General features: G+C 41.1%; 1 long non-coding RNA gene across 1 annotated transcript; it reads left to right on the top strand.

The window, feature by feature from the left end:
- Positions 1-29,664: 29,664 nt before the first annotated feature.
- On the top strand, positions 29,665-70,998 carry LOC307176878. Its single transcript, XR_013824928.1, has 3 exons — positions 29,665-29,695; positions 68,526-68,705; positions 70,874-70,998. It is a non-coding gene; the product is annotated as an uncharacterized lncRNA (long non-coding RNA).
- The last annotated feature ends 1,091 nt before the right edge of the window (positions 70,999-72,089 follow it).

Here is a 72,089-nt window from a genome sequence, read left to right as displayed (position 1 = left end):
AATATTCCATGGTATATATGTGCCACATCTTCTTTATCCATTCATCTGTCGATGGACACTTATATTGCTTCCATGTCCTGACTATTGTAAATAGTGCTGCAAGGAACATTGTGATACATGACTCTTTTTGAATTATGGTTTTCCCTGGGTATATGCCCAGTAGTGGGATTGCTGGGTCGTATGATAGTTCTATTTTTAGTTTTTAAGGAACCTCCATACTGTTCTCCATAGTGGCTGTATCAATTTACATTCCCACCAACAGTGCAAGAGGGTTCCCTTCTCTCCACCCTCTCCAGCATTTATTGTTTGTAGATTTTCTGATGATGGCCATTCTGAGCGGTGTGAGGTGATACCTCATTGTAGTTTTGATTTGCATTTCTTTAATGATTAGTGATGCTGAGCATCCTTTCATGTGTTTGTTGGCAATCTGTATAACTTCTTTGGAGAATGTCGATTCAGGTCTTCTACCCATTTTTGGATTGGGTTGTTTGTTTTTTGCTATTGAGCTGCATGAGCTGCTTGTATATTTGGAGATTAATCCTTTGTCAGCTGCTTCATTTGCAAATACTTTCTCCCATTCTGAGGGTTGTCTTTTTGTCTTGTTTATGGTTTCCTTTGATGTGCAAAAGCTTTTAAGTTTCATTGGTCCCATTTGTTTATTTTTATTTTTATTTCCCTTTCTCTAGGAGGTGGGTCCAAAAGGATCTTGCTGAAATTTATGTCATAGAGTGTTCTGCCTATGTTTTCCTCTAAGAGTTTGATAGTGTCTGGCCTTACATTTAGGTCTTTAATGCATTTTGAGTTTATTTTTGTGTATGGTGTTAGGGAGTGTTCTAATTTCATTCTTTTACATATAGCTGTCCAGTTTTCCCAGCACCAATTATTGAAGAGGCTGTCATTTTTTCCATTGTATATTCTTGCCTCCGTTTTCAAAGATAAGGTGACTAGGGCTTCCCTGGTGGCGCAGTGGTTGAGAGTCCGCCTGCCGTTGCAGGGGACACGGGATCATGCCCTGGTCTGGGAAGATCCCACATGCCTCAGAGCGGCTGGACCCGTGAGCCATGGCCACTGAGCCTGCGCGTCCAGAGCCTGTGCTCCGCAGCGAGAGAGGCCACAACAGTGAGGGGCCCGTGTGCCGAGAAAAAAAAAAAAGATAAGGTGACTATATGTGTGGGTTTATTGCTGGACTTTCTATCCTGTTCCATTGATCTATATTTCTGTTTTTGTTCCAGTACCATACTGTCTTGATTACTGTAGCTTTGTACTAGATTCTGAAGTCTGGGAGCCTGATTCCTCCAGCTCCGTTGATTCTCCCAATCCAAGAACATGGTATATCTCTCCATCTGTTTGTATCATCTTTAATTTCTTTCATCAGTGTCTTATAGTTTTCTGCATACAGGTCTTTTGTCTCCTTCGGTAGGTTTATTCCTAAGTATTTTTTTCTTTTTGTTGCAATACTAAATGGCAGTGTTTCCTTAATTTCTCTTTCAGATTTTTCATCATTAGTTTATAGGAATGCAAGAGATTTCTGTGCATTAATTTTGTATCCTGTTACTTTACCAAATTCATTGATTACCTGTAATAGTTTTCTGGTAGCATCTTTAAGATTCTCTATGTATAGTACCATGTCATCTGCAAACAGTGACAGTTTTGCTTCTATTTTTCTGATTTGGATTTCTTTTATTTCTTTTTTATGATTGATTGCTGTGACTAAAACTTCCAAAACTATGTTGCGTAATAGTGGTGAGAGTGGGCAACCTTTTCTTGTTCCTGATCTTAGTGGAAATGGTTTCAGTTTTTCACCATTGAGAATGATACTGGCTTTGGGTTTGTCATATATGGTGTTTATTAGGTGGAGGTGAGTTCCCTCTATGCCTACTTTCTGGAGGGTTTTTATCATAATTGGGTGTGGAATTTTGGTGAAAGCTTTTTCTGCATCTGTTGAGGTGATCATATGGTTTTTATTCTTCAGCTTGTTAATATGGTTTATCACATTGATTGATTTGCATATATTGAAGAATCCTTGCCTTCCTTGCATAAACACCACTTGATCATAGTGTATGATCCTTTAGTGTGCTGTTGGACTCTATTTGCTAGTATTTTTTGAGGATTTTTGCATCTACGTTCATCAGTGATATTGGCCTGTAGTTTTCTTTTTTTGTGAGATCTTTGTCTGATTTTGGTATCAGGGTGATGGTGGCCTCCTAGAATGAGTTTGGGAGTGTTCCTCCCTCTGCTATAGTTTGGAAGAGTTTGAGAAGGGTAGGTGTTACCTCTTCTCTAAATGTTTGATAGAATTCACCTGTGAAGCCATCTGGTCCTGGGCTTTTGTTTGTTGGAAGATTTTTAATCACAGTTTCAATTTCAGTGCTTGTAAGTGGTCTGTTTATATTTTCTATTTCTTCCTGGTTCAGTCTTGGAATGTGCTTTTCTAAGAATTTGTCCATTTCTTCGAGGTTGTCCATATTATTGGCATATAGTTGCTTATAGTAATTGTTCATGATCCTTTGTATTTCTGCAGTGTCAGTTGTTACCTATTTTCATTTCTAATTCTGTTGATTTGAGTCTTCTCCCTTTTTTTCATGATGAGTCTGGCTAATGGTTTATCAATTTTTGTCTATCTTCTTAAAGAACCAGATTTTAGTTTTATTGATGTTTTTAAGTTTTTCCTTCATGTTTTTTTCATTTATTTCTGATCTGATGTTTATGATTTCTTTCCTTCTGCTAACTTCGGGTTTTTTTTGTTCTTTCTCTAATTGCTTTAAGTGTAAGCTTAGGTTGTTTATTTGAGGTGTTTCTTGTTTCTTGAGGTAGGATTGTATTACTATAGACGTCCCTCTTAGAACTGCTTTTGCTGCATCCCATAGGTTTTGGGTCATTGTGTTTTCATTGTCATTTATTTCTAGGTATTTTTTGATTTCCTCTTTGATTTCTTCACTGATCTCTTGGTTGTTTAGTAGTGTATTGCTTAGCCTCCATGTGTTTGTATTTTTTACAGATTTTTACTGTAATTGATATCTAGTCTCATAGTGTTGTGGTAGGAAAAGATACTTGATATGATTTCAGTTTTCTTAAATTTACTGAGGCTTGATTTGTGGCCCATGATATGATCTATCCTGGAGAATGTTCCATGAGCACTTGAGAACAAAGTGTATTCTGTTGTTGTTGGATGGAGTGTCCTATAAATATCAATTAAGTCCATCTTGTTTAATGTATCATTTAAAGCTTGTGTTTCCTTATTTATTTTCATTTTGAATGATTTGTCCATTGGTGAAAGTGGGGTGTTAAAGCCCCCTACTATGATTGTGTTACTGTCGATTTCCCCTTTTATGGCTGTTAGTATTTGCCTTATGTATTGAGGTTCTCCTGTGTTGGGTACATAAATATTTACAATTGTTATATCTTCTTCTTGGATTGATCCCTTGATCATTATATTGTGTCCTTCTTTGTCCTTTGTAATAGTCTTTATTTTAAAGTCCATTTTGTCTGATATGAGAATTCCTACCCCTGCTTTCGATTTCCATTTACATGGAATATCTTTTTCTGTCCCCTCACTTTCAGTCTGTATGTGTTCCTAGGTCTGAAGTGGGTCTCTTATAGACAGCATATATATGGGTCTTGTTTTTATATCCGTTCAGCCAGTCTGTGTCTTTCGGTTGGAGCATTTAATCCATTTACATTTAAGGTAATTATTGATATGTATGTTCCTATTACCATTTTCTTAATTGTTTTGGGTTTGTTTTTGTAGTTCTTTTCCTTCTCTTCTGTTTCCTGCCTAGAGAAGTTTCTTTAGCATTTGTTGTAAAGGTGGTTTGGTGGTGCTGAATTCTCTTAGCTTTTGCTTGTCTGTAAAGGTTTTAAGTTCTCCATCGAATATGAATGAGATTCTTGCTGGTTAGAGTAATCTTGGTTGTAGGTTTTACTTTCTCATCACTTTAAATATGTCCTGCCACTCCCTTCTGGTTTGCAGAGTTTCTGCTGAAACATCAGCTGTTAACCTTATGGGGATTCCCTGGTTTGTTATTTGTTGCTTTTCCCTTGCTGCTTTTAATATTTTTTCTTTGTATTTAATTCTTAATAGTTTGATTAATATGTGTCTTGGCGTGTTTCTCCTTGGATTTATCCTGTATAGGACTCTCTGTGCTTCATGGACTTGACTGATTATTTCCTTTCCTATGTTAGGGAAGTTTTCAACTATAATATCTTTAAATATTTTCTCAGTCCCTTTTGTTTTTGTCTTCTGGGACCCCTATAATTCAAATGTTGGTGTGTTGAATGTTGTCCCAGAGGTCTTTGTCCTCAATTCTTTTCATTCTTTTTTCTTTATTCTGCTCTGTGGTAGTTATTTCCACTATTTTATCTTCCAGGTCACTTATCCGTTTTTCTGCCTCAGTTATTCTGCTATTGATTACTTCTAGAGAACATTTAATTTCATTTGGTGTGTTGTTTATCATTGTTTGTTTGCTCTTTAGTTCTTCTAGGTCCTTGTTAAACGTTTCTTGTATTTTCTCCATTCTATTTCCAAGATTTTTGATCACATTCACTATCATTACTCTGAATTCTTTTTTAGGTAGACTGCCTGTTTCCTCTTCATTTGTTTGGTCTGGTGGGTTTTTACCTTGCTCGTTCATCTGCTCTGTATTTCTCTGTCTTCTCATTTTGCTTAACTTACTGTTCTGGGGGTCTCCTTTTCGCAGACTGCAGATTCATAGTTCTTATTGTTTTTGGTGTCTGCCCCAGTGGGTAAGTGAGTTGTGTAGGCTTCCTGGTGGAGGGTACTGGTGTCTGTGTTCTGTTGGATGAAGCTGGATCTTGTCTTTGTAGTCATCAGGACCACATCTTGTGGTGTGTTTTGGGGTGTCTGAACTTATTATGATTTTAGGCAGCCTTTCTGCTATAGGGTGGGGTTGTTGTCCTGTCTTGCTAGTTGTTTGGCATAGGGTGTCCAGCACTGTAGCTTGCTGGTCATTGAGTGGAGCTGGGTCTTAGTGTTGAGATGGAGATGTCTTGGAGACCTTTTGCCGTTTGATATTATGTGGGGCTGGGAGGTCTCTGGTGGACCAATGTCCTGAACTCAGCTCTCCCACTGCAGAGGTTCAGGCCTGACACCAGGCTGGAGCACCAAGACCCTGTCAGCCACACAGCTCAGAAGAAAAGGGAAAAAAAATAGAAATCAAAATAAAATAAAGTTATTAAAATAAAGAATAAAAAAATTATTAAAAATAAAAATTAATTAAAAAAAGAAAGAAAGAAGAGAGCAACCAAACTGAAAAACAAATCCACCAATGGTAACAAGCACTAAAAACTATACTGAAAAATTCAACAACAAAAATGGACAGGCAGAACCATAGGACAAGTGGTAAAAGCAAAGCTATACAGACAAAATCACACAAAGAAACATACACATACACACTCACAAAAAGAGAAAAAGGGAAAAAAATATATATATAAAGAGGATAGAAGCCAAATCAGTAAACAAATCTACCAAGGATAATAAGCTCTAAATACTAAACTAATATAAACATAAAGCCAGAAACAAATTAGATGCAGAAAGCAAACCCTAAGTCTACAGTTGCTCCCAAAGTCCACCGCCTCAATTTTGGGATGATTTGCTGTCTATTCAGGTATTTCACAGTCGCAGGGTACATCAAGTTGATTGTGGAGATTTAATCTGCTGCTCCTGAGGCTGCTGGGAGAGATTTCCCTTTCTCTTCCTTGTTCCCACATCTACTGGGGTTTACCTTTGGGTTTGGCTCTGCCTCTGCGTGTAGGTCACCTGAGGGCGTCTGTTCCCTGCCCAGACAGGGTGGGGGTAAAGTAGCAGCTGATTCGGGGGCTCTGGCTCACTCAGGCCTTGGTGAGGGAGGGGTACGGAATGCAGGGCGAGCCTGTGGCTGCAGAGGCTGGTGTGACGTTGCAACAGCCTGAGGTGCGCCGTGTGTTCTTCTGGGTAAGTTGTCCCTGGATCACGGGACCCTGGCATTGGCAGTCTGCACAGGCTACCAGGAGGGGAGGTGTGGATAGTGATCTGTGCTTGCACACAGGCTTCTTGGTGGCTGCAGCAGCCGCCTTAGTGTTTCATGCCCATCTGTGGTGTCTGCACTGATAGCCATGGCTCACACCCTTCTCTGGAGCTCGTTTAGGCGGTGCTGTGAATCCCCTCTCCTCGCGCACCCTGAAACAATGGTCTCTTGCCTCTTAGGCAGTTCCAGACTTTTTCCCGGACTCTCTCCTGGCTAGCTGTGGCGCACTAGCCCCCTTCAGGCTGTGTTCATGCAGCCAACCCCAGTCTTCTCCCTGGGATCTGACCTCCGAAGCCTGAGCCTCAGCTCCCAGCCCCCACCCACCAGGCGGGTGAGCAGACAAGCTTCTCAGGCTGGTGAGTGCTGGTCGGCACCGATCCTCCATGTGGGAATCTCTCCACTTTGCCCTCTGCACCCCTTTGCTGCACTCTCCTCTGTGGCTCTGAAGCCTACCCACCCCTTCCCCCTTCTCCATCAGTGAAGGGGCTTCCTAGTATATGGAAAGTTTTCCTCCTTCACAGCTCCCTCCCAGAGGGGCAAGTCGCATCCCTATTCTTTTGTCTCTGTGTTTTCTTTTTTCTTCTGCCCTACCCAGGTATATGGGGAGTTTCTTGCCTTTGGGGAGGTCTGAGGTCTTCTGCCAGCATTCAGTAGGTGTTCTGTAAGAGTTGCTCCACATGTAGATGTATTTTTGATGTAGTTGTGGGGAGGAAGGTGATCTCCACGTCTTACTCCTCTGCCATATTGAAGGTTCCCCCACCCCGCACCGAACTCTTCAAAGATAGATTTCAGTCAATGGTAGAGGAAATCTTTACTTAAAGATTAATTTTGTTTATGGACAAAATCTAGGAGTTTACACTTTTCAGATGCTCTCCCTCCCTTCCATAATTCAGTCCAGGGCAGCTCAGTAGATACTGATTGATGTAAATAAGACATTGTTTTTCTTTTAAATGTTTTATCAAAGCTCTCATGAATTTTCACATTCAAAGCATTTGTGAGCCAGGTGGGCCTGAGATCAGATTGAGAGGGGAGAAGCTGTTCACTTTGGAATGGATCTAACAAAGACCAAGAATAAGTTAAATTTCACTCAGTTGGGAGGTGGGTTACGCATGTGTGATTTTTATGTGTAAAATAAAGCTTTGATAAATTAAAAGCTGAAGAATTATGACAGGCTTTGCTCTGTAAGTGTCAGTCTGAGGATTGACCAGAGAGATGGCAAATGAATTAAGAATTTTCCTTTCCAGTGAAATCTCTTTTATCACAATTCCTTAGGAAATTTGACATTGTGCATATCGAAAAGAATAATTAATTTAAGTGTCCACTTTCTGTTGCTTATTATTTATCTATTTTTTATCTGAAAGAAAACACTGAGTTTTTTTTTTTGCACAACTAACGATTTTGTTAAGTGAAACTATGGTGAAAGTAGATAGAATGTTTTTGTTATTCAAAATGTTCTAATCTATATAAGGAGTATGTTTTCTTTATCTGAGGCAATACACATTGACTTACCTATCTTAATATACTAAAAATATAAGAAGGTGGGTAGTGAAATGGTATCATCTAAAGTTGAAATTTGCTAAGTGATTAGTTGATTGAGTTGTGTAAGGGGATCAAAAAAATAGAAAAGTAGTTTTTTGAATCTGGAGTAAAATGTCTTTTATGTTTGGATAAGTTTGTGTGGCGGGAAGGGAAGGGGGATTCGATTTGGGGAGGGTGAGAAATAAAAGTGTTTTAAAACTCAGACTTAAGTGTTTCCTTGCAACCATCCAATGGTCTTGCCTTTGCTACACACTGAGTCCCGCTACTCAAGTCTGATTTCACAGTTTTGAGTCCTCAACACTGGCACCTCCCAGCTCCCACACTTTATCAGAAGTCTTGCTGATCTAGGAATCAGGCTGCTGGAGCTGAGATTCTCACCTGATTGTCAGCTAAAGAAGGTGTGATAGAGTAGAAAACAGGATTTCCACACAGGAGACCTGATTTTGAATCCTGGTTTTGAATCCTAACACTTATTAACTCTGTGACCTTGGTAAGTTATCTCTTTTGTGCTTCAGTTTTCTCACTATAAAATGGAAGTACTGCACAGTTTTGTTTCAAGTATTACATAAAATAATGTATGTGAAAACATCTAAACGTGATTTGTAAGTAGTAGGGACTCAGTCTTTTTCTTTCTTTCTTTCTATCTTTTTATTTTTTGTAAAGAGCATCTTATTCAGCCAGTCATCGAAGCACCTCCTCTGGGTGGTGGTCTAAACTGGTTCCCTGGAGATATTTCACAAATATTTTATTATTTTGAAATAACAAATGAGCGGAAGAATTAAGGACTTTGGATGTGCATACGCCTGCATATACCTATATATGTATATGTGTATATATGTGTGTGTGTGTATATACATATTATATATTTTTGAGGGGACGTCTTGTCTTTTCCTTCCTTCTTTTTTCTGTATTTCTCAGACTGGACTAGTTCAAATGTGGACATTGGCATAGGGCTGCTAACGGGGCCCTGCACAAAGTTTTGAATTTTGTTTTGGTAGCAACTTTTTGGTATCCCTTCATATGTGAGCCCCACTTTTGCTTCTCACTATCTTCCAATTCTGTCTCTAGGGATGACCAGCGTATCATGCTGCTTGTGGCAGTCAATGAGGCCAAAGATCTCAAAAACCCATTTCTGAAGACCTAGAACATGAATTAAGTTTGCATTTCCCAGGAGAAATTTCTCTGTGTAAAGAGGAGTGGGTTAACCCATTTGGGAGGATAAGCAGGGCTGGGAAAGGCCTTCTCTACTTGTTCTCTTCCTCCTAAGTGCAGCCTCTTCCAGGATTTGCCAGTGGAAGCAAGGATTTGCAGATGTAGATAACAGACATGATTTATTTGACTTGCATAAAATTTAAAAAATGAATTAGCTGCAAAATTTTCAAATTCAGTAGATTTAGATTCAGGTTCCTCCTAGAAAGATCTGGCAACATCTGAACAGGGTAAGGATCAATGGATGACAAATAGCTGCCTTTGGAAGGGCAAGTGCTCCCCAGATCAGACAGTTCTCCCCTGCCTTGTGTAATTGCCTAAATCAGCTGTTTGCCCCTTGTAGACATTTGGATTTGTGACACCCACTCTACAATTAGCATTGCTTACCCACCTCTACCTGTCTTGCCCACATCTTCCCTCTTCCTGCCCTGGCATCCACCCACCCATATATGTTTTTCTAACAGAGTCCCTGAGCTCGGTAAAAACAAGAACTGGTTGTTAGAGGAAGAACAGTGTTTACCATGGCAAACCAATGATATTCAAAACCACAAACCATAATTCCAGAAATGTTAGTTCTGTTTCTTTTTTCTTATGAGAAGTGAATAATCTTATTTTGGAAGTTAAAGCTAGCTGTATTAATTTATTAAAAAATAGACTTTTAAGGCAAAAAAGCATCACTAGAGATAAAGATAACATGCTCAGTGCCTTTGAATGATGTAGCAGTATTAAAGTTGTATGCTCCAAACAATACAGTTTCAAATGTATAAAGCAAAATCAACAGAATTGTGAAGAGAAATAACTTTACAATCATAGTGGGATATGTAACAGAAGTAGTTAACAACAGAACTAGGTAACTAAGTAACAGGACTAGTTAACAACAGAATCAATAAGGAGAGAGAAAATTGTGAGCAGCATATTAACAAGTTTGATCTAATGGTCACATATATTAAATCCAAGAAGTGAAGAATACATTTCTTTAAGAACAGATGGATCATTTATAAAAATTGATGTATCCTGTGCCATAATGGAAGTCTAAACAAATTTAAAATAGTAAAATCATACACAACATGTTTTCTGACCACAAATGCAATTAGGTTAAAAGTCACTAAAAAAAAGATAAGTAGAAAAAAATAAATATATGTTAAAATTAAGAAACAAGGTTCTAAATAACCCATGGGTCAAAGAATAAATCATAATAGAAATTAGAAAATATTTAGAATCACACCTAAAAAAAGATACTATGTATAAAAACTGATGGGGTGCAACCAAAACTGTACACAGAGGAGAATTTTTAGCCCTAAATTTATATTTCAGAAAACTTTATGCTAATGCATTTGAAAATATAAATGGATTTCTAGAAAAATACAACTTCCAAAAACTGACTCAAGAAGAAATAAAAAGCCATCCTACAGAGAGCAATTAAGGTCCAGATAACTTTACCAGAAGTTTTACAAAATCTTCAAGAAACAACTATACAATACTATACAAACTTAGAGAATAGAAAAAGAGGAGTAATGTTTAGAATAAAAACTGCTTAGAATCAATATAAAAAAGACAGTCTCATAGAAAAAGAGGCAAAAGACTTGAACATCTTCACAAAAAGACCTTTTTATTTTGTATTTAAAAAATTTTTTAAACAGCTTTATTGGGATATAATTGATATACAAAAAATAACTGGACATATTTAATGTATACAATTTGCTGATTTTGGAGATATGCATATACCTGTGAAAACATCACCACAATTAAGGCAATAAAATATCCATTACCTCTAAAAGTTTCCTTCTGCTCCCACCCTCCTTTTTTGTGGTAAGAACACTTAGCATGAGATCTATCCTCTTCACAAATTTTTAAGTGTACAATATTGAATTGTTAATGAAAGATACAATGTTGTACAGTAGGTCTCATGAAAAGATCCTCAACCTCAACTTCTCCTCTCCCCTCCCCTCCTCCTTTACCCCCTCCCTCTTGTCCAGGGACCCCAGTGGTTCTATTCATCAGCAAGTTCCCAGATCATAGAAAATGGAACAGGATCTGGCTCATACTAGTCCTTCAATAATATTTATGTAAACTGCAAATAAATACATGTAGGTGACATCATCCAAGCAGAGGAGAGAAAGCTCGAAGAGAAAGTAAATGGAATAAGAGAAGTAGGCCAGAGGTGAGACTTTCCAGAACATTAACCTGCAGGAGGTGGTAGAGTTGAGGAGAAGGCCTGTGGAGTAGGCAGAATGTAGAAGGGAGGCCAGGAAAGAAGTATGTCAATAACAACCAGGATCCTGTGCCTGCAAGGGACTGAGCATCTAGCTAAGAGTGGTTAAACAATAGGGGCTTATTATCTCACATAATGGTCCGGAGGTAGGTAGTTCCAGGCTTGATTAATTCAGTATGTCTTCAGTGTCCAAGCTTTACATTGGCTTCTGGTGATTCTCCTGGTTTTCCCCTCATGGTCACAAAAAAGGCTGTCACAGGGCCAATTGGCAAAAACTGAGTTTAAAGACAAGAATTATACATAAGGAGGAACACATCCTCAGGTTCCATTGGCCAGGACCAACTCCCAAACCAAGTACAGCAAAGGGGAATGAGATTCCCTTGATTGGTCTAGGCCAACACGGTTCATCTCTTGGGGCTAGGATAGGGGATTACTTCCTCTGAGCATACTGCTGCCCACACCTGAACACAGCTGGCAATGTGCTGGCAAAGAAGTAGGGGTGTGTTCATGGAAACTGGGGTAATGTCTACTGAGGAGACAACCAGAAGGGTATTCTGTCACAGGATTCAAGGAAAGAGATGTTCAAGGAAGGAGTCAGTTGGGTCATTTGTGACTGAGAGGTCATTCATATAAGACAAGGATTGAATGGGACTATTGGATTTCACAACAAAGAGAACATTGATGGTGGTGGTGAGAGCAATCGCTGTGGAGTTGGCAGAGGAAATTAGGTGGAAGAGACCCGGTTATGGTGAGTTAAAAAGTAAGTGGGGGATGAGAGGGTAGAGGTAGGGAGGGAAGGCAAATTGTCCAAGGGTCTTGGTTATGAGGTAGATGAGAGACAATGGAGCTGGCCCGGGTCTCTGTCCTGTCACTGGCTGGGAATCCTATTCATTATGCTCCCCAGCCAGGACTGTGTTGGCTGTGCCATTCCCCGCCTACGCATTTCAGGAGTTTTTGAATAATTCCCAGATCTGATAATGTTAGTTTATTATCCATTCCTCTGACCATTCTAGTTACTTTTCTTTGACCCTCCTTAGTGCCAACATTTCCTTCGTCGGATGTGGCAATAAGAACTGTGTATATGCTTTTGTTGAATTTAGAAATGACTCTTTTCTCATGGTAAAAATGGTATGTATTCATCATAAAAAAATGAAAAATAAGAAGATGCTGAAGGAAAAGTAAAAAAATATATAACCCTAATCCACAGAGATCATCAGAGATATTTTGCTGTTTCTCTTTTAGCTCTCCCCATCCACATTTGTATTTATTTTGTATAGTGAAATACTATCTTGCTTTATAACTTGTTTTTTTCTTAGTATTATATGATGAGTTTCTCATCTCATGAAATGCTCTTGATAAATACAATTTTTTGACTGAAAAATATTCTATTGTTTGAATAGGTCATTTAACATTCTTCAGTTAATGAACATTTACATTGTTTCCAACTTTTGTTTGCTACATTGTGCCTGCCTATGACTTATTATCTTGGGATAGGTTTGTCACAGTGGGATGAGCGGTTCAAAAAGTGTAAGATAATTTTGAGGCTTTTGTCAGGGCAGCAATTTGGTTAAATGTAGGTGCTCTGGGTCATGCTTGAGTTTTAACTCAGATTCTGCCATTTTCTAGATATGTGACTTTGGGTAAGTGACTGACCCAAGTCTTAGTTTCCTAATCGTAAAATGAGGATCATAGTATCTACTTCCTGGGGTTTATAATAGGTTAAATAAAATAATTTGTGGAGAGGTTTTAGCACAATGTCTAACAATAAATATGAGCCTTTCTAGAAATGATACATCAATTTACAAGTCTAAACAGAACCTATTTTATTTTTAATCTGCTCTCTATAAAGTTTAGCATATGAGTTTTAAAAGAATCTAAAATGATTTATGGCTGATGTGTTCAAAGACATTTATCTTAATAAATTTGGGGTCAGTAAATCTTCAGCCTTTATGTTTTTCCTTCAGGCCAAATATTTCAAGTTCAGAGGTGACATTGTGTTGGCTACAGAATGTCCTCTAGACACCTTCACTGGGGGTCTCTAGCTAGTGCATTCTGTGCATATTCTCTTACATCTGATGAAAGCATTTGAATTGATGTGAGCGGTGCTTAGACTACTTATTCCTCAAAGGGCTTTCCCCACCTCTAACCTATTTTAGTTTCTATTATGTATTATGCCATCAAGACTAAACAAAGCTATACATTGGCTTTGAATAAAAATAATGCTTAGATGGGTAAAAAAGCGCTGATACCAAATGTAACCTTTAGGCCTTCTGGAATCTCTTAGAACAGAGAAAAGACAATCTTAGAACCTTGCTGAATGCCAAAGGGTTTTCCATAGGCAGTCAAGTGACCTTAGCTCTAATAGTATCTGACTTTTTCACTTTCTGCCCTGAGGCTCAGTTCCAGCTTGTGGAAGTTTTCTGACCCATGGATTTGCTATAGTGTGGCAGTCATGTAACCTGGAGTTCTAACTCTGTAATAATGTTCTGGGGATTTGAGAATAATCTTTGGGAGGATAGAATCAAGTTAGTTTACCTGGCACTTTTAGGTCCCAGAAATAGCTCCTACTGAATTTTTAGTTACCAAATGGAAACTTAAGTGTTATTTTTTCATATATAAGCTGATTTCAATCTATTTTTTCAGTGTATGTTTTTTCTCCTTTAATGATAACACAAAATTCAGATAATTAGAATGATTTTTTTTATGTGATTCCCCACCACCCGACCCCCCCCCCCCCCCGGAACTTTAATTTCTGTATCTCTACAAAGGGTTTTGCTGTGGTCTGCTGGAGCTGGCTCGTATTGGCTCATCTGGAACAGTTATTAAATTTTCACAGATTGGTTGAGGTCATGTTGGTAGCTTAAAGTTGTCTGTGGTGTGGGTGTTTACACCATAGAAATCAGCAATGCTACAAATCAGGACATTCCACATGCTCCCCTCCCTGCCCCCGCCAAACTGGTTGGTAAACATTTACCAGCAGACTACCGCTTTTCAGACAGTTTTAAAGGAACTAGAAATTTTTACCTCTCAGACTAAAGTTCCATATCATATAGTTGAGGTAGAATAAAAAGTTTAGTTATCAGGTATTGCACCTTCTACCAGTGGATGTTTGTGAAATGCTATCATTTATTAAAAAGATAGTCATTTAAAACGTGACAGACAGACTGAATGTGGGAAGAAAGGAAACCACAAATAGAAGGCACACATTACAGTAAATGTAGAAAAATAGACAACAGAGTTAAGAAACTAGAAAGCCAAAGGAAAAAATTCTTGAAGAGTGAAGGACAGGAAGAAGACTGTGCTAAGCAAAATTGACACTAAAATTGAATTTGAGAAGTACAGGGAGGTTAAAAAAGGCATCAGAATGAAATAGTTTTGAAAATGGTCAGCAATACCAACTTGGTGAAGTAATGTCTTCCACCCAAGGTGACATTTGCTGAAATGGAAAGTGGCACTAAAACCACCAGCCACTGAAAAACAACACATTTTGCCTTTGGCATGTTGGAACACAGAGAATAGCATTATGGGTAAGGAACCATATAGTTATTGTCCAAACTAGGACTTCCGTGAGTGAAAGGGGGCTCTGTTAATAATTACTTCTGAACAACAACATAAACCAGAGCCATCGAAGCAAACCAGGATGTATGAACACACTAATTATAGGCTCTACCACTGGCAACCCAGTTTCCAACCCAACTGGTTAAAAGAAATTGACCGATAAATATTACAATGAAAAGGTTATAATAAATATTCCAAGAGGCTCTAGTGATATTAATTGTTTTCCCATTATGAGAGGGTTAAAAAGTAAAAGGAGGTGATTCATAGTAATGTTGAATAAACAACAAAAAATATGTGAGGAACTGTGGAGCCCCATCTCCTTCTGTTGTCTCCTAACCTGGTGGAGGCAGCCCTAGGGTAACTGTTCTTGTTGTACTTGTCAGTGTTGAACACTGTAGGCCCAGACACTCTCCAACTTCCAGTTACTCATTAAGTCCTCTTCTTTATGCTGTTTCCTGTAATATTTCTAGCCTTTTTTCTTTGTTCTGCTTGAATGATTAAGCTTCTCAGCACTCCCGACAGCTGGGTAGGAACCATGTGCAAGAATGGCTGCCCTGGAGAGAAGGGTTCATGAAACTCTATTGAGCTCCATGGTTTTCCTTCCTCAAACTTGCCATTGTTCATCATAGCTGTTTGTTTTGGTCAGCTTTCAGGACTCTTTCTCAGAGACTCGTATAGGATTTCTCTTGAAAATCCCCAATTTTCTGATTTTCGTGGCTTCCATAAAGGCTTTGCTGAATTACACACCCAACTTGTGCTCCAATATCTGGGCATACATTTCTCATGATATAATGGGGCTGCATTTGGCACTGCAAAGGTGATTTCATGCTCTGGGGCTTTGGCCGTATTTCACAGTGTATTCACTTTACTTTCCAGGAAATGGGTCGAACTTCAAAAATTCAGTATCAGAGGCAAGGGACTCAAACATTCTTTTTCTTGGAACTCTCTTCACAAGTATCTTCCTAGAAATCTTAAGGTCATCTTTCTGTAAGGAAATCTCTAGTAAGACTGTGTTCCCATTCCTTTCATCCTGAACGTCAAGTGAGCATGTCAAATGGCATTGTGTAACAGACCTTTCTGTGATGATGGAAATGTTCTATATCTGGGCTGTCCAATATAATAGCCATTTTCTTTTTTTTCTTTCTTTTTTTTTGCGGTACACGGGCCTCACTGTTGTGGCCTCTCCCGTTGCGGAGCACAGGCTCCGGACGCGCAGGCTCAGCGGCCATGGCTCACGGGCCCAGCCGCTCCGCGGCATGTGGGATCTTCCCGGACCGGGGCACGAACCCATGTCCCCTGCATCGGCAGGTGGACTCTCAACCACTGTGCCACCAGGGAAGCCCTAATAGCCATTTTCTATATGTGGCTATTGAGTATTTGAAATGTGGCTAATATGACTGAAAACTAAATTTAAAATTTAAGTTCATTTAAATGTAAATAGCCACTTAGAGCGAGCGGCTACTGTATTGAGCAGTACAGCTCCATACCAACCCAGTGGCTCTAAGCTCTGTCTATTCAGTGATGCCCTTGTTGCAGTTCAGTTCAGCAATACTTCCCAAGCTTGGAGTGATCTTTAAGGGCCCACATTGATCTGAGATCATTTCAAAGTCTCACTGCAATTTCCCACAATATCAAGGAGTTGAAATCAAGAGCGGGCAGCTAGTCTATGGTGTAGCTGAATATTGCACTGGAATTTGGGCTATTCCTGGTCAAACCCCTTCTCCCTCAAAGATGATAAATATTTCTGAAGGCTCCCCAATCTAATGTAGGAATAAAAGAATAGGGCTCACGGTAGTACTATGAATACTGTGAGTACTGTTTATACTATTCGTAACAACACTATGAATAATGTCATCATCTCTGACTCAATTTTGTAACCAATGCAACTTCCAAGTCTCCTTTGTCCCTGGTAGTGACTGAGTACAGGTCAAAAGTGGTCTGCGCTGCAGCCGTTGACGGTGCAAATGATCCCTCCACAGGGCTGGGCAGAGATAGCGCCCACCCTAGTCATGATCCCATGGTCCCTTTTCTGCCGATGCCATTTTCCTTTTTTGTAGACATGTCATCATGTACTCACAGCTCCTTCCTTAACACTTTTTTAAACAACTTTATTAAGATGTAATTTGCATGCTATGCAATTCGCCAATTTATATTGTAAAATTCAATGGATTTTGTTTATTCACAGAGTTGGGCAACCGTTACCACAATCAATTTTAGAACATTTTCGTCATCCACAAAAGAAACCTTGTACCCATAAGTAGTTAATTCCCATTTCTCCTCATCATATCACTCCCAGTACTAGGAACCAGTAATCTATTTTCTGTCATGACAGTTCTACCTATTTTGGAGGTTTCACATACGTGGAATCATACAGTATGTGGTCTTTTGTGAGTGACTTCTTTCACTTAGCATAAGTTTTAAGGGTTCATCAGCATTATAGCCTGTGTCAGCACTTCATTCCTTATTATTGCTGGATAATATTCCATTGTGTAGATATGCCACATTGTAGTTTTTCATTCATCAGCTGATGGACATTTGGATTCTTTCGATTTTTTTGCTATTATGAATAATGTTGCTTTGAACATTCATGTACAGGTTTGATATGGAAAGCTGTTTTAATTCCCTTGGGTGTATATCTAGGAGTGGATTATGGGCTCCTATGGTGACACTATGTTTAACATTTTAAGGAATAGACAAACTGTTTTCCAAAGCAGTAGAGTCCTAATGAGAACACCAAATCCTAACCACTAGACTACCAGGGAGCATCGAGTCCTAATGATTTAATAGCCAAATTGTCTACAGAAGAGAAAGCCTATGTGACATATCTCTCAGGACAGCCATCCTACACCTAATACTTCAGCCCATCCAAATGCATCATAATGATTCAGTGTGTTACGTCTTTGCCGTTCCTGAAGTTACACGTTCTTCCCCGCCACCAAGTTTTACTGAGAACTAATTGAAATACATCACTGTATACGTTTAAGGCATACAGCATCATGGTTTGATTTACATATATTGTAAAATGATTATCACAATAGGTTGAGTTAGTATCCATCTTCTCATATAGATACAATAAAAAGAAAGGAAAGGAAAAAATATTTCCCTAGCGATGAGGACTCCCAGGATTTACTCTCGTAACAGTTTTCCTGTATATCATACAGCAGTGTTAACTACAGTCTTCATATTGTACATTGCCTCTCTAGTACTTCCCTTTTTTGTAAGTGGAAGCTTGTATGTTTCTTCCACCCGTCCTCCAATTTCCCCTCCCCCGCCCTCTGCCTCTGGTAAATACAAGCGTCTGATCTCTTTTTCTGTGAATTTGACCTTTTTTCTTTTCGATTCCCTAGGTAAGTGAGATCATATGGCACGTGTCTTTCTGTCTGACTTCCCTCATTCAGCATAATGCCCTCCAGGTCCGTCCATGTTGTGGCAAATGGCAGGATTTCCTTGTTTTTGTAGCAGAATAATATTCCATTTATTACTTCTTTATCCATCCATCCATTGATGGACACTTTGTTTCCAGGCTTTGCCTATAGTGAATTATGTTGCTGTGAACATGGGGGTGCAGATATCTTCTCAAGTTAGTGTTTTCATTTTCTCTGGGTATGTTCCCAGAAGTGAAATTGCTGGATCATGTGGTAGTTCTGTTTTTCTTTAAGGGTCTTCCAAGGGAAATTTTTTTATGGGAAGAAATAGTCTCAGGTGGCCATGCTAGGTATCCCATGACTCTGGTGTCCGGTTGTAGTTCATTGTTCCAGAGATGGGTACCTGCCCCAAAGGCAGCTGATTCCCAGGCTATCCAGAGCCCTATACCATCAGCTGGCTCCAAAAGATGAGCTGTGCCGACTCAATTCTCTCTGTCAGGAATGTGATCTGTGAATCGTAATGATAGAGAAGAGGCCAGCCATGGGAGCTGAAAGTAGAAGACTGCTTAGAGAAAAGCGATGGAGTAGCGTTGCACCATGAGGATCACAACAAACCAAAGTCATGAGGAAGCAGAAGTGATGAGGAAGATGAAAAGACAGAAACTATGCGTAAGCAGGTAAGAAGATACAAGGCAGGGAACAGATTAACAGATCAGCATATGAAGAGTCAATCTCCAGCTACTGGAGAATGATAGACACGGGAAGGAGTAGCAGAGCCACATTGATGGCAAAGCCAAAGAATGAGAAGTACAAATTCCAGCTGCTGAGGCCCTCGGTAACTGGGCATCTAAATGGCCCTGGTCCCAGGAACCTGATTCTGTCTTTCCTTTTCTGTGTGAGACAGGGCTGTTGGCTTCTCTTGGGTTACCTAGTATAGATCTGTATTAGGCAGGGTTTTCTAGAGAAACAGCATACGTATATATATAAAATATATATATACGTATGCTGTTTCTCTAGAAAACATATTATATATAATATATAAATATTTAATTATTATGTATGTATAATATATAGTAAATAAACATGTATAATTTATATATTGTATGTATATTATATCTATATAGTATATATAGATATACATATAATATGTAATTTATATATGTAAAATATATAATATATATTTATGTATTATTATATTGCATACTATTCTATATCATATATGTGTGTATATATATAGAGAGAGAGAGAGAATGAGGGAGGGAAGGAGGGAGAGAAAGAAAGAGAGAGAGAGAGAAATAGGTTTATTTTTAGGAATTGGGTCGTGTGATTTTGGGAACTGGAAAATCTGAGATCTGAAATTCAGGTAAGAGTTGATGCTGCAGTCTTGAGTCTGAATGCCTCAGAGCATCAAGTTGGAAACTCAGGCAGGTTTCTATGTCGCAATTTGGGGGAGAATTTCTTCCTCTTTGAGGAACCTCAGTCTTCTAAGGTCTTCAGCTGATTGGATGAGTCACACCCACACTATGGAGAGTAAACTGCTTTACTCAAAGTCTACTGATTTAATTTGTTTGACCAAACAATTGGGTACCATAGACTAGCTAAGCTGACACATAAAATCAACCCTCCCAAAATCCTTACTAAAAATCTCCTCTTGCTTGAGGCAACTTTAATCTCTGCACGGTTCTCAAGTTTTTTCAGCTAGTAAGGATTTGAAGAAGGATTTGAACCCAGAAATCTGACTCAAAACTTGAATTTTTAACCACTAAGAGCTTACATCATTTTGTCTTATATCTATCATTTACTAACTCATTTCTTTATTCAGGAATATTTATTGGAGACCTCTTAAGTGGTTGGCATGGTATACGCTTCTGGGGAGACAATAAATAATTGAAATCTATAATACTATATTTATTAAATATAATAATGGAATATGATTAAATACAATGTCTTAGTTAATGCCTATGTTAAATATATTTTAAATATAATTAAAATAAAACAATATATTTAAAATATAAAATTAGATCTAATGTGATAATAGATGGGAGAGGAAGGCAAAATCAGAGGGGCAACTACTGTGGTTGGGAGGTAGGTTTAGGGAAAGTTTCTACTGGGCAGAATTGGATGTTGGATGTGAAAGACGAATCAGCATTAACTAGGTAGGGGGAGAGAGTGGAGAAGCACAGAGGCTGAGAGAAAAAAATCACATCACAGAAATGTTAGCTGGAGGTCTCCATTTAGGATTTAAGTGCTTTGAAATAATGATTTGCATGCCTTCCCTCCTTCCTTCTTTCCTTCCTTTCTCTTTCTCTCTCTTTTTCCTTCCTTTTATTTTTTCCTTTCTTTCTCTCTCCCCTAATTTCATCCCCCAGGCACTTAATTGAGGTCTTATATATCCTACACTCTTTATTAAAATTACTGAATGAATAAATGAGTGAATATGACTAATAAGAAATATACGCTTCATCTTGATAACCAAATTCTTCCACAAGTCTAGTTGCTGCTTTCAGAGACCAAAAAAACTGAGATCACAGGTCTGAGCTGGTATGATAGTTTTTGTTCTTTCAAATAATTTTCCTTTGATGATGATATTTTAAATTATTGTTACCCCTCCCCCCTTTCTGCATAGATAATCAAGGATTGGTTGTGGCTATGAACTAGGTAGGCAGAGGAAGAGCTGAAGACTGTGTTGAAACTTAGGCTCAAGCAATGGAATGTTGCAGTTGACTGGGGGGAATAGCTGCCACAAAGGGCTCCTTCTGGAAGCCAGCAATTAGGAAAGAGGGATCTCAGAGTTCAGTTTGAATAGAACCAATGGGCCATCTGGAGAGCCAAAAGGCAAGGCAGTGAATCGTGATGAATATTGCCAGAAACAGTGTGTGTGCATCACACATGTGTGAGCATACATGTAATGTGTTAGGAATGTCTCAGTTCATGAATGCTTTCTATTTAAAGGTGTGTTAATACAGAACAGAGACATGGGGAACTATTATCTTGGCTTAAATGGTTATCAAAATATTTTGATCTTTTAATTATATATTTTAAAATGTAGAAGGAACTGAGTAATTGTATTTAATTCAATGCACAGCTTAAAGGCAATCTGCTTGTAAAAATATTTAAGTTTTTTTCCCTATCCCGATAGCCTAGCCCATGTGACATTAAATAGATATGTATGCACTATCGGGTCTGTGCAGAATGATGAAAATAACTAGTCATAACTCCTAACTGTAACATTATAGTAAAGAATAGCCCACAGGTTCGTATGGGATTGAAAATTCTTTTCATATTGATATTCTTTAGGCTCTAGCTTGGCACTACTATTGGCTACTTATGAATAAGTTCTTTAGCTTTTCTGAGCCACAATATCTTCATCAGTAAAATAGGGGACCAGAGTAGTTGATCTTTCTAATTCGTAAAATGTTTTGTTCACCAGGGAGGTTCATATTTTAAAAAGCACTTTGAAAAGTGTAAGATTTCCTACAAAGATTCCTGCAAAGATTAGAAGTAGAGCTAACTTTCATTCATTCATTTATTTAATATATTGAGCGCATTACACTGCTGAAATATGTATAGTCATATATCGTATATGTATAACTATATTATATGCTCGTTCTGTGCTAATTGTTGAGGCCACATTGATGAAAAAGACAGATTTTTTTTTTCTATGTGGTCTGTGTGGTCTCTTGGAAGTGGGTGAAGACAATTGGAAGATTCTTGTGAGTTTCTATGTTACCACTTAATGCGTATGTGATTTCCACTTAATAGGTGTGTGATTTCAGGTGTATAATGGACGATTATACAGGACTATATCATAGGATGGCTATGAGAATCAAATGTGGTAATTGTTGTAAAATGTATCAAGCGCTATACAATGTGACCCAACTATGAAATATCAAGTGGAGAGAGACAAGAAATTGGAAGAAGGTTGAACCATGGAAAGTTCCCTAACCTGAGGACAGGGATAAGAGAAAACACAAAAGAGAGTAGAGTAGAAAATTGACAAAGAGAGAGGTAGAAAAGTGAGAGGAAGTAATACATGGGAAGTATTAATAAGCCACCTGCACTAAAAAGATTTTTCAGATTTTACCTGGTTTAATATGTTAAATTCATATGTCTTATTCTAGCAATATTTCCTTCAAAATTTGGGTAAAAAGTGCATTTTTACTTTTAAAAAAAGTTACAAAAAGAAAAACATCTCTCTGATTCTTGTATAGAAATTCTAAATTATTTTCTTTCTAGCTTAAAGAAAGGTCAATTATACAAAATCAGTCTGTATTTGCCCTTTATCCTGAGCCTGTCTTTTCAGCTACTTTGCTCAAAAAGATCTTTGCTTTGGACTTGGAGAAAGGGCAAATGGTGTTGCAGAAGAAAGATTCTATCCAGCTGACCATAAATTTCTGGCGGTGTGTGGGAGCACACATTCTGGCTAAGATCTGACACCAAAGCTTCATATTTCTAGAGAACAGTTCTTGCTGGATGGTTTGACTATTTCACTGGTTTTGTTGAAGAAGACAGGCAAGATTAAATGCTTCATTGATGTAAGAACAAAGGTAAGCCAGGGGATCTAGCAAAGGTTGAGCAGTATATTTTTAAAGTGAATATGATAGCAATTTTTATGAGTCTGCTAGTCACACTTTGGTTGAAAATCTAATCTTTTTCAAAGACGAAAAGGATAAATGAATACCCTCTCGACAACATACAAGATGTTTAAAGGCAAAGCTATTTGATTATTTTTATTCTGACATGTTGAGAAACTGTCATTTTAATCAATACAATGAATTAGTATGGCACTGTATTTGAAGCTTTTATAAAGTAAAAAACTTGTTTGTGAGTGGTTTTGCTGATATTTATCATTATCTCTCTTCTTTGGTCTCCAGTATTTTGGCTAATGCTTTATAGTCCTTCTCTTGATTTCAATTCTAATCGTTATCTACTTTGAGTCACTCATGAATCTCAAAATATTTTGCTGAATTAGAACCTTTGATATTTAGGGCAAATTTTAATGATCTGTCTTCTTCTGAAGTGACTAATTTTAAAGGAAAAAATGCCGAGTTATACTCACCCTTTCCATTCATGCATTATTTTGTGACAGATTTCTTCTGAGCACAAAGAATTTCTTCTTAGAGAAAGAACTTGGAAGAACACAGGCTCCAGGGCCAAAGCATCTACAAGTGGATTGTCTACAAGGGGAAGAGCTTATCTGAAATTTGAGCTGCAATCAAAAATAAAGGTAGATAAAACCTTTGTACATTGTCACCGTAGGAAGGAAAAGCACAAATGCATACGTATTGCTTTGTATCTCTTTTTACATATCTTGCGAGAAAAAGATTTTCCTGGTCAAAGCATCTTTGCTAAATTTATCTCCGGAGGGACACTGCTGCTCAATCAGATCTTTGCGAGACTTTACCCTGGCGTTCCAAAAAGAAAAAGTACTCAGTATGATGTTTTATTATTTTCTTTTGAATAATTCCAGGTATAGGTCATAAAATACTTTGGTTAGCAAGTGTTCCAGACTTGAGTCTTGGAGATTAAGTTGTCAAATTGAAACAGAGAGGTTACAGAATCCTTGTCTGGTTTAACTGTTATACTGGCATACTCATATGCTACCCAGAAACTGATTGATAGGATCTTTGTCACTTTGTCACTTTAGAAGAATAAAACAAAAAGTTTTTTTGTATGTGTGTGTTTCTTCCTTTTTTCCCTCATTATTTTGCCTAATTTACTACTTGTAATTTAAAAACAAAAACCGGTTTCAAACGTTAATATCAAAAGTTGACTTACCTGTTAAGGTATATGAGCCCTCAGCAATGAAGTTATTAATCTTTAGAGCTTTTGTAGTTTCAATTAAAGGTCTCAGTCTCCATGTACAACATATGTAAGCAGGATGAATAAAAATTCATTCTCAAATGAAAAAGAGTAATAAACCCAACCCAAGTTTAAGAGAGGGAACTGCATAGAAAGACAAATAATAAAATGAATATGTTTAGTTAAAAATTAATTTCCTGTCAAGAATCCTGGTTCTACCAGAACTGTTTTTTTTTTAAATTAATTTTTATTGGAGTATAGTTACTTTACGATGTTGTGTTAGTTTCTGCTATACAGCAAAGTAAATCAGTTATACATATACATATATCCCTTCTTTTTTAGATTTCCTTCCCATTTAGGTCACCACAGAGCACTGAGTAGAGTTCCCTGTGCTAAACAGTAGGTTCTCATTAGCTATCTATTTTATACATAGTAGTGTATATATGTAAATCCCAATCTCCCAATTCATCCTACCTCCTCTTCCCCACCTTGGTATCTGTAAGTTTGTTCTCTACACCTGTGTCTCTATTTCTGCTTTGCAAATAAGTTCATCTGTACCATTTTTCTAGATTCCACATATAAGCGATATTATACAATATTTGTGTTTCTCTTTCTGACTTACTTCACTCCCTATGACAGTCTCTAGGTCTATCCACATTTCTGCAAATGGCACTATTTCGTTCCTTTTTATGGCTGCATAATATTCCATTGTATCTTTATCCATCTTCTTTATCCATTCCTCCGTTGATGGACATTTAGGTGGTTTCCATGTCCTGGCTATTGTAAATAGTGCTGCAATGAACACTGGGGTGCATGTATCTGTTTTTTTTTTTTTTTTTTTTGTGGTATGTGGGCCTCTCACTGTTGTGGCCTCTCCCGTTGTGGAGGACAGGCTCTGGACGTGCAGGCTCAGCGGCCATGGCTCACGGGCCCAGCCGCTCCGCGGCATGTGGGATCTTCCCGGACCGGGGCACAACCCCATGTCCCCTGCATCCGCAGGCGGACTCTCAACCACTGTGCCACCAGGGAAGCCCTGCATGTATCTCTTTGAATTATGCTTTTCTCCAGGTATATGCCCAAGAGTGGGATTGCTGAATCATATGGTAGTTCTATTTTTAGTTTTTTAAGGAACCTCCATACTGTTTTCCATAGTGGCTGTACCAATTTACATTCCCACCAACAGTGTAGGAGGGTTCCCTCTTCTCCACATCCTCTCCAGAATTCATTGTTTGTAGATATTTTGATGATGGCTATTCTGACCAGTATGAGGTGATACCTCATTGTACTTTTGATTTGCATTTCTCTAATAATTAGTGATGCTGAGCAGCTTTTCACGTGCCTCTTAACCATCTGTATGTCTTTGGAGAAATGTCTATGTAGGTCTTCCATCCATTTTCCATTAGGTTGTTTGTTTTTTTTTTTATATTGAGCTGCATGAGCTGTTTGTACATTTTGGAGATTAATCCCTTGTCAGTTGCTTCGTTTGCAAATATTTTCTCCTATTCTGAGGGTTGTTTTTTCGTTTTGTTTATGGTTTACTTTGCTGTGCAAAAGCTTTTAAGTTTAACTAGGTCCCATTTGTTTATTTTTGGTTTTCTTTTCATTACTCTAGGAGGTGGGTCAGAAAAGATCTTGCTGCGATTTATGTCATAGAGTGTTCTGCCTATGTTTTCCTCTAAGAGTTTTATAGTATCCGGCCTTAAATTTAGGTCTTTAATCCATTTTGAGTTTACTTTTGTGTATGGTGTTAGGAAGGGTCCCACTCTCCATGGTAAATTAGTCAGTGGTGACAGTGGTCTGACCTTAGCAGAGGAAGTGGATAATGTCGGTTACTCTTCTCTCATAGTCTCAGTTGGGTGTTGCATAAGGTATAGAACTTGAGGATGTCTGGTGGTCTGAGATATCAATGAGCAAGATGAACAGAATTTCACTTCGTAGAAGAAATAAGAAAACCCAAAAGTCAGTCATAGTTTGCTCAATCTTTTCTTTCCCCAACCTAATAGTTTTCTGAGTTTTTATGAACTTAGTGTATGAGTAATAATCAGAAAAATACTTGGGGATTATTTGTTGAGAAGCTTTTACTTTAACCCAAGCTGCAGAGGACTTTTTCCTTGGATCAAGCACTGGGGCCTCAAAGCAAGGTCATTTAATATGCCATTTTTAGTAGACTTTCATCTGAACAAGTTGGAATTTTTAAAATGAAATTAGCCCTCCAATTTCATTATTATTTAATTATTTATCTAAGGAATCAGGACCAAGAGAACTTTACCTTTTGCTTTTACATGACTGAGTTTTTACTTTTGGTTTGATATTAGAACTTCAGTGCTTCAAGTACATCTTCTTTGAACTGATGTACTGAAACGGAACGGCATTCCAAGGAAATTGATGGCTGGTACTAAGGAGGCTACAGGTGATTGGAATTTTCCCATGGCAGTCACTTTTATATAACATTCTACAGTTTTGTTTTAGTTCCTATCCACTGTCCTAGCTAGAATCAGTCTCATTTCCTTTCTTCCACCATTTTCTTTTTGGTTATAGATATCAAGAATTTTAATGATTTGTAAATAGTTTTCTAAACTAATGAAATAAATATGTGTCAAATGCATGTTTTTACATTTTATGTTTTAATAATTAATCCCCCCGAGTTCATTTTCTTGCCATGCTAAATGCAATTCTAGAATGGTTTCTATTTCATTAGTGTTGAAATATAGATCTTTGAAATCTCATGCTGTGGTACCATATCGCTTGACTGGTACTGTTACTGCCAAGGAACCATGTTTCATAACTTTTCTTAGTGAAGTTAAATTTGATTTGTGAAATTAACCAGAACATTTAAACCAAGAACTCTTATCTCCCCTTTCTCAATCTTAGAAATGGAAAAGTTAAAGACAAGCCAGGTTTCTGTTTTTTGTCCTGTGTCTAATTTATTGTCCTAAATGAGCCAATGCTCCCACCATTCTAAAGAGGCTCCACTTGGGCACTTGGCTTCAGTCCTTCCGTGGATCCTTAGGCTGTCTTGTATCCTGGATGACTTCAACACCCGCCCAAATGACACAGGCTTCTCCGGGCTTTGAGTTACTCATCTCCAATAGCTTCTACCATAGCCCCTCTTCATCATGTCCTTCTGTTTGCATACTCAGCATGTTTTCATCACCAGTGTCTTCAGCACTGAAATTTTATATCCAGACCTTGGTCTCTTGACATAGCCTCTGGCAAGTTTCATTCATCTTTGTCCCATTAGGCTCTCCAGACTCTAGATTCTTGTTTTCTCTGTTACCCACTTTCTATATTTGTTTCCCAAGCCATTTAGATTTTATGTTCCATCACTTCTGTCTCTCTTTGACAGTATCAACTGTTTTGCCCCATGTTCTTCTTTCACACCTGCTTAGCAAAATCCCAAGCCTGGCTGAATTCAAATCATCAGTCTTCCACACCTGAGTCATGCTGATTAAAAAATCTCCCCACGGGTAGATTGGTGCTGCCTAAGGTTTGGATTCTTGGTATATCTTGGCCTTGACTACTTGCCATTCCCAGGAACATGCCATGTATCTTCAGCTATTTGAGATGTCTTTTATTCCTCAGAAAAAGGAGTTGTGACTTTCTTTATGCATGGGTTTGCGTATTTCTTCTTCAAGTTTTTCCTTAGTATCAGTAGTTCAAATTGTGGTGTTGAAAGATCTAGGGTAAATTTTGATTCAGTCTCCAATGTGGTGGGAGATCCATGGACAGTGATACTGACATTGAAAGTCTAATGGGAGGTACATGGTGGTATGTGGAGGTTTTTCTGATTTATGGCTGGATCCCAGGTAATAACTGAATAACAGGGATCTGCAAATGGGCTGGGAAAGTTCTCAGGGCCTCAGTTAAGTGTCCAGACTTAGGGAAGAGCTTCAACCCCAGTAAGGGGACAGGAAGGCTCAGTCAGAATCTGAGCAGGAAGGCCATGCACAGTGTGCTCAGTGGTTGGGTAGAATTAGCTCACTTCTGGTTCCCAGGGCTCACCCAGGCACACGAGATACTAGTTATCTTACCACAGGATTGGTTTAAGGCCTTACCAACTGCCTCCTTTGTCAGGACTGGTTTTGAGACATGGATGGAGCTGAGAGTACAGGTGAGTGGGCTGGTGAAACTCTAGGGGTGACAGTGTTGGAGTGTCATTAGAGATGAGGCAAGAGAGGTGAACTGGACTCAGCCTGTAGAAGGCTTAGCCTAAGGGCCTTACCTAGTAGAGAACCCTGGAGGACAGTGACCCAATTGTGGAACCAAATTAAGTGGAAACTGAACAAATAGGAGAGGGTCAGTTGTAATGTTTTTTTCACAGTATTATTTCGTTCATATAAAAGGCATGGGAGGGAAATTTTAAGCCAAGAATTAACTCTTGGTTTGCCCTTTGAGGACTGTACGCTTTTAGGAGACTTTAGACCTGGTCATAGTTTTTGGGTCTGTGGCCTCCCGGCTCTCTCTTCTGCATGCTAATCTTCTGGTTGCAGTACATTGCAGGAAAATAAACTAATTTTAGTATTAGCCTAATCAAAGTACAGGAAGGCAGATCTGCTTTAATAACATAATATGGTAGAATCCAAAGCTTAATGTATGTTTCCTGCTGTAGACAGCTATAATATGCTAATAGATAGTTACCAAAAATATCAATTGAAGGATATTTGCTTTACAAAATTTGATCATAAGATTCCTGTATAAAAAATGAATTTCCTCTAGAGAATTTAAAATCTGATTTGGTGTACTACTGTGATTCCATTTGCATGCACATTTATCCTGATTAATAATCAAGTAAGACTTAATAGGGATAAATACACATTATTGAGTTTAGGCTTAAAAATGTCATTGTAAGGATGGAGCTGAGTGCTCTGGCTTTTCAGCAGATCAAGAGGCTAGTTTTAAGTATAAGGCAATAGCGTGACACAGATGCCAGAAAACTGGAGCGCCATCTGAGCCTCAGCTAATAGAAATCAAGGTCCAGAATGAGAGTGGCAGATAGGCCGCCACGTGAATCACATCCCGGTACTTCCCGCCCAACTTTCCTGGGGAACCGAACAAACTTGCTGTCTGTAGAGGCCAGTGTCCTAGATGGTGAGGGAGCTGGAGCCCCATCAAAGTCTCAGAGGATGAACAGATAGAGGATGCTTGGCTTGAGGAAGAGAAGGTGATGGTGGTTCCTTAAAAATTGTGATGGTTTGCCATGTGGAAGCAGGCTTGGATTTATTTGTTATAGGTTCAGATTTAGAATTCAAGGTGGGAATTACAGGGAGGTATTTTCCAGTTTCCTCTTCCTCAGGTCAGAGTGTGTCAAGGATTGTTTTTGTTTTAATTTTTTATACAATTTTAAAAGGTTACACTCCATTTAAAAATATTGGCTATATTTCTCATGTTGTACAATATGTCCTTGTAGCCTATCTTGCACCCAACAGCTTTTATCTCCCACTCCCCCACTCCTATTCTGCCCCTCCCCAGCTCCCTGCTGGTGACCACTAGTTTGTTCTCTATATCTGCAAGTCCACTTCATTTTTGTTATATTCACTAGTTTGTTGTATTTTTTAGATTCCACATATAAATTATATCATACAGTGTCTTTCTCTGTCGGACTTATTTCACTGTGCATAATACCCTCCAAGTCCATCCATACTGCTGCAAAATGGCAAAATTTCATTCTTTTTTATGGCTGGGTAGTAGTCTATTGTGTATATATACCACATCTTCTTTGTCCATTCATCTGTTAATGGATACTTTGGTTGTTTCCATATCTTGGCAATTGTAAATAATGCTGCTATGAACATTGGGACCCGTGTGTCTTTTCGAATTAGTGTTTTTGTTTTTTTCAGATATATACCCAGGAGCGGAATTGCTGGGTCATGCTTTTGGTTTTGGTTTTGGTTCTTAGAGGATTCTTGTGTGAGAGAAGAGGTTAGACTGGAGGCTTCCATAGCTCTTCCACTGATGGATTAGTTTAAATTTATCCCATCAGGCATCAGGTAAGCTACACAGCTGTTATTATTTGTTATTTATACTTAAGTACCACTTATTATATGTTTGGGAACTGTTCTAAAACTGTAAAAATATCAATTCATTTCACTTATTTTAACAACCCTGCAACGTAGCTATTACCTGCATTTTATAGATGTGGATCCTGAGGCTCAGAGATATTCAGTTACTTGCACAAAGTAACACAGCAAGAGCCAGATCCACACCTAGGCTGTCTGCCTCTTTATTTTAGGAATATGTGTCTTGAGGATTACATTATGCCTGAATTATGTACGTGGTGACTCCATTCTCAGTGTATTATTGAGCTACTGCCTGAAAATGACTTTTATCTTCATTATTATTATGATTTAAAGTTTTTCTGAGTTGGGAAGAGTTTCTGATTCACTTTGCTGCACATATGTTATGTTTTGCTAGAAAAACAAATAGAAATACTGTTTTGTGTTCCCTGTGGTATAAATCATTTTCAAATAGTAATTTGGATGATACTTTATCAGCTCAGGTCTCTCTTATTTGTAAATTATAGTAAATTTTAAAAATGACATCCCTCACAATTGCTTCTCTTCACAACCCATGTGATTTCTTTACAATCACAGGATCTTATATTATACCTCCATGACTTGGAAGAACTGTTTTGTTTTTTTTTTCCCCAAATGTTAACTCCCTGGCAGGGGTTATCTCAGTACTGGAGGGTATATGGTTTATTAAACACAGAATGGTCTTTGCTGTTCCTTTGGCTCACAACCTCCAAAGCCTCATCTGTTAGCAGACAGCTGTAACAGTCTCCCCACTGTTCATGTTTAGCTCATGAAGCAGAAAATATGACAGGTTCTGTGTCTTTCAAAATGTCTCCCCCCAAATGCTAGTTAATCCCCTGGCTTTCAAAGGTCAACAAAAGTTATGTCTGCTGGCAGCAAGAATATAGGTTTTCTTTTTCATTCTTATGTAGATGTTATTTATTGACACTATTGTTTATCCAAGATGACTATAATTCTTCATATGATATTAAACAGACAAACCTTTGTTTCCAAATTGTGAACTAAGTTGATGAAGAAGAAAAATATCAATCACCAAGTCCAAGTTACAGTTTTTTCTTTGTTGTTGAAATGGTTGAATAATTTTAGAGCTGAAGAAGTACTATCTGAAATAAGTCCATAGACAATTTAAAAATATTTTAATAATGTAATTATTTCAGTGAACAGTTTGATTGTCTAAACAACAATAATACAGTATGACAATTGGAAACACTATTTGCAAGCTGTGTAGCTTTTACCAGTTTTATCGTGTATGCAGCTGCAACTAGACTTCGTTAGTGAACCGGAAGGGGCTGAGGACTGATTGGGCAGGTGGGCTTTTTGAGAACCACTGGGGACAAGAAAAATTGGCCACAATAATAAAACTGATAAGGTGGAGAGAGACAAGTGATGGGAAGATGTCTGCCCCCATTACCAGGTGACACTGAAGAGAAAACTTATGAGCTTGGTGTCAAGGGGAATAAGTAGCACCAGTGTAGGGATGCTGGTCACCCAGAGTGTGGCTTCCTGGAGGGCAAGAAATGAAAAGCCTGCAGCATGAGCAGCTGAAGTGGGATCAGCACCTGGGAACAGAAAGATGGAATGGGGAAGACCTAGAAGGAAGGGCTCCCTGGATCTCCAGGATGCAACTTATGCAGGGCAAGTTGGAACACTGAACGCAGAAGCACAAGCACCAGGGACCTAGTTTTACCCTAGGAAAAGAAATCAGGCATCAGTGAGAATGACTGCTGCAGACTGAGATCTCTCGGGTCGTCTCATGAGCAACGTGGAGTCTATAAATGTATCAGTCAGGAAAGCTTTTGGTTGCATGCATTAGAAAACCTGAATATGAAGTCTCAATTGTAAAGGGGTTTACTTTTCATATATGATGAAAAATCTGAGGGCGGGTAGCTGTTGGCACTGGTTGAAGGGGGGTCAGCAAGGTTAGCATTGAGGTCTCTGATTCTTTGGGGGCTTCCTTCGTAGGCTGGCGATCATTTCAGTAGGAAGAGGGGAAAATGCTTTTCCTGCTGCACTGTGTCATGTGCACATTGCAAGCTGGAAGAGGACCTAGGGAAGAGACTGGAAATGGGGTTGGGTCATTCAACCAACAATGTCTGCCGCAACATATTTTCTGCTAGCTAATCTTTGTAATATCATCTCTTGAGAAGAGTTATTTTTGTTTTCTCTTGTATTTCAAACATCCCAAGAAGTGCTAGAAAAGAAGAGGACATGTGAATGTGAAAATACCCTGTGACGTTCCATGAAACTATTTTTGAGAATTGAGATTAATGGATTATGGTACCTTATAATGATGATGATGATGATGATGTTGATGATAATACTAATAATAGCTAGCACATATAACTTCTTATGTGCCAAGCTCTGATTTAAATGCTGTGTATAAATTACTGTTAAAAATCTTATCAACTGCATTAAAGCTAGGAACTAGCATTATTATTCCCATTTTACATACTGGATAACTGAGACCTCTGAACGATTAAATGACCTATCCAAAGCTAGTATAGTATACTATACTAGTATAGTATAAGTGGGGAAACCAAGAACTACACTCTGCAGTCTGGCCCCAGGGCCCATGCCCTTCATCCCTGGTCTACTTGATTTTTTAATTTTTATTTAACTATCACACTTACCTCTTTAATATTATTCTAAATTTTATCATCACTGTTATTTTTTCCTGATGATTGCTTAATTCTGTGGTCCTGAAAAGGCTAAAATTGTAAATATGGACATTTGCCCATCGCCAAAAAGTAAAATCACTGCTAGGAAAATAATACCTACACGGGTTAGATGGGAAGATGAAATGCTGAATCCAGATACAGTGAAATTGGCAAAAGATGGCTGAGTTAGTTTAGTTTCATCCATTTTGAGAAGCCTGGCCCAGATTAGGAGCTCTTAGAGGAAGCAGTGTGCAAGGTGCAGTTTGGAGACATGACGTATTTAAAAGGCAGGCAGTTGAATGATTCCAGCTCATATATACCATTGGGTATAATGTATCTAGTCATCTGCCTGAACCAAACAGAATTATTTCCTGCTGGTATTTTTCTTCTGTGTTAATGGTTTTGAACATCCAGAGTAAACAATTTATTTTTTATACTGAGGCAACATTTCACAAAATGCCAACATTCAAATCAACCAGCGTCTTACCTCTCAAAATTGAGTAAAAATCTGTGTGTGTATGTGTGTATCAATAAGTGTAAAGCAAATAATTGAACTGTTTGGTTGCAAATGAAAAAACTCAGTAAAAAAATTTAAATTAAAATACTAAGAATAAAGACATAATAATCGCATACATTTGCCTGACATGGTGAGCTATAATTGGAGAAAAATATAGTTTGCTGGAAAGAGAAGTTAGCTAGAAGTGAGAAGAAGCAGGCTCCCATTCTATGGCCCTTTTAATGCTCCTTTCACTTCACTATCTTAATAAGACTGTGGTATTTGTCCTGCGGTATGGTTTAGTGCCTTCAGAAGGACAGATCCATGTTATGGGTCCATAGTTTTGTTGGCCCTTTAAAATCAGAAAATAGAATCTTGGCTGGAAGGGATTTATCTCAGAGGTCTTGTCCTCCAATATCCATCTGCAGAGATGATTCATGAAATGTTTGAATTAGTATCTAAGTAGCCATGTTGATGAGGATTCTATGGCTTTAATGTAGTTGGTTCATCTAGAATCAAAGCTGTTCTAATTTTGCTTATTAGATCTTGGAAGCTGCATGAAGTCTTTTCAAGCCTAGACATTTTCCACTTGCCTTTTGGATAAAGTCCCAAGTCTTTTGCCTCCAAGCTAATCAACTAGCAAGTGGCCACTGCCTCTGTAGAGAAAACCTCATCACTTCTGGCCTCTTACTATGCAGAGCTTTCTAGGCTCCTTCCACATACCATGTTGTCAGTGTCCTCCTCCCTCTCCTTACATACTTCTCCTTACCTGGAATATCACTCTTCATCTTTCAGTTGGCTAATTCCTTTGTCATCTCTAAGTCTCAACTCAAGTATCACCACCTCCGGAAAGTCCACAATCTTTTTGTTTTTTTTTTCGCGGTACACGGGCCTCTCACTGTTGCGGCCTCTCCCGTTGCGGAGCACAGGCTCTGGACACGCAGGCTCAGTAGCCACGGCTCACGGGCCCGGCTGCTCCGCGGCATGTGGGATCTTCGCGGACCGGGGCACGAACCCGTGTCCCGTGCATCGGCAGGCAGACTCTCAACCACTGCGCCACCAGGGAAGCCGCAGAAAGTCCACAGTCTTGATTGCTTCAGGTTGAGTTAGGCAGCCCTTCCTTGTGTTCCCATAATGTCCTGTGTACGTGTACTGTAGTACTGTATGTTCCACATTGTGTTAGAATGATCTGTTTATGCCTCTTCCCACTAGGACTGTGAGCACATTGACAGTAAGGACATGTCTTAGCCATCTTTGTATTTCTATGACCTGCTATAAGACACATTGTTAAATTCTAATAATACTTATGGACTTGATGAAAGGATAGAGAAAAACACCTGCCACGGTGTATGGGGTCATTCTATCCAGGAGTGGAATGGAATGAGTTTTGAGACTGCCTGTATCCTGGTAGACACAATTTTGGTCAGAAGCCCTGTATGCTTTTCTTTGCACATCATAGGCTGGGGTTGGCTGTCATTGTATTTTGGTCCGTGGCAGCTGCTGGTAGCTAAGGGATTTTATTTGTTTAGTTGTCCTTAGCGACAATAATATGAGATGTTTCTACTTACAGTGTTAGTTGATACCTGATATTATGTTGTCTTATTTTTATTTTTGATATTTATTTTCTCCAGTTATTTAAAAATAGTTCAGTATCTGTACAGTACATTATTGTGCAACTTCTGGGTTCAGCATATTGGAAGGTTTAATACCAGCAAAACATAGAGGTTGTATATTTTTTACTAGGTTTCTAGACTCAGATTTATAGATTTTTCAGATTATATAGTTTGCCATCAGAGATCCAAGTCAAAGCCAAACACCAAATATTTGTTGAATCTGGTATATGCAAAGTCCCATGACAGGTGCAAAAACATGTAAGTGATAGACTAGCAGGAGACACAAAGCAGAAGTACTTGGAAAATTAAGGGCAGAATAAGGGTTAAATAACAGAACAAGCACAGCTACGATGCTGGATGAAAGTGTAGCTAGACAGGTTCTGTAAAATTAGAGGCAGGTAAGAGCCCTTGGGCTATGGAGAAGGTTTTGGAGTTGAGAGACTCAACTGGGGCATTGAGAAATACGAGTGCCGCCTTTAGGCAAAAAGAAGGGGAGGGGGCTTTGCAGATGGTGGGGAGGAGGCCTGAGAGGCCTGGAACCTGGGGCAGTGTGGTTTGGTGGAAGCAGAGCATTCATGGGGTGCTAAGACCACAAAGGGAGAGCCCTGAAAGAAGCCGCTCTAACAAAAAGGCTGATAAAAGTGGCTTACTGGAGGGTGTGTCTCAAACGTGAATGTAGCTGTGGGTTCTCCTGAGGCTCTAGTTAAAAATGTAGATTTTGATTCAGTTGGTCTGGGGTGGGGGCTGTAGATTCTGCATTTCTACCATTCTGCTACTCCATGGACCTCACAGCAACAGATTGGAGGACTAAGTGAAAAGTTGTGAAGATTTAATTGGAAAAATGGTAAATGATATTCTCATTGTATATTACATAACCCGACTATTTCAGGCTTTTACATAGCACTTTGGAGGCGTGAAAGCGTTATGTCCAAAGGTGCATAATATTCAACCGGGGAGTCACATAGACAAAGTTTACATTCAACAGGTAACACAGTTTTATGGAGCTGTCCTGAAAGAGAAAAAAATTGGTTGGTTTTTATAAAATATCATTATAAAATATGTATTTTACTGAGTGTTAGACAAATGTAAGAATCTAGAGGAATGACTTGTTTAAATTAAATCGGAATAACTTTTTCAGTATTTGTCTCAACCGTCATAATTGAGCAAGAAATTGTGTTTTGCATTTGCAAATGGGCTCGGTACTCTGCTTGTCTTGGGTTTAGACCCTTGATTCAGAACCCTGACTCACCTTTGAACCACCTGCAGAGCTAAAAAAAATACTGCTCTACGCCAGACCAATGAAATCAGAACCTCTGGGGCTGGTGCCTGAGGGTTAGTCATTTTGAAAGGCTTCCAAGAGATTCAAATGTGCATCCAGGATTGAGATCTACTGGGTTATCTGACCAGATTGTCTAACACTGAATTAAGACGCTGGCACTGGGGGGGTTTGACTAATAGACTGTGGGCCTGGCAGGATTAAAATGGGAGTCAGTGCTGAGAGTCAGTCCGTGCTCCAAGAGGCGGAATCCCTGGGATCCCCCTCTGTAGGGTTCTAGGAGTTCACGGGGAACGCTGTGAACAGACAGGGTGGTGTCAGAGGTGTGCTAGGATGGGGAGCCCTGGTAGCTAGGGAAGCGAGCAAGGTAAGCAGAGGCGTGGGTGTGGGAGCAGTTGCTAGGGACCAAGGCGAAAGCATCCTGCCAGTTGGTGCCTGCTATCTCCAGGGCATGGGACTGCTTTCACCGGGCAAGCTGCAGCACAAAGTCTTCAAACTGCCATCCTGGGTAGGTGGTTCAAAGCACAAAGCCCTTTGATGTGGACGGGCAACGTGAAGATGCAGAACAAAGAGATGCTTCCAAGGGAGTCTACAGAGTGTAAGAGGGTGCAAGACAGAGAGAAGGGGACCACCCGTACAAGCCTCACATACTTTCTAAGCCTCCTTAGCGGTGCTGCGGTGAAATCCCCCGCTCAGTGCCCGAGGCTGTGCCAGTACATGGTCATTCATAAAGCACAGATCCTGGTGACCGGATTCTTGACCTGTGTTTGTATCAGATTTGAGCTGATGGTGTAAGGCTCTTGCCCAAAGCTGTTCCTTAGGGTTTTTTTTTTATTTTTTACATCTTTATTGGAGTATAACTGCTTTACAAAGGTGTGTTAGTTTCTGCTTTATAACAAAGTGAATCAGTTATACATATACATATGTTCCCATATCTCTTCCGTCTTGCGTCTCCCTCCCTCCCACCCTGAGCTTCCTCTTGGAATATGCCAAGCTCAGTGATTTTGGTACTGAAACAAGTCTTTCAAAACAAGGTGAAACTCAATGGCTTGGCTTAATTCTTCGCTTTTTAGATGTAAAAATCTTATTTCATATAAGAAATAAGTTGTTCTTATTTTTCAAGGATTTATGGTGGCAAACTTTTAACAATATTCACATCTACCAGCAGCCATACCATGAAGTGAACTCGAGGACCCAGCCCGAATCTCAGGCTGCGTCTGCATGTGCCGTAGTGATGCTGACTCGGGCCCTATTGAAATTAGAGGGAGACAGTTGCTACAGAGCAGATTTGACATCTTGGCTCCCCTCTGGGTTCCCGAGTAGAACAAACAAACAGGCAGAATGGTAAAGAAAAGCACTTTCAAGCTGTGGAGGAGTTAGGCACACGTAAATTATTATCTGTTCTCAGTGTGAGCCCGAAATAGGCACAGGGGAGACTATTCTTATCCTCGGCAAAAGGCTCTGGATTGTAAAATGTGTTTTTCGCAGGAGATTCATCTGAGCACTCCTCATATGAGACCCTAGCTCTGACATCTTGTAGGACAGGAGGAAAAGATCCCAGATGATAGTTTGGTGGAAGGATTGTGGCCAGGAGCTGAGCTGCAGCTGTCCCCTCCTTCCCTTGCCTTGGACCTTGGATGTGTAGGAGGCCTCACGAGGGCTGGGCAGGATCCCAAGCACGGGCTTGCTGGGAGTGGGGTGTGGGAGTAGGGGGCTGGGGGGATGGGCTGGGAGTGGAACACAGACTTCAGTAGGGGAGGCCAGTTTTGATAAAAAAACATTTTAAGGATGGGAAGAAAAATAGGTGAGGCTTTGTCAAACCATCAGCTTCTTACTTTGCAATTAAACTCAGTAGTTCCTTCGTTGTGAGATCTTGGCTAAATTTTTGTGTTTTTAGGAAAATCTCCTACAGATGGGAAGAATGTAGCCATTTAAAACAGTTATTCAGCAAAATGTTTCAAAGTTAGGATTGATCGCTTTTTTTAGAGACTAGTGCTTCCACCAGGCAGCCCAGACAAAGCCGCCCGCAGAGGACATCTGTCGTCTCTACTCTCCCTCCTGCTTTTTATTCAGGCGTTCCCGATTCTTCTTATTAAAATATGTTACCTGGGAAAAGGTATGAATGACTGATAAGAGTTTAAAATGTTCTCTGTCCGGGAATCACTTTTAACAGGAATCCAAACCTTAGGCCACAGGTTAATTCCAAATCTGACTGAGGGGGACTCTAGCTATGCTGCCTCCCTGTCCCACGAACAGAAAACCTTCTCAAAGGGCAGTTGGGGGTAATGAGACTTATTCATGCTGTGTGTTTAAATGCCAGAGTCTTTGCAGATTATCGGCCACCTTCCTTTCCATTCTTGTGCTGGTGGTGGTCTCCCTTTTTTCTTCCTTGGCATCTTCAGACCTTTGGGAGACTGAGATCTCTCATGGAACAAGTCTAGCAACTCCTCTCTACCTAAGTGAGGTCATGCAGCCCTGAGACCCCTTGAGGAAGGAGTCTCTATGGGGCTTCCGAGAGTCTGTAAACCCCTGAAACTGCCCACAAATATGTTCCCTTATTTTTCGAAGAAGAGGATTGATTAGATTCCTTAGATTCTCAAAAGGCTAAGCAACACCCCCATACCTCCTGCTACCTCCGCCAGCATCCCAGATGCTCCAGGATGGCATTTCAGGCAGCAGGTAGCAGGTGGAAGAAACTAGCTGAGGTCTCTGGGGTCTTCTTGGTGCACAGCTCACATGGGTCGGTGGTCAGGTCCTACCGGTACCTACCAACACACAGTCCTCCATTAAACATCCTTACAGGCTTATTATCTGTCGAGTATAGACTCAGCATTAATACAGTGAGCATCTTAATTGAGCCTCCCAGCAGGCCTGGGAGTCCCAAGATTGAGGTCTGAATTATGTAGCACTCTTTCAGTTGCAAGTTAAACAGAGGAGACGATTTATTGGCTCACAAAAATGGGGTACTTGGGGGGAGGAAGTAGATTTTAGGGATGATTCAGCTAATATCGTTAGGAATTGCTTTCCCTCTCAAAGATAAAGGTTGCTGCCTAGACTGCCAACTTTCATTCTGCTAGTTTAGAAGCCACAATGTAGTCTTTAATCCCTCCCTCCCTTCCTTCCGTCCTCCCTTCTTTCCCTCCTTCTTTCCTTCCCTCCCTCTCTCCATCTCTTCCTCTTTTTTTTCTGATCTGATAGCTCTAGCACAAGTCCTAGAGAACTCTCTCATCAACATTGTGCTATCCCTGATTTCTTTGCCGGGGCAAGGGGAATGAGGTATTGTGACTGGTTAAGTTTGGGTGACGTGCCCACTTCTGGAGTTGAAGGGAGTTGGTCCACTTTTCTTGAATTGCATGGACTAAGAATGGGAAAAAGGTAGTTTCACAAAGGGGAACTAGTGCTGTCACCAAAAGGAAAGGGAAGGGATGCTGGGCAGGCGAAAGCGCTGGCTGTCTACCATGATGTCCTTCTAATTCAGGTACCTTCAGCGTCTGAGAGATGGATGGGACCTTAGAACATCTTATAGTTGAGAAATTTATGATTCCCTGAACTTGTATGAATAAAAGAGTCTGACACATATATAAATGTGCCTAGTTTCAGGGAGAGGATCCATGGCTTTTACCAGCTTCTCAGATAAGGACCACTGAATTAAGAACCCGTCACTTTTTTCAGATGAGGAAGTGAGGGCTCAGAAACTCTCGATGTCTTGGCTTTGGAGACACTGTATCCAGCTTTATCCACACCCCGCTGGGTTTTCTAGCAGGACACTGGCCTCTGGATACTGTGTTAAAAACAGGCTTCTCTGGTCAAATACATTTGGGAAACGCTATGCACAGTGTCTACCTCTGGAGATTCCCAATACATTGAGGCATATTACAGGCTCTGAGAAATCTTATTCTAAAGAAGTACATTTAACTGTATTTAACCCAGAAACCTATTTGAATACTTTTTCTTTTCATGAGCCACCAGTAACACACTTAGGGAAACTGTGTTGCAGCACCTTGCCTCTCCTTTAGGCTGGATGCTATGCTGTGGGTCCTGGTTGGGAATCTGGGGTACCTACTTTCCAGTGCCGGGTGCTCCCTGTTAATCTGGTTCAGTTTCAGAGATTTCGGGACACAGTCACTCTCTAAGGTATGGAAGCTGCTCACCGCCGCACTCTCCTGCATTCTATCACCCCTCTCCGGCCACAGCAGGGCCGAGAGGCAAAGGCCTCTGGCTCAACCCTGCAGGAAAAGGAGGACCACAGTTCAGTGCCAGGCCCTCAGCGGGCCCTGGTCAGTGCCGTGGGCCTGGGGCGTGGGCAGTGTCCATAGGTTGTTCTGTACACTCTCGGATGGTGAGACAAGCCGGTCTGCTCTATTTCCCTTTCAGCCCACCCTGCACTTCCTCCACCACTTCTTTTACCCTTCCCCTCATTCACATCACCCCATGGGGCCTTCCTGTTCAGAGTTCCTAGATCTTTTTCCTCTCCCATTACCTGTGTGTTTAATCAGTCGTAATAACAACAACAACAACAATAATAATAATCATGAGCTTACTATATGTCAGGAACTGTTCTAAGCATTTTAGAGGTATTAATCATTAACTCTTCACAACGACATGATGTGCTAGGTGCTATTCTGTCTCCACTTTATAGAGGCAGATTCAGATTGCATTTTACATCCAGGGATTTGCACGGCTCTGAGGACATAGCAGAGAACAAAACGAACGTATGTCTATGGTTGGACTTATTCCCTTGGGACAGCTGACTAAGGTGACCACCAGGGAATACAACACCCAGTGCTCGTGAAAATCTTAATGGGCACCAAGGACACAGTGTATCCCTCCCGGGAAGTGTTCTGCTTTTATCAAATGTCTTGGGAAGATAAGATGTCTTTAACTTAAGAACGACCCTAATGACGGGAGTTTTAGACCTGAGGGGAGTGTTGGGGAGACGATTTTTCACGGGGAAGTCTTTATTTCCCGCTTGAAGCACACCTGCACGTGGCTGCCTAAGTGGAGCTGCCTCCTCCAGACCATCCAGCTTTTCCCTTTCTACTGGGATTTATAGAGCAGGAGAAGCAGGGGTGCCTATACTGGGACACCCAGTGCGTGGTGTGTACACCAGAGGCAGTGCGTACATGTCAATTTTTGCTAAGACTTTAGGCCTATGACAAAACTTAGGGACCCCGCTCCGTTAGCTGGTTTTCCTTGGCTTGGGCCAGTTCGAGTGTACATTTATGTCTCTGTTCACACACATGTGCACAGTCTATGCTTCTTCCCTTATGGTCTTCTTGTTCCACAGGGGAGCACAGTGTCCTAATATGAACCCTACCCCTGCAATTCATACAAAGGAGTTAGTGGCAAAATGCATTACCCTTCCCTAAAGTTCTTTTTTATTTTCTTTTTAACATCTTTATTGGAGTATAATTGCTTTACAATGGTGTGTTAGTTTCTGCTTTATAAGAAAGTGAATCAGTTATACATATACATATGTCCCCATATCTCTTCCCTCTTGCGTCTCCCTCCCTCCCACCCTCCCTATCCACCCCTCTAGGTGGTCACAAAGCACCGAGCTGATCTCCCTGTGCTATGTGGCTGCTTCCCACTAGCTATCTATTTTACGTCTGGTAGTGGATATATGTCCATGCCACTCTCTCACTTTGTCCCAGCTTACCCTTCCCCCTCCCCGTATCCTCAAGTCCATTCTCTAGTAGGTCTGCGTCTTTCTTCCTGTCTTGCCCCTAGGTTCTTCATGACCTTTTTTTTTTTTTTTTAAGATTCCATATATATGTGTTAGCATGCGGTATTTGTTTTTCTCTTTCTGACTTACTTCACTCTGTATGACAGACTCTAGGTCCATCCACCTCACTACAAATAACTCAATTTCATTTCTTTTTATGGCTGAGTAATATTCCACTGTATATATGTGCTACATCTTCTTTATCCATTCATCTGTCGATGGACACTTAGGTTGCTTCCATGTCCTAGCTATTGTAAATAGAGCTGCAATGAACAATTTGGTACATGACTCTTTTTAAATTATGGTTTTCTCAGGGAATATGCTCAGTAGTGGGATTGCTGGGTCATATGGTAGTTCTATTTTTAGTTTTTCAAGGAACCTCCATACTGTTCTCCATAGTGGCTGTATCAATTTACATTCCCATTATTCAACATAGTTTCAGAAGTTTTAACCACAGCAATCAGAGAAGATAAAGAAATAAAAGGAATCCAAATCAGAAAAGAAGAAGTAAAGCTGTCACTGTTTGCAGATGACATGATACTATACATAGAGAATCCTAAAGATGCTACCAGAAAACTACTAGAGCTAATCAAAGAATTTGGTAAAGTAGCAGGATACAAAATTAATGCACAGAAATCTCTTGCATTCCTATACACTAATGATGAAAAATCTGAAAGTGAAATTAAGAAAACACTCCCATTTACCATTGCAACAAAAAGAATAAAATACCTAGGAATAAACCTACCTAAGGAGACAAAAGACCTGTATGCAGAAAATTATAAGACACTAATGAAAGAAATTAAAGATGATGCAAATAGATGGAGAGATATACCATGTTCTTGGATTGGAAGAATCAGCATTGTGAAAATGACTCTACTACCCAAAGCAATCTACAGATTCAATGCAATCCCTATGAAACTACCGCTGGCATTTTTCACAGAACTAGAACAAAAAATTTCACAATTTGTATGGACACACAAAAGACCCCGAATAGCCAAAGCAATCTTGAGAAAGAAAAACGGAGCTGGAGGAATCAGGTTCCCGGACTTCAGACTATTCTACAAAGCTACAGTAATCAAGACAGTATGGTACTGGCACAAAGACAGAAATATAGATCAATGGAACAGGTTAGGAAGCCCAGAGATAAACCCATGCACCTATGGTCACTTCATCTTTGATAAAGGAGCCAAGAATATACAGTGGATAAAAGACAGCCTTTCAATAAGTGGTGCTGGGAAAACTGGACAGCTATATGTAAAAGAATGAAATTAGAACACTCCCTAACACCATACACAAAAATAAACTCAAAATGGATTAAAGACCTAAATGTAAGGCCAGACACTATAAAATCTTAGAGGAAAACATAGGCAGAACACTCTATGACATAAATCACAGCAAGATCCTTTTTGACCCACCTCCTAGAGAAATGGAAATAAAAACAAAAATAAACAAATGGGACCTAATGAAACTTAAAAGCTTTTGCACAGCAAAGGAAGCCATAAACAAGATGAAAAGACAACCCTCAGAATGGGAGAAAATATTTGCAAATGAAGCAACTGACAAATGATTAATCCCTAAAGTTCTTACATTTCAGTTAAGGACTTGGGCTTAGACATGGGACTGTGAAGGGCTTCCCTTTAGGTGAACTAAAATGTCCTTCTTACCTCTGGGCCTTTTTTTTTTTTTTTTTTTTTTTTTTGCGATATGCGGGCCTCTCACTGTTGTGGCCTCTCCCGTTGCGGAGCACAGGCTCCGGATTTGCAGGCTCAGCGGCCATGGCTCACGGGCCTAGCTGCTCTGCGGCATGTGGGATCTTCCCGGACCGGGGCACGAACCCATGTCCCCTGCATCGGCAGGTGGACTCTCAACCACTGTGCCACCAGGGAAACCCCTCTGGGCCATTTTTTATAGATTGCAGCTGTTTAGCAGAGTATACAGATTTTAATACAGCTGATAGGTAGTTATGGGTCTTTGGTTAAGGAATCAGATTAAGAAAGAGGAAAAAGGAAAAGTATCTGGTGAGTTCAGGGCTGGTAATGAGAGGCAGGGCCTGGAGCAGGTAGAGACCAGGAGAGGCTGGAGGGAGCAAGGCTGAGGACAGCCATCGATGCCCAGTGCCCAGAATGAGGGAAGCTGAGAAGAGTTAGGAGTTTTCTAAGTTATGGACTTACTTATGCTTTACCTCGATGGGTGTATTTTGTAAGCCCATATTCCAGAATCTGTGATAAAGCACAAGTTGTACTCTAAAGAGCTAATTGATAATTCACTATGGAGGAAGGGAACTAGGCTGCAACCTCTAAGCAAAAAACTAAAGAGGGGGGCATTCTGCCCCCCTCCCAAAAAAAAGGTATGTAGAAGTCCCAGCCCCCAGTACCTCAGAATGTGACCTTATTTAGAAATAGAGTCTTCAGAGAGTTAATCAGGTTAAAATGAGGTCATTAGTATGGGCCCTAATCCAACATGACAAATATCCTTATAAAAAGGGGAAATTTGGACACAGAGACAGACATGCACAGAGGAAAGACCACGTGAAGTGACACAGGGAAAATGTCACATGAAGATGGCGGCAGAGGTTGGAATTATGCTGCCACAAGCCCAGTCCGGGACTACCTGCAACTGGAAAGGGCAGGGAAGGATCCTTCCTCTACGGGTTTCAGAGGAAGCATGGTCAAGCTTCACCTTGATTTTAGACTTCTTGCCTACAGAACTGTGAGACAATAAGCTTCTGTTGTTCTAAATTACTACATTTGTGGTATTTTTTTGTGGCTGCCCTAGGAAACTAATATCAGGGGAGAAGGTAATTACATTTGCTAAGGCTTCCTATGTGCCAGGCACTGTGAAAAGGATATCATAGTCAGTGGTCATCTTTATCTTCACGGCAACCTTGGGAGGCAGGCATTGTTATGATATTGAGGTTAGATAATTGCTCAAGGGTATATAATTAGTGCTCAGTAGACCCCAGGGTTTCAAACAAAAGCCAGGTCCTCTCACCACACTGCAGTTCTCAGTTCCCTGGGCAGTGGCAATGGAATTGATGGTTAACCTGGGAAGTTTTCAATTTGCGGCCACACTGGGAATTTGGTCTGAGACTTTACTTCTTAGTCATCACAAAGCTCACTAGTCTCTCCTATATTCATCTGAAATTGTCATCCTCTGCTCTGTTACACTAGTTGGAAAATTTTGATTTGAGGAATACAATGATGAGCTATTATTATCATGGGTCTCTCTACTAGCTTTGTTATTCTTTGTACTAACATCGAAACTTCTAGAGTCCTTATTTCAGTTGTAGGAAAGGCTAACCTGGGACGGAAAGACCTAAGATCATCAACCTCATTATCTTCATCAAAAATAATCGGTCTACTGTATTGAGTCTGCTTCTTTTCTGGGAAAGGTACACAGCAAATTAAATAGACATGCCCCTCATTTGCATACACATTTCAGTGAATTAATAACCTTTAAATTCCACAAACACTTTAAAGTAGACTAAAGAAAGCATACACACAATAAAGTAGTAAAATCTAAATTTAAAAATAATAGAGGGCTTCCCTGGTGGCGCAGTGGTTGAGAGTCCGCCTGCCGATGCAGGGGACACGGGTTCGTGCCCCGGTCCAGGAAGATCCCTCATGCCGCAGAGCGGCTGAGCCCGTGAGCCATGGCCGCTGAGCCTGTGCATCCGGAGCCTGTGCTCCGCAACGGGAGAGGCCACAACAGTGAGAGGCCTGCGTATCGCAAAAAATATATATAATAATAATAATAATAATAAAACCACGGTGTAAAACATTTGTGGGTAGATGTCAGGGTAGGAAGAAAACATAAAATGCACATGTGCTAAGCCTCTCAGTTTGGAACTGATCAGGAGAGAGAAACACAGTCATTTGAACATGGCAAGTTTAATGTAAAGAATTATTGACTGTAACAGGGAATTGAAGCAACAAAGGAGTTGCCTGGGAGGAAGTCAGGAGAACTCTGTAGAATATGGGAATAGCAGAGATGTGGAGCAGACACTATTCCAAGGGCTGAGATAGAGTGGGAGGAGGACTCCCCCGGGGCTGAGACCCAGTCCCGGTTGGCACGGCTGTAGCTGACTGGTTAGCAGAGCAGTCACTGTGATGCTGTGCTGTAGAATTATCTAGAAATTTGCCCCAGGAACTTGCTGGCAATCTGCCCTCCAGGGTGTTGAAATAAGCTGTTCACTGGGAGGTGAACACACAGGGAGGCACCTGACCGGAGAAGCTCTGACTCTGCTATAAGTCATCCCAAAGGCATGCTGGGGAAGCTGCTGGCTGCCGGGCGATATTGACCACCGTGCCTTGCAGGAGTCCCTGGGGCCTGGGGAAGCTGCTTCTGCTGCAGGTGCTGGGTGCTGGGGAAGCCATGTGTGCTGTCAGAGGACCCTAGAGAAGCTGTGCACCCTGCAGGAGCCTGGAGAGCAAGCACCAGACCAGGAAACAAAATCCTTTCATCCTGAACTGTCTCTCCAGAGCCCACTGCTGATAAAGGTTAATAGGGCCAGCTGACAAAGGAAAAACATTTAAAGGGCCCATGCCCATTTTCACAGAGCAGACACAAAAAGGATGCATTTAGAGCTGAGAAGCAATAAATTGTTAACTGGCCTACTGAGTCATAAATGGCTTCAATTCTAGTTGTATCTAAAATAGATAAACATGATTGGCCTGAAATTGGTCCTGAGTTTCCTGGTGGCCAAGGTAAAATGAAAAACATGATCACTTTTCATTGTTTGTAAGACAAATGATTTTGAGGCAAAACTTTTTGTAGAACAAAAGTTTAGAGACATTTTCTCATTTGGTACCTGCTTCCAGAAAACACCAGAAGAGGGACGGCACAACATTCCCATAGTAAATGGATTTTCTATAATTTTATATTTTCCCCCAATGAAAGCTGAAAGCATAACATATTATGGAAATCTTACTTTTTATTCGGACACTGATGTTTAGAAGCTTACCATCCTGTGTAGGAAACACTGAGGTAGGAAAAATAAAGTCAACTATATTTCTGATGAGAGAAGAGAGTCAAGCACCTAGCAAGAGATCACCAATAATACTCTCCTTGGATGAACAGAGCATAATAGAACGAAAAAGAAGAAGGCAAAAAAGGGTTTTTGACTTGGGCCACTAGAAAATGTTAACCTTCCCATTAACTCTTGTTATAAATATTTGAATTAGGATTTGATTTCTAGGATGTATTTACCCATCTATACCACACTCTTAGTATTTTCTTGAAAACTGAGGCTTTTGGAGTTTATTCTCAGACATACCTCAGATAGAATGATTAGCATACCATTAACTTGAAGAGGTGAGGGCAAGTTTGGTTTCTTCATAGACACTTTTGAACATATGAGATGTTTCTATGTGAATCTCTGTGCCACAAAGAGGCAGATGTTTCTCTTACCTGTTTTATCTGACTTGACTCTTTAGGAAGGGTGAGAGGAAGTTCAGCATGTGCTCTCTGAAGGAGAGAGAAATAAATATCTCTTAATATTTATTTATCATATTTATTTATCAAATAAAATTAGAAACAGAGAAATATTGGTAAGGTTTCTTCTGTTGAACCATTCTCCATGTTAAAACAAACTGTTCTGTGAAATTTTTCTTTAAAATTCTTAGAATATACTCTTTCTGTAGACACCATGATTAAGTTTGCAATATGAAAGAGGGTATCTTGGTCACTGGCCAGTGGTGAAAAGCACTGCCCCTGGAACTGGCTTGTCTGGGTTCAATGCTGGGTCTGTCCCTTACATGCTGTGTGACCCCGGTTGAGTTTTCCACAGGCTCCCCATCTGTAAAATGGAAATAATGTCATTTACTTGATGGAGTTGCCATAAGGATTTGTGAGCTCTCAGAATACCTAACACCTAATCAGCACCATTCCGATAAATGTTGGGCCAATGTTTCCAGATTAATGAGAGATGCTGAGGTGTTATCTCTGTTTCTGCCAGCGTGCTTGCTGGGGAAGAGGCCACTGCTGACTTCTTCCGCCCTGTGTTCTACTTAAGAAAATGCACAAGTGTCAGCATGCAGAGCAGGGCCATGCTAAGAAGCAAGGGTAGACATTGTCACTTTGATAAGTAAAAACTCTGTGGAGTAAAGTAAATTTAAAGTCACATATCTTTATGGACTGCCTGCAATGAAGAAGCCTCATGTGAAATGCTATGGGTGTTCCAAGAAATCTAACAAGGGCTTCTGCCATTAAGGGCTTTAGTGGATGATTGGGGAGATAAGATGTATAAATAAATAAATAAGAAAAGACACAAAGAAGAGTTTGAGACAATGATAGAAGTAACGTCACATGGTACATGATCTACTGACAATGGAGTATGAGGTAATAGTTACCCCTGGAGTTTTTTTAAATTAATTTTTATTGGAGTATAGTGGATTTACAATGTTGTGTTAGCTTCTGCTGTACATCAAAGTGAATCAATTATACATATATCCACTCTTTTTTAGATTCTTTTCCCATATAGGTCATTACAGAGTACTGAGTAGAGTTCCCTGTGCTATACAGTAGGTTCTTATTATTTATCTAGTTTATGTATAGCAGTGTGTATATGTCAATCCCAATCTCCCAGTTTATCCCTCCCCTTCCTCCCTGGTAACCACAGATTTGTTTTCTACATACCACTGGAGTTTGAGGAGAAGTCCTTCCTATTAGGGAAATTATGGAGGGTGGTGGATGTGGAACCAGAGCTGTGTGTTGAGGGATATACGGTTTGGGTAGGCTGAGCGGATGGTGGCTGGCCCTGTAGGGATATGAAACGAGGTGAAAACACGTGCTGGGTCCCAGGATGGGCGGCAGGAGCCCACCAGTATGGCTGTGGGAGGGTAGAGAATTTTGGAAGGTAAGTGGAGACGCTGGAAAGGCAGACCGGGAGCCTGTTGTGGACGACTTTGAATGGTGGTCTAAGGACTTTGCTCTTTTCCCTGAAGGTTGTGGGTACTTTGGGTACTAGTGAGCGTTTTTGAGTCTATACAATTGGCCTTTCTTAATTTCTTAGCAAGGATAGAATCTCATTTTCTAGGTAGCAAAGCTTTATGTGAGACACTGCTGAGGAGTAATAGAAGTAGGAGGGCATTTTGGTGGCCGCAGTGCCCCCAGGCACATGTTCCATTCTTTTTGAGTGCTCAACATTCATAAGTAGGACCTATGAACATTGTGCCCATGAGTGGAGAATTCCCCAATGAAGAGACCTACCAGTCCCCCCGGCCCTTACCCAGCATCCCTCCAGTTAGGGCACAGGCATGTGACATGGGTCCCACCAGTCAGACTTTGAACTGGAAGCCAGTGAAGCCAGGGATGGTGTGAGGTGCACCTTGGCTAGTGTTGTGGGAAGAGCATCCAGTGTCTGGAGACGGTTGCCGCGGCGGGGCGAGGGGAGCCTGGTGTGCCCACGCTGGCAGCGTTGGCTGTGGTCGCCTAGGTCTCTGTAACCACCGGGCTGATTCAATGTGATTTGGGGCATTTTCTGGGCAGCTTAGCCCCCAAGCCTACTGAGGGGCTTTTCTAAATTCTCTGTAAGTGAATTAATCTCTTTTAATCATATTTTTTTCTGCTTAAGCTCTTTAGAACTGGTTTTGGATTACCTAAGAGGAAACTAACACGGCAAGTGGCTCAGGGGGCAGAGGGGGCCAGGCACTCTGAGTATCCTCACGGTAGAGAAGAGCCACACTTTTGCATCCTTTATCTGAACATCCTATGCTCTCTCTGTCCTCTTCCCCTGACCTTCTGAACAATTTATAGACCCAGGTGCCTTGATCTATAAATCCATCTAGGTGATTCATAGGCTTTTTGGCGCCTTGGGTTAGCTGTCTTTGCCACCTTTATAAGCATAATTGATCACACTGATTTCATATTATCTTATTTGACACACTTGATGCACTGCCTTGAACACATAGGATGTGGAGCCCAAACTCTGAACTCAGGCTTCCTGATGACTTGGAACTTCTAGAGTGATAAAATTGATAGAGTGAGTGAACAGATGTGCAGGAAGGAAGATGGAAGTGGAGAGAAGGACGGGGTGTCTGCAGTCATTTAGTGCCTGAAGCAGAGTAGAAAGCGAGAAGAGTGTCATGATCAGGGGTCAGAAGCATGAGCAAAAGAAGAGGGGGAAAGCAGGTACCAAAGGCACACCCAGGCTTGCCTCCTGCCCCCTCCTCCGTTTATCCGGCTTGTTGTTAACACAGAGAACACGTACCCCCCAGGGCCAGCCCCTTGTAGCACCCTCCTGACAAAGACTCAGTTTGCTTCTCACCTGGGTTTTCTTTCTCACTCCATCGTCCTGGCAGAAGTCTTTGAGGGAAAGAGAGGCCATCAAGCTACTTTCACCATAACAAGTTAACTTTTATTTTTACAAAGCAGAAGCTCAGTTAAAGGGGCCAAAGCACAGGGCCAGCGTCTGGGGTTTAAGAAGCTACAGACTCCTGGGCTTTGTGGCCTTTGGTGGGATCAGCTGGCTGGGAATGGCTGCTTGGAGAGGAAGCTCCTGTGTGGAGTCTGAGAAGTTGCCCTAAGCAGACTTTGGGAGGAAAACGATTAGGGAGAGCCTTGGACCCAGCCCACCAGCCACATGGCTGGGCTGGGAGAAGTCGGGAGCTGTACTGACTTCATTAGGGGTCTGGAGGCAGAGAGGTGGACTCAAAGCATGAGACCACATGGTCACGTGGAGTAGCCCTGTTTACCTTTTTCTCCCTGTCACATATATCCTCTGAATAATATATTTTTGGGAATTCCCTGGCAGTCCAGTAGTTAGGACTTTGAGCTGGGCACACAGGTTCGATCCCTGGTTGGGGAACTAAGATCCCACATGCCATGCGGCGCATTGTGGTAAAATATACACAAGATACACTTTACCATTGGAACCATTTTTAGCTGTGTGCTTTAGTGGCGTTAAGTATGTTCACATTATTGTGCAGTCATCACCACCATCCATTGCTAGAACTTTTTCTTCTCCCCAGAGTGACACTCTGCACCCATTAAAGCTTATCTCTCCATTTCCCCCTCCTCCCGGCCCCCGGTGAATACCAGTCATTCTACTTTCTGGCTCTGTGAGTTTGACTACTCTGGTTACCTCATATAAGTGGAACTGTAGAGTGTTTGCATTTCGGTGACTGCCTTGTTTCCCTTAGCATAATGCTGTCAAGGTTCATCCATGTTGTACCATGTGTCAGAATTTCTTTACTTTTGAACACCAAATAATATTCCAGTGTATGCATATACCACATTTTGTTTATCCCTTCTTCTGCTGGTGGGCATTTTGGTTGTCTCCACTTTTTGGCTATTGTGAATAGTGCTGCTATGAACTTGAGAATGAAGAGGGCTGGTTGAGTCCCTGCTTTCAGTTCTTTTGGGTATATACCCAGAAATGGAACTGCTAGATTTAATTAATTCTGTATTTAATTTTTTGAGGAAACACAATAATGTTTCTAAATAATATTTGTAATGAACTTTCTTTTTTTTTTTTTTTTTTTGGCTGTGCTGCACAGCCTGTGGGATCTCAGTTTCCCTCCCAGGTATTGAACCCGGGCCCCAGCAGTGAAAGTACCAAGTCCTAACCACTGGGCCACCAGGGAATTCCCTGTAATAAACTTTTTTTATTAAGGGAAATTTTAAATACACAAAATAGAAAGAATAGCATAACGAATCCTCATGTACACAACATTTGGTTTTGAAGATTATTTAGAATGATTGTTTGATGTGCAGGTTGGATCACTTTAGCGATTCAGAAAACATGTGTTGAGCAGTTGAGCATCCAATGATGAATCAGGCATGATTCCTATCAGCTGCGGTACCTCTGGGTGCTGGTGATGAAAATGTGCATCTCCAATGCCCTGCTCTGGGAACATGGCTAATTGACAGCCCCAGTTGCTGCCCCCCCCCCCACCCAGATCTACTATCATGTTTGCACTGAGTACACACTTTTGGTGGGCTGCTACCAGCATGGTGAGGGCATTATTTCAGGACTCCTCCAACAGTGTATTTGACTTGAGGACTTTCCACCAACCTGGCTGGATCTTTTGTAGAACTGCTCTGTGATCTGAGGCTCTTTCCACCCAATTTTCCTTCCTGGCCCCTCTTCTTTCACGAGTGTCAGAATTACATCTCTCTCTGAAGTCTCTTCTTACTTTCTCCAGCACCCTCCCCTTACTCTTTCACAGGTGTTTCCCCAGTAAATCTCTTAAATGTCCAATCATGTCTGCTTCTCGGCAGACCTAAGCCAAGACACTTGGGTTTTGGGATTTAAATAATATGGCCTTGAGCCTTTCACTGCACATATGCTGGGAAGCCCAACCTCATGAGCAAGATTTCTGCAAATTCCCGAAGGTATATATTTTCATTTAGGCTCCAAGCTGTAAGCCTCTGAACTCCTACATTCACTTCTATCTCATTTCTGTGGTTCTCCTCTTCCCTCTACTTCATCTCAACTCCTGCCTGGAACTCGGCTTCGTTTCCTTGATTTGGTCCCAAACCACTTAACACAAGCCCTTTGTGGGTGTATCAGGCTTTACCCAAGTGTTAGGTCTTTCTCACGTCTCATAAATACAAACAATTTGAACTTAAAGATGACCCATTCCTGTTTTAAATGTCCTTCAGCTCCTGTCACCAGGAGTCTCTCACTGGCCACCTTTTTCTTGCAAGCTGAAATCTTTTTCATGTTGTTTGACTGCCTTTGCCCCATTTACCCGACTTATTCTTCCCTTCTCACCCTGATGCCCAAATGTATGTGTCCCTCTCATGCACAGGAACTAGATCTCTTTCTTTTTCTCGTTACAGTCAGAGTCTTTGGGACTCATCTTTCCTGCCAAAATTTACCTGTCAAGGTATTTTTCTTAAATGAAGACAATTTCCTATCTAAGTCTGCTTCTGATATCAGCTCTCAAAATATGTGTTTTTCATGAAAAATTCTAGAAGATAATGTAGGAAAAAAGCTCCTTGACATGGATCTTGGCAATGATTTTTTTTTTTTGGATATGACACCTAAAGCACTACATCAAACTAAAAAGCTTCTGTACAGATATTTTTCCAAAGAAGATATATGAATGGCTAACAGGTACCTGAAAACATGCTCAACATCACTAGTCATTAGGGAAATGCAAATCAGGATCCCAGTGAGATATCACCTCACAACTGTTAGAATGATCCCCCAAAAGACAAGAGATAACAAATGCTGACAAGGGTGTGGAGAAAAAGGAACCCTTGTGCACGGTTGGTGGAATTGTAAATTGGTACAGCCATTATGGAAAACAGTATGGAAGATCCTCAAAAAATTAAAAATAGAACTACCATATGATCCAGCAATCCCACTTCTGGGAACATATCCAAGGGAGATGAAAACACTAACTCGAAAAGATACCTGCACCCCTGTGTTCATAGCAGCTTTATTTATAATAGCTAAGACATGGAAACAACCTAAATGTCTGTTGATTGATGAATAGATAAAGAAGTTGTGATATATATATATATATATATATATATATATACACACATACATACACACACACATACATATAATGCAATATTAATGGAATGTATATATCTATAGGAATATTAATGGAATATGTGTATATATACATATATATAAACATATATGTATAATGGAATATTATTCAGCCATAAAAAATGAGGAAATCCTACCATTTGTGACAACATACAGGGATGGACCTTGAAGGCATTATGCTAAGTGAAATAAGTCAGATAAAGACAAACCCATGTAAGTTCATTTATATTTTGAATCTAAAATAAGAAAAAAAATCCCAAATTCATAGAAAAAAAGATCAGATATGTGTTTACCAGAGATGGGGGTTAAGGGGAGGGGGACTTGCAGGAAGATAGTCAAAGTACTTCCAGTTATAAGATAAATAAGTACTAGGAATGTAACATACAGCATGATTAATATAATTAACGCTGCTCTATGTTATATATGAAAGTTTTTAGGCGAGTAAATCTTAAGATTTCTCATCACAAGGAAAAGGTATTTTTGGTTTTGTTTCTATATGAGATGACAGATGTTCACTAAACCTATTATGGTAATCATTTCACAGTATAAGTCGAACCTTTATTCTGTACATTTGAAACTCATACCATCACATATAAAAATTATATCTCAATAAGGCTGAAAAAAAATTTTTAAATGTGTTTTTCAGCTCCACTACACATGAATATAGATAGATAAATAAAGTCAAAAGTGCAGTAGGTGCTGTAATAGAAGTGTCTACTGGGTAGAGTGAGCCACAAAGGAGGGGATGTTTGATTTGAACTGGAGGTGGGTGGCGTGGAATATACTAGAAGCAGGAAGCTCAGCTAGGATCCTACTCATTGCAAGTGACCTGGGGAGGGTGGGTGTAGGAGCTGGAGAGGAGTAGAAGTGGAGGTTGTAAGGAAGGCACTGATCTGAAAAAAAAGATTCTTATCATCGGAAAAGCTGCTGCTATGTAGCATTTATTATGTGCCAGACACTGTTCCAAGCGCTTTCCATATAACTCAAGGAACCCACATAACAGGAGGTGTTACTAGCCCCTCTTTCCACAGGAGGAGAATGAGGCAGAGAGTGAGTGACTGAGCAACTGGTCAAGGCGATAGCGCTAGTGAGTGGTAGAGTCAGGATCTGGGCTTGGGCTGGCTGCAGACTGTGCGCTTTCCCCTGCGGCTCTGAGACCACGTGGCAGGTCTGCTCACTGTTTGCATGTGGGTGTGTGGGTGTCCGAGAGAAGGAAGGCTCAGAGTTCATCATCTTAGCAACTGGCACGCTCATCTTTCCAACTGACCTCAAGTGCAGAGACAGTGGTATCATTACTAATGCTTGCTCTAATATAAAAGACGACATTCAGTATTTCTAGTAAGCCAAGGCCATTTATTTAAGCAAATGCAAAGAATGACATGAGTGTTATTTATCTGTTCCAGTACCATATGCAAGAAATGATGGGTATTTCTGAATTTAATTGTCATGCATCTTTCAGTGCCCCCCATCCCATACAGCTCATAACTCACACAGTCTTTGCCCTTCTGAACTGTAATAAAATGCCTTCACCATAGTGTGTCATCTTTACCTGCAGTTAAAACGGAATAAGGATCTATGAGTTAAAAAACACATTTTAATTCTTTTCCAGTTCTAATCTCCATGAACTGTAGAATAAAATAACAAAACTGACTAGAGATGGTTGAAATATGAATCTGTGGGTTAATTTCTGTGTCCTATTTCTAAAGTAAGCCAGAAAGTATTCATATTAAAGATTTGATTTCCAAAAAAAATGTACATCTTCTTAACAGATTACAAACCATTGACGTATAATTGTTTATATGTCTAAAATTATTTTAAAAGTAAAAAAAGACTTCCAGTTTATAAACTTCCTGTGCTGTTCCTTCAAAGCCTTATTTATTCTCCCTGAAAGCACTCAGCAAACCACGGATGCAATAAAAAGCAAATGTCCTAAATGCAAGATGGAATCAGGGCAATGGCTCTTAGTCTGGGGTGTGTGATGTATGGACTCAAGGCATAACATAAGCTATTGTATTCTTTATTTACAGTCACTTAATTGCTTTAGAAGCTAAAGGTAATTTTTGACTGATGTAGAATACCTGGGGGAACAGTTTTGGAGCATTTTAAAAGCTATTCACAGCCAGGGTCTGAGTGTCTTCTTTGGGAGGATGCCCCATCCTGGCTCAAGAGTGTCCCCACCATTCTTATCCCTATTATTTCTGCTCTCATTTTATACTCAGACCACAGCTATGGCTGTTAACCGTTTGTGGGTGAGGCTCCGTGCTATCACACTGACTCTGCTTCGTGGGCTCGGTCATGGGATGCAGAGCCTTCTGGGAGAAGACCCCAACATGCAGCTGGCTCACCAGGGGGACCGGCTCTCTCCTCCGGCATCCCCCCCGTTGAGTCATGCTCAGCATGTTATCAGGCAAACCAGTAATCCATGCACCAATGTGAAGGTTTGTTGATTTCTTTCTCCAGCCTGTCTGTTTGGCTGTGAGCTTGATGACTCAGACACAGTTGGCTCCCTGTTATGGGAGCAGGTGATGCTTCCGTGTGCTGACAGGCACTCTTCCTGAAGCAGTTGCCTTCCACAGCCTCTGAGCCTCTTCTGCCCCTTCATTCAGTGCCCTGGGAGAGGGGAGACCCTAACCAGTATTTGGTACCACCAGAGAAAACCAGTTCACAGAGACTGTGCTTCCCGTGTCCACTGAGTCCCCTACTGCAACTTGTTGGGAAATCTCAAGAGATAATTCTGGTAAAGCACTCTGGATGCTTTTTACAGACCAGAGCCTCACAGGCCTTTATCCCGTCGTCATCATCATCATCAATCATCATTATCACCGCTCTCTCCAGTTAGAGAGCAAACATTTATTAAAGACCTAATTCTAAGTGATTTTCTATTTGATACTGAATCAAAAATTAAACAGTCTAGATTCCTTCTGTCTAGGATTGTAACCTCAGGTAAACCCATCAGTATGGCCACAAGTGTATAGGTATTAGCGAAAGATGAAACCAGCCTGCTGGCAGCCAGCATGGGGAGAACACTTACAAAGTAGACCCCTGATTGGCATATCAAGAGCTTTTAGGTATCTCAAAGAAAACGAGGTAGTTCGCCTTTCTCCGGTTAGCATTCAGTGGAATGGTGAGAGTAGAGTTGACCTTTGCTGAGTCTTAGTGGTCCAGGAGAGTGTGGGATGGGTGGTGGGTGGGTGTACTGGGGGTTCTATGTGCTCAGCTTTACGGAGAGTAGGATTGAACTGATTGTGAGATGCGGCCAGCTGCACCTGAGGTGGGTGGAAAGAGCCCGGCTTCCAGGTCCAGGCCTGGTTTTGAGTCACCACCCTGTTACCTGTTAGCTGTACGATCCAGGGCAAATCATGCAACCAGACATTCTCAGCCTCATTTTATTCATCTGTAAAACGGGAATAAGAACATGTACTCTGTCTGATGTATTTGAAGTCCCTGGCATGGACCACAAAGAGTGATTACTGTTATCTCTGTACATAAGAAGGGACAAAACAAGTAATATCATCTGGAGGACCCACATGAAAAATCCTGGAGGCTTGGATTTCAGCATGAATACACGTTTCCTAAAGATGGCATGAGCCCCGGCTTAAAATCTAGCTTTTGTGCTGCGTGTCGATCCACAATCTAAAGAAGAAGAAACTGTGCTTTTATTTTTAGACTCTCAAAGCCCCGTTTTACAATGAGTTAATGGGACGGTTTCTGCCACAGGCAGGGGAATTCACGTGCTTTCACACTGGCTTTTGAACAGCGCCCGTGGAGGCAGTAGGGCAGGGGCCTCTGCAGTTGTGGGTTAGCTGAAAGCCCTCCATGCTCCATCTCTGCATTTTGTCTGCTAAGGCGGAACCACAGCTTCCCTTTTCTAGGTTTCCGCATGTTTCCACTGTAGCTGCAGGCTGCCCAGCCTGCAAGAAAGAGGCCTTGGGAGGCAGAGGGCTCTTTCTCTGTGCCTGGGGGCAGAGCTGAGTTCTGTTCCCCTGCATCCAGAGCCGGCACCACTCAATAAGGACAGGTCTTTGGAGGAGCCAGTCAGATACCTCGTGAGCACTGTGGGCACAACAGATGAAAACTGCAAAACTTCTGATTCAGAAAACCCTTGATGGACGTTCTCAAATTTTTCCACTCCAGCAGGACCTTCTTTTTTTAGATGTTGGGGGTAGGAGTTTATTAATTAATTTATTTTATTTTTGCTGTATTGGGTCTTCGTTTCTGTGCGAGGGCTTTCTCTAGTTGTGGCAAGCGGGGGCCACTCTTCATCGCGGTGCGCGGGCCTCTCACTATCGTGGCTTCTCTTGTTGCAGAGCACAGGCTCCAGACGCGCAGGCTCAGTAGTTGTGGCTCACGGGCCTAGTTGCTCTGCGGCATGTGGGATCCTCCCAGACCAGGGCTTGAACCCGTGTCCCCTGCATTAGCAGGCAGACTCTCAACCACTGCGCCACCAGGGAAGCCCCCAGGACCCTCTTTACCTTCTTTCTCTTCTCATCCCTTGCACCAGGAGACTGAGAGGAGGAATAGATGGAGAGTCATCGGGAGCCTCGAATTCTAGTCCTGGCTCTGCCTTTGTGTAACTGTGGGTTCCCAGTGCCCCACCAAGGTGGTGTTTGCATCAGTAAAGGATGAAGGTGGACAGAGATTCCTTTCTGTTGAAATTGAACCCTAAGGACATTTAGAACCTCCCGCAAATCCCCCCTCTGCTGCCACGGTGGCCCACATTCCTGTTGCACAGAACCAGGGCTCTGCTTGAGTCTCTGCTCCCCTGACCCAGCCCAGAGCCTGGCTGTTTGCCACCCACCTTCTGTGTGGAGCAGAGGGTGCTGAGAGGAGTCAGAGCCTGTTGCAAACCCCTGTTGGTTAGGATGGGGCAGCGGAAAGTTGGCGCTCGTTTCTATTCGCCTGAAGGAAATTGAGCCGGGTCGCTGGGAGCCAGAAACCATCCAATAAGCACGGTTTCCGGGACAGGAGTCAGGGGGCTCTACTCCCGGAAAATTCCACTGCTCTGCTTCAGGATTTTTGCATGAAACCTCTCAACACTTGAGTGCTTAGCTAAAGCTTGGCGCTGTTCCTCAGCCGCTGGCCTTCCTGTTGGACTGGCCAGGCTGCCAAAAGTGGCTCATTGTGTTTTGAGGCAGTGAGGTTTGGTTCAACCTATGATCTAATTCTCACACTTTCCTCCTCACAAGTCCACACTTGAACCACAAATCTGGTGCCTGAGATGGGGCTGAAGAGGCCGAAATGAAAGCTGGGTCAACACGTGGGTGATGGAAGAATGGACTAGGAGACGTGTTATAAGAAACATCTCATTAATGTGGCAACTTCATTATCTGGATATTCCAGATGAAACCTCTAGAATGGCTTGCTCCCTTGAATATAGATACAGCTAAAGACACTGAGGACATTTTGTGCCCCATGGTGTTCTCTGCCTGCTGCCTAGCGAAATACTTAACGGAGATAAACATGCAAAGTATGGCCTGTAAAAAACTTTTCTAAATGGTTTCTTAGAAACGGCTGCCATCCACGGCCCTTCCCATGTGAAACGGCAGATGGAGTCGCATATTCCCCGCGGGAGTAAGGACATGTGTAGAGATTTCCTTCTTACTCCAGTGCATTTGTTACCGAGACAGAGGAAGGATCATGGAACTTGATGCCTTTGCTCATTACTGCTCAAGACTCAGTTCAGCCCAAATTGCTTCTGTTGGAGAAGTGAACTTAGATGGTTCCTTTAACGAGGCAGGAAGGGGAAATTCCATTTTCTGCCTGGGCTCAAGGCAGCCTGCCCGAGGGCTGAGAGGTCCGGATGTGGTGCCCGCCACCGACTTGGATTCAAGCGGAACAGAGTCAGCAGACCTGGAAGCTCAACCCTAACTTGGAAACAGATGCCATTAAAGCAGAACAGAATCCACTCTGAACAAGCTGCCACCACAGCTTGCATGGCCACCATCTGCGGTGGTAATGTCCCCGCCATCATATCTCCCTGCTTCTTCTGGTACCCTTCCCATATGAGTAGTGCCGCCTGGTTTGGGAGGCTGTAAGCTATAAATAATGGTGTTAGCGTCTGCGCTCGAGTTTGGAGCAGAATTCTCTACTCTAGGATTGGTCCCAGCAAAGGGAGAAGTAGGTGGTTGTCTTCATCTGCCCTCCCCGTTGTTTCTTTCCTCCCTCTTGTTAGTTCTGTCCTCCCAATTCCCACCCTCTCTCATCATCTGCGGCTTGCTTGCCTTGCCGACTGCACCTAAGAGGCCAGCTTGGAGCAATGAGCTTCTGTGTCCCAATCCAGTGGAGTTTGCGCTTTGAAAGAGAGCCCCGGGGAGAGAGCAGTGCTTATTCCTGAAGAATGGACTTTCGAACAGTGGCTTAGCAGGTGCCCCGCTTACTAGCTCCTGGGCCAATGAGATTCTTCTATACAAAGCTGCCTCTAGATGCCTGTCCTTCAGATCAGACCATCTAGGTCATTTGCTGTGCAATCGGGGGTAGGGTTGGCACTGACACTAATTAATTTTAATCCTGCCTTCAGAGTAGCGGCACCCAAGAACGGGAACTCTTGACATTCAGCTGATTGCCCTGGGGACAGTTTCTTCAGACATTTCTGTAGTTTAATTCAGCCTCTGTTTTTAGCACAGGGCTCAGACATTGTACTAACTATAGGGCATTGGGTGTCTTAGCTCAGCTTGCTATAACAAAATACCACAGACTGTGTGGCTTAAACAATAGACATTTATTTCTTATCATTCAAGATCAAGGTGCTGGCTGATTTGGTTCCTGGTAAGGGCTCAATGCCTGTCTTGCAGACAGCTGCCTTCTTGTAGTGTTATGTCCTCACAGGGCAGAGAGAGAAAGAGAGGGAGAGGGAGCAGGTCAGGGGGAGGAGGAGTCTCTCTTTGGTCTCTTCTTATAAGGGCACTAATCCTATCATGAGGATGGGCAGTGATCCCACCCTCATGACCTCATCTAAACCTAATCATCTCCCAAAAGCTCCACCTCCAAAGACCATCACATTGAGGGTTAGAGCTTTGACAAATGAGTTCTGGGGGACACATTCAATCCATAACACTGGGCAAATCACATAACAGCTCTGGACCTCAGGTTCTTTATCTGCGAAACGCAGATAATGATAGGACCTACTCATAGGGTGGTTTTAGGGACTGAATGAGATGGTGTGTGCAAAACACCTGAAACATGGTAAAGATGTAGTCACTGGTAGCTCTTTTTCTTCCATTTTAGCAATGTTTTCCAGTAGTCTGGCATGTCAGCTCAAGTACCTTAGAATCATAAAAATTTAGAGCAGAAAGAAACCCTGGAAATGATCTCATCTAGCTCTCTCACTTCTTAGATAAGGAACTGAGAATGAAAGTGTGAAAAACAGGCTTCCCAGAGCTTTAGTGGCTGCACAAGGTCAAGAACCCAGGTGTTCTGAATCCCAGTCTATTGTTATTTCAACAACTTCCTTGTGCCTCAGGTACCGGTTGTTATTTTAGTTACAAAACCTGCCATTTCAGACTTCCTTTGGCAAGGAATTTGTGCTTATGAAGTAATTTTAATAAAAAGAATATTTGTCTCTTAGAAGAAAGTTGAATACCTGAGGATTTGCAGATGCGACCATCAAATAAATAGCACTTGCATCATAAACAGGCCAAATATATTCTTCTCTAAGGAAACGTAACACTAGTTCTTCTAAGCAGAGGTGACAACTTGAATAAAAACATCACATTGTCGGGCTTCCCTGGTGGTGCAGTGGTTGAGAGTCCACCTGCCGATGCAGGGGACACGGGTTCGTGCCCTGGTCCGGGAAGATCCCACATGCCGCAGAGCGGCTGGGCCCATGAGCCATGGCCGCTGAGCCTGCGCGTCCGGAGCCTGTGCTCCACAATGGGAGAGGCCACAGCAGTGAGAGGCCTGCGTACCACAAAAAAAAAAATCACATTGTCCTTGAGATCGTCTGTTGGCAATATTAACCTTAGAAATAAGACATTTCACATACAATCAACATGAGGCTCAAGAACCTTGTGTGACCTTATCAATGTTATGAAGAATGAGAAAGCGTATGACATCCAGGTTTAGGTGGGGGAGTAAAGGACAGGTGAGTGTGGGATGCAGGGAATCAAGAGAGGTCAACTTTGGCATTGACATTTCAGGCTGTCTCCTGGGAAGGCAAAAGGTACCCATCTTCCCCGACTTGATGCACGGACTCCTGGAGACAGGTGTGTTCCTGTTGTGCTGATGAATGGACCAGAAGTGGTCCACTCATGGACTCAGGCTAGCTCCAAGGCTAGGCTCACAAAGTGAACTTCTGCTTTCAGTCTGCGTTCCGTGTTGTATTCATAATTGCAGAGGCTGGGCTGGCTTGAGGAGACAGGCCTGAAGATCCTGAATGCTACATGGCTCAGCGTAAAGGCACGTGCTGGCCTTTTTGTTTATCCCTCAATCTCCCATGAGCTTAAATCCTCAAGAGATGAATTCACTTGTGTGTGCTAACAGCGTGAAAGATCAGAGCCTCCAAAGGGGAGAACTTGGAGAAAGCGCCAAGGGAATGTAACTTTGTGGGGTCATTTGGCCCTAAGCCTGGCAGCTCTCCTGGCGACACATCTAACCTTCTTTCAAGCTTCGTTTGATGTAATCAGGGCAATTATTTATATGCATACAGTGTAATTGAACTACATTTCTTCCAGCTACGTCAAAGCTTAACTTCATCCTCTTTTCCTCATTTCAGCTCTTGCTCTACCTTCTCCTCCCAATTCCTGTTTTTCATTTCAGAGGCTGCTTACGGGTCTACTCATTGTTGAAACAATCTGAGAAAGTGCAATGGGGCTTATCACCTGCTAGTCTTTCTTGTGTGTGATACAGTCTTGTCCTGGACAAAATGAAATGCTTTATTACCCTATATTCTAAGGGATGAGTCATTTCTGGGTGTGTTTCCAGGAAACAGTCAATTTAATAATAAAAGTATTTGTCTTTATGTAATATGTAATATAAGAATATTTGTCTTAATATTTTACTTTATGGTCGTGCCTCATGCAGGGAGAGGATATGACACAGGATATCCTACCAGATGAGGGGAAAGAATGCAAACCATGAGGGTGCTGATAACAAAGATAACAGAAGATGGCTTTTTTGATAATAACAACCATAATAGTATCCTTCTGTATATGTATATCATTTCACATCTATTATGGTGTTTGACCTTCATGACAACTTTGTGAGGCCACTGGGAAGGCTACATTGTCTGCCTTATTTATGCAAGTGGGAACTGGAGAATGCTTAGTTTTGAATGAGTGTTCTGTTTGTGGTGGGCAGTGCTGCCACGTACGTAGTACAGGAGGTTTTGAAAATTCAGGCTACTACTGATTTGGAACCTAGATTCTCTCACAGACCCATCTGCGATATAACGGTCACTGCCTCCTACCAATGCCCATAACCAGAATCACATCATCTACCTACCAGCGAGAAATTAGTTTATTAATTACTATTGTTGAGTGCCTGTTATATGCAGGTCCCCCTCCTGGATTCTAGAGAAAGATTTATAGACACGATGCTTGCTTTGGAGGTCACAGTTGGTGAGAATATTAATACTAAGGAGAGCTTCCTTTCACTGAAGTAATCAGCACTGTTCTAGATTTGGAGTTACAGAGATAAATTAGACATAATCCACATCTTCTAGGAACTCATGCTTGATGTTGAAGATAGAAGGATGAATAAGATATTGTTCCTATACTTAAAGGGTACAATCAAGTAAATGCTAATAGATATAAATAATAATACCTTCTAGTCATTGAGGATCTACTGTGTACCAGGCACTGTCCTAAATGCTTTGATTCTACCCCTTAAACATTATGCTTTGCAACTCTATTCTAATATTTAATTGGGGCTAGTGATCCCAGTTACAGAGAAGGGTTTGGGGTCAGGGAGATTAAGTGAGCTGATGTTGATCACCTGGGCAGAATGTTATGGAAAAGGGATCAAGCTCAGTCTGACTCTAAAGCTTACCCTGTTTCTTCTGTACAATAATATAGAAGCCTGTTGTTTAGTAAAGTTTTATCACCAGTAAGGAACAAGTTCTCTTATATCAGCTGTATTGTTTCAGAAGCTCTAGTGATAGACAGTATAGGAAAGCACACAGGCCCCATGATGGGCAGCTCAGAAAGAAGGTGCGTATTAATTAAGGTAGATTCATTGCTGTAACAAACAAATCTGAGTAAAGAATGTAGAATGGCTCAAATACAATAGAAGTTTACTTCTCACTTATGTAACACCCTAAAGGGTTTGATTGGAGGCTCCTAGTGGTGATTCAGAGACCCAGGCTCCTTCTATCTTGTGGCTCTGCTGTCCTCCCCATGTGGCTTCCAAAGTGGTTGTATTTGTTGCATCAGACTAGTGGATGGAGAAAGAACACGGATTACTGTGCATGGGAGTTTCATGGGCCAGACCTGTGAGTGTCACTCAGCCCTCACAATCCACCAATTAGAATTCAATTTTGTGGCTATAACTAACTACGAGGGAGCTGGAAAGGGAGGTCCAGCTGTGTGCCCAGGAAAGAAGAGGGAAATGACTACCAGTCACTGCCACAAGATGGTCTTACTGCACCTCAGTACCAAAAAGCATAAGTAACTCGGCAGCACCACTGTGTCCCATGAAAGAGAACATGCTATTTTGGTTATAGCCTCAGCATAGTGGCCCAGGAGTTCTGGCTGGAGGATTTTGTGGAGAAAAGTAGGGAAGAGGTTTCTGAAGGAGAGAGACGGAAAGGTGAGCACAGGAGAGATTCAGCACCACTCACATTTCTAGAGTCCTCCTCTCATCTACAAATTTACGCACTCTTATTGGCATTTAATCGGTGATGTTTCTGCATCTGACCCAGCATCTCAGTGGGGCATGGGAAGTGTCTTCTTGAGTAGATTGCTGTGGACTGTACAGAGTGATGGAAGGCCACTGGGACCTGGGCTCTCATTTTACGACCTAACGTTCACTTGGCCTTTCAGGATCAGACACACAGGACTCGGCAGTCAGCAGGTTAGGGTGGCAGAGGGATGAAGAAGTTGATCATTGGAGCAAAAACAGAACACATTATTTTTCCTTTTCCCCAGATCTCTTTCCCTCATTTCTCTTCACTGAACATGAATTTTCTCTGAGAAAATAATTGTGCAGATCTCATACCTCATGGATTCATCATCCAAGTTATGGAAAATGTCATCTAGGGACATGCTGTACAGAAGCTCCATGGGGAGAAGAGTTACAGCACCAGCCCCTGGGCACAGCCAGGAAAGGGTGACATTATTTGGGTCCCTTTTGCTTCTCCTTTCATTATGTGTCCCAGAAAGTTTCCTTCCTCTCTCTCGACTGGAAAAGTATCTGATGAAAGAATCTCTATAAGTTCTTATCTGTTACGTGGGAGTGGGTATTGCATTGTGTCGAGCAGCTCTTCACACATCTTCAGAACAAATCCCCAGTGACAGGATTTCTTGCTCCTCAGTGACCTGCTGGGGCTTAGAGCCTGGGCAGAGTCTTCTAGGTGCTCTCCAGAAGCTACAAATGTCTTGAGATTCATATTCTTGAGATCAGTTTTTGTTTTTTTCCAGTGACATTTGGTGATTTTATCTGAGCCCTGAGTTGGGTTTATTTTCCTATATACATGGAACAAATCACTGAATAAACGTGAAAAGGTTCTCTGCTACCCCAAATCATTTCCTTTATAGGTCTGAAATTCTCATCTGTAGACAATGTACTGAGTTAAGCACCTGGTAAATTATGATTATTCAGTGGAAGTGGTGCTAGAGTTGGAGCATTTGATCTACACTCAACAATGAATCTAGAGGTTCTTAACATTTTTGTGTTCTAGGCATTAACAGATTGACAGCACACTGCAAGAGACTGAGGGTCTCCCAACAGCACAACAAGCAAGCAACAATTACAGTGCAATTGCTGTCGCAGTGTAGTGATGCTTCAAGGTGTCCAGGAAAGCCTTCCCCTTTCTCACACTGCTCACTAGTTTGCTCCAGTGGTGTTCATTTTGGTGGACTTATTGCTTGCCCTTCTCTCATATACTTACAAGGCAAAATTCTTGTGTTCTAGTGAGCAGTCTTTATTTGGATCCAGATAGATTATGTTCCTCACCTCTTATTCACAGCAAATTGTCTTCTACTCTATAAAATTTAAATTAAAATATGACAGTACATCCATGTAAGGCCCACAGTGACTGAGAACCAGTTCAAGAAAGGGTTGAATAGACAAAGAGGAACACGGAATAGCTAAGCAGTAACACAAGGCTACTTTGTACTATAGAGGGTGTCGTGGGTTGATTGTGTCTCCTAAAAAGATATGTTGAAGTCTTAACCCGCAGTACCTGTGAATGTGACCTTATTTGGGAATAGAGCCTCTGCCAATGTAATCAAGTAAAGATGAGATCATCCTGGATTATGGTGGGGCCTTAATTCAATGACTGGTGTCCTTATAAGAGGAAGCAGGTTTGTACACAGGGACACAGAGACATACAGGGCGAGTGCCATGTGGCTGCAAGCCAAGGAACGCCGAGGAATGGCAGCAAGCACCAGGAGACAGGAGAGAGGCAAGGAACGGATTCTCCCTTGGAGGCTCCAGAAGGAACCAGCCCTGCCAGCACCTTGATTTCAGACTTCTAGACTCCAGAGCTGCGAAAGAAAAATATTCTGTTGCTTTAAGCTGCTCAGTTCGTTATGCTTTGTTATGACAGCCCTATAGGAAACTAACACTCAGGGTAATATTGAAATGTCTTCTCCTATGCTGCAGGTGTGCCTGGTATTCATGGAAACCCTGGAAATGCCTGCTGGTGGGAAAATGATTTTGGTGTAATACTGCTCCCTCTTAGAGCTAAGACAACCAGCCCTCTCTTTCTCTCCCTCCCTTCCCTCCTTCCTTCTCTATTTGTCCTAGAATCTTAAAGGTCACTCACTGGTAAAAGCATCACAATGATACATGTACTTTCTTTAAAAAAGTGTGTTGACAGGGACCTATGTTTTTCTCTTTCTTTTTCAAATGCTGAAATTTTTAGTGAGCCCTTTCTTGTCAATACTGCAGGGCTTCAATCAAATAGCACTTGAAGTCTTTCAAAGGCCTACAAGATTGAAAAAGATTCCAGCCTGTTCGAATGGGGAATAATAGGTTTCACACACCCTCCTGATTCCTATAAATATCTCCCTTCCCTTGCTGGCTAGAGCTCTGAAAGAGAAGGGGACCTGGGCCCAGAGGAGGTGCGGGGGGCTTGGCGGTACAGGGCGGCACGAGGGAGAGGAACTGGCATTTTGTGGATTCTATCGGTTTACTGATTATCCCAGAACCATCTGTTGAATCCAGGGTGCCTGTTAAAGTCACCCCAGCAGTCCCACTGTTGCCTTTGATATTTACAATTGAGCAGGTTGAGGTAAACCCAGTCCAATTAATAAGCATGTGGTACTTTAATCAAATAAGGATTAAGGGCAAGCAAAGACAATAATAGTACCTTTACTGATTTCTGGGAGATAATTAAATCAGACTTACAGCACAGGGAGAGAAAGGGTATTATAAGTTTATAAAAGAGAAGACCTTAAATTCTGCAACATTAAGTTAATGCTCTGCATCAACAAAGTGAAGAAATCCCCTCTTTGCTGGGTGATGTAGGGGAATCAGGATAGTAAGTAGCTATTAAAAGAGATAGCAAGGGTGAACAATGAAATACCCTCAGCCATTTGAGTATAATAATCTACAAATATATTGAATAGTTGGATGAAATGTTCTTTAAACTTGCTGCATAAAGTACAAAATTTTTCAACACCGGGAGGTGACTCATTTCTTCACTATTGGAATTCTCACTGAAAAACCCTATTGAGAATTTTAATTGATATTCCATTGGAGGTACTAATGAAATTTCAGAACATATTGCTAGGTATATGTGTGTGTGTATCATGCCTGAAAAAGATGTTTTCTCAGCTCTTGTCATTTCCCTGGAGAGAGCTCATGGTAGCCTTCCTGCTTGGAAATTCAACTTCCCTGGGTCCTCTTTACTCCTCGATCAACTGGATGCATCTATCCATATACACTAATTGCCCCAAGTGTAAATAATATATTTGATGTGTGTTCCTACTCAGTGTTTATTTCATCAGTAACTGTAATGGTCAGAGTCCTTGGGTTGCAGGCAACAGAAACTGACTTTGGGCAATTTAAGAAGGGAATCTCCTGGAAATTGACCAGGAGCTCAGCAAATCAATTGGAAGGCTGAGAACAGGGTTTGGCAATAGTCATTTCTTAAGGTTGCTCTGAAGGGCTCAGAATGTTTCCAGACAAGGAACAGCCATGTCAGGGAACCATAGCTGGAAAGAATGATTTCAGGCGTTTCCTCCAGCCCAGCATCTCTCACATAAGATGTAAATCCTGGAAGACAGCAGCTGATTCCCTGGGCTTCTGACTCTTCTGAGAAAGTGTGAGGAATGCTGTTTTATTTGACTTTCCTAGTGGGAGGCAGGCACTGGATTTACTGTTCCACTAAAACAATACTACTGGAAAGATGTAATTCTCCAAAAGAAAATTGGTATTTTATAGAAAGGATAAGTGGATACCGAGCTGCCAAAAATAGTAAACACACATGCACACAACTATCTACTGAAATCGTTTATACCTATGTATTTATATTTGATTGATTTTACATATATGCATTTGTGTATATACACAGATATTTGCCACTTTTTAACGGTACCTTGCAATGGTAGTGCTTAATTAATACTTCACAATCAAAGTTTTACAGATTTGATGTAGATTTTTGAAGGCTATGAAACACTCCTTTGATGATTCTCTTCTGGAAATAGTTTTCCCTAATCTGAATGACTTCTTTAGGGTCTAGCAGAGAAGGAATGAGGGTAAAATGTATTGAATCAAAAGCACATCTGTAGATTTATGGGGTGCTTCAGTAGTGACTTGGAGATGAACAGATCGTTAATTTGATAACTGTTGAAAAGGTAGATGGAAACACATAGAGAGAGAGGGGTTGAAATTACTGAACCACTGGCTTTTTAACATATGCAGGAAAGGGATCAAAAGCATGGAGGGGTATGGCTTATGATGCAAAGCAGGTGGTTGGAAAGGAAGAGGAGAACAAATATGTGATCATCTAGTCTAGGTCATTTTTAAGCCTTGTGAAGCTAAACTAAAATTTATCAGATTTTATACTTGACGAGTATATCCTTTGTCTTGATTTTGTTCCCATAAGAAGGAGTTAGTTGTTGTTTAGCTATATTTATGGGTAAACATCTTCATCAAATTCAATATAGATACTAAAATTTTATGTAATTAAAAAAGTAGGGTTATCACATTAAATTTATAGACAAATACAGTTGAGTTCTCTTTTTTAAAAAAGTGCTTGCTATTAAGTGATATTCTAGCATTTTGAAAACACTGACATCTGTGATCAAAAATCCTGTCTAAGTTGTTATGTTTTGAATCAATTTTTTTTTTTTTTTTTTGTTTTGCGGTACACGGGCCTCTCACTGTTGTGGTCTCTCCCATTGCAGAGCACAGGCTCCGGGCGCGCAGGCTCAGCGGCCATGGCTCACAGGACCAGCCGCTCCGCAGCATGTGGGATCTTCCCAGACCGGGGCACGAACCCACGTCCCCTGCATCGGCAGGTGGACTCTCAACCACGGCGCCACCAGGGAAGCTCCTGAATTGAAGTTTTGTCAGTGTCTTGACCTGTAAGCACTGATACACATTGTCTGCAAACTAAGTGTTTTCAGTAGAAGAGAGTAGGAATTAACTACTAGTAGAAGTTACTAATAGAGTTAAATATTATTTATTTGGGTGAACCAAAAAAAAATGTGCTTTTCTCTATGTAATTTCCTTTTAAATCCAGTAAAGTTGTGGCTTTATTTTTTCACAATTCTGCCATGCTGGTGTTCAGTTGAGGTTAGTCTCTTTTGTTTTCCTTGGCTCTCCAGTGGTGGGTATTACTTTATTCCCTCCAAGGCTGACTGTGTATGTAAGAATGACAGGATGGTCTCCACTGGAGACCAGCTTTTGCTTTACTGATATGGGGCTGTATGAGCTTGTCAACCATATTAAGCCTAAAAAGGAAGTGGCAGGTAATGTATTTGGTTTCCAAGGTGAAAAATAAACAGATTCCACATCACTATAATTTCCTTAATGAAAGAATCTTTAGCCATGGCTTTCACATATTTCGGGCAGTCTTAAAATCAGCAATGCATATATAGAAATGTGAGAAGCTCCAGCAAAATCTTAAGCAAGTGTTCTTAACATGGGATTTGTAGTTACCTGGGACCTACAGGAGGTCTGATGGAGAAACTGTTGGCCCAGAAGAAGTAGATCATAAGAGAGTGCTTGTACTAGAGAAAGATAAGGTGGGATAATATATTTGGGGGAGGGATGGGCTGGGCTTCTTGCTCTCAGTTCCTTATATCATCCCACTCCCTCTGTGCTCCCTCCAACCCCTCCCAGATCCCTTAGAAATCTTCATCCATGGGGGTGGTTGCTATAGATGAACTTAAAGGCTTTTCTTCTATTATTCTTACAAAGTCTCCTGGAGTAGGCTAATATTATCAGCATTTTACAGATGAAGGAACATATGTCACTAGCCCACAGTTATAAAGAAAATGGCAAAGCAGAGATTAGAAAATTGTTCTGTGCTAAATTACCTAAAAATGATTCATGATATTCATGTGGTTAATCCCAGAGTAAGTGGTGTGAGGGTTCAGAAATATCTGGAAAATTGCACAGCCCCCCCCAAGGATTTTTTTTTCTGAAAAAGTTTCAGTGAGAAAATTCCCAGTGATCTCAGAAAATGAGAAAGAAAAAATATGCCCTCCCCACACTGGTACATTAAAAAAAAATGTTTTCATACCTTAATCCAGAGAGGGTGGAACATTGGGTACTCCTGTCTTGAGACCCAGTATTTTGTAAGGTCCTATATACTTGCTGGAAATAGGTATCTAGAGCCAGTTTTCTGTAGCAAGGAACAGAAGGGGGCATGGCCACTAGCAGGTGCTAAGATAACCTTGCAGTGTTTGTGCATTATCAGAGCATGTGATGACTTCTCATCACTGAAGCCAAGATTAGGGTTGGCTGCCGGGCAGTGCCCTGGGGATGTTTCCTTCAGGACACATGTTTGCAACCTTCTTAGGATCCTTCTTCTCTTTTGACTTTTGCTTGTGTCACTTGTCAAAAATCTAGGGCAAGTAAAAGCAGAAGTTAATTTTGTTATATTAGATCTCAGAGAAGAGAGGCTATAATAAACACTGAAGACTACTACGATGAATACTTAGCATGGTATCCTGATTCAATGATTGATTTATTTCCTATTTTAACTCCATCTGGCACTTACGTGAGCTTCATCGAGTCATAAGTCTCCAAGCCTCAGTGATCTCATCTGTAAAATGGAGCCCTTCTTCCTGGGTCTTGACAGGGTGTTTTGAAGGTAAAGATAGGTAAGGGTACTATACACAGTAGAAGCTGGGTCTATACTGAATACTTCGGTCAGACCTACAATTATAACCCAGGTCTTTCAGACCAAGTCTGAATTCCGCCTTTTGGAGTTACATGTTAGAATTACCTATCTAAATAACAATGTAGAAATGTGCAGACAGAACACCTTGTGTTTGGAACTCAGATCTGTGGTTTTCATAGTTGGTCATTACTTCAATCTGTCCCAGTTTGTGTGGTTGCCACGGGATCACTGAAAAATGGTATCTCATGTTCTCTGTTTATAAAAGCATCACTTACCCACCTAGGGCTTAATAAATTGAAAGTTTTACTGCTTAGAAAATAATCAGGTGTTGAGAAGCACAAACTGTACGATCATTTTCTGAAGGTTAATAGGCTTTTTCTCCTTCTGTTTTCTCCTCCACAGCATTACCATCTAACATGAGGTCACTTCTCCAGATGAAGGAGAGGTTGAAGTGTCACACCCAGCATGATCAGTTAGATGATGGAGAAAAGAGGCATTTGCTACCTGACCTTAATCTCCTGGGCAAGAATGACTGAATGGGGAAGGCCGAATACAGAGAGACTCAAAGGTGGAGGAAATCAGCAGAGTATCATTTAAAGAGACACAAAGCAGTATGAATGTTGACTCATGACAAAATGGACATCCTCAGGGTAAATGCTTATTGGGTTGTATACTGGTTCACTTCTTTGTTTAATTCGGAGTGACTGCAAAATGAATATAAACACCTTTAACAAAAGCAGTGTGGTAGAAAAGGAAGCAGGTACATTTTCCAAAACGTCTAGATTTTGTATCACTTAACTTGCTTAACCGAAGTGACAAGGAGAAAGATGACACAAAATATATGGGAGCTGCAGGATGTTCTATGAAGACAGAGGAGATATGACTAAGAAGGGAATATGATAGCTGACTTCCTCTATTTAAAGGCTTGTCATTGGAAGAAGGATTAGACATATTTTGGTAGGAATGGCAGAGTGGAGGTGTATAAGGACTCGGCTTTGACTTAGTGTAAGGAATGGCTTCCCGATATTTGGAACTTGACAATCATAGGAGCAGCCATGCTTAGCTTCCCATTTCTGGGTCGATGGATAACCATGGGTGTAGAGGGATTCTTGCATTAAACAAGATGACCTCAATCACCCCTTAATAGGCCTGTTCTGGAGCTTTAAATCACACTGGAGAGGTCTAAAATGATTCTGAAACTTCTTTAAGAGCAGAACTGAAGGAACTTTGGAGCTGCTCAGGCTTTGATAGAATTAGTCCTTCTCGGCAGCGTGCACGTATGTTGTAGGCCTGGGAATGGTTGCTGGTCTGCTTCAGTTATGGACAGCTGGTGTTAGCCAAGGGATGTACTGGATTAGTCGTCCCTAGTAACAATCATATGAGATGTTTCTGGATTATTAGGTGATATCTTTTATGTTTACTCTTTCAGTTTTATATTTATTTTTCTTTTCCATTCAAGCACAACTTAATGTAAAAGCATTGTGGTTGGGAATCTGCTTCTCAAAATAAACCACTTATTTTTTTCTAGAATCCATTTTGTTGTTTGTATTTGTGGAGTTCAATTGTGAGACATCAATTTATCGTACCTGTGGAAAACTAGCAGAAGGTCCAGAGAAAA

The sequence above is a fragment of the Stenella coeruleoalba genome (assembly GCF_951394435.1).
Source record: "Stenella coeruleoalba genome assembly, chromosome: 18".
Taxonomy (NCBI): domain Eukaryota; kingdom Metazoa; phylum Chordata; class Mammalia; order Artiodactyla; family Delphinidae; genus Stenella; species Stenella coeruleoalba.
The sequence above is the reverse complement of the archived record's forward strand: the minus strand, read 5'-3'. Positions and strand labels throughout refer to the sequence as shown.